We start from the raw sequence: 64402 nt of genomic DNA, 5'->3' as shown, positions 1-64402 counted from the left end.
CAATTAGCTTAGCTTAGCATAAAGACTGGAAACGGGGAAACAGCTAGCTTGGTTCTGTCCATAGAAAAATGCCAGCACCTCTGAAACTCACAAATTAACACGATACATCTCTTTTGTTTCATCTGTACAAAAACAAAAGTGTAAAAACAAGTTGTGGTTTTAAGTGCTGGATTGTTTCTTGGCTGGGTGCAGTAACTTCCTAGACACCCCCACCCCTAAATATCACATAACAAGTGATATTTAGGGGTGATGGTTGGTAGGTGGATTTTTTAACCTTTGGACAGAGCCAGACCAGCTGTTCCCCTGTTGTTTCTAGTATTTATGCTAGGCTAAGCTAACCAGCTGCTGGCTGTAGCTTCATATTTACTGAACAGGCACCAGAGTGTTATCGATCTGAATGAGCATGTTTTTAAAAAGATGTCAAACTATTCCGTTAAGTACATTTTGTAGGTATTCACAGATTTAATGAGCACATTTCAAAGAATCTCTTTACAAAAGTTGAAACAGTTTTGTTGATCACATTCATAGCTTGTACTGTCAAAAAGTGTCCTTTACATCCACTGCAGGTAAAGATAAGCAGTGGCACCATAGCTGCCATGTAGTCCTGATATTGTCAGACTTGGTTTAAATTGCAGTCACATCCCCACCTGTTTAAATCATACACAACACATTTTAAATGTTTGTCCATTGTTGCTGCCAAAGCTTGATGCCACTTTTCAGATTTAAGGCAGCAGCTGCAAAGCTTTACAACACACAGAATCTCTTTAATTCAGATTTTTTTTAAATTATCATTCTAGAAATTAACAGAATAAGACAATATACAGAGTGATTGTCTTAAAATGATTTGAACAGCTGTGTCTTTTTAAAGGAATAGTTCGACATTTTGAGATTATTTGTGCTCTTGCTGAAATTTAAATTAGGAAATAGGTACCACTCATGTCTGTATGCTAATTATGAAGCTAGAGCCAACAGCTGCTTAGCTTAGCTTAACATAGACTGGAAACGGGAGGAAACAGCTAGCCTGGCTTAAAGGTAACAAAATCCATCTACCAACAACTCTAAAGTTCACTAAATTTTGTTTGTTTAATCTGTACAAAAACAGGCAAGTTGTGGGTTTATGGGGCATTGTGTGCTGAAGTATTGTACAGTGACACAAGACTTTAACAAGTTATTGTCCCTGGTCAAGAAACAGTCCAACACAAGTCCCCATTAAACCATTTTGTTTTTTGTATGAATTAAACAAACGAAAGATGTTATTTAGTGAGCTATGGAGGTGCTTGGATAGAGTCAGGCTAATGGTTTCCCTCTGTTTCCAGTCTTAGCTAAGCTAAGCTAACTGCCACCATGTTGGAAGAATGGCAACAGGAGACTGTTTCCTCATGTGAAAACGTGAATTTAAGTGGCCACCACACAGACGTTTGGCAGCATCTTTATCAAAGGGATGTTAGCAAATTTTCTGATTCATGTTGACTCTTCCAACATGATGGTGTGTCTTTCACAATCATCGGTCACTGTATCAAATGTTTCATGATGGACTTCTGTTCTAAAAATGCAGCAAGTTCTCTCTTGGCTTTAATGTATTTTTTGTGTAAGAACTTGCAACTGGTTGAAATCATTTCAGTGCAACACACCTTGGTGCAGATCATTGATTGGGCACCATGATGCTGTGAAAGAATGAATTAGATTGGTGAGATGTTTTAAACAAACATGCACTCAGAAAGTGCTTTTGTGGTGAAATCAAACGTGCTAGAGCGAGCGGCTGAACAAATCATACAGTACACATTTCATCTGTTACATTTTGTGCATTTAATTGCAGAGCTGTTGGTTTATGTACTACGCCTATAAAAACTGAAGATTTCACAGTGTAGAAGTGGTCTTGTAAGTCAAGTGCTTGTTTTTAGGAAGTGGGGCTGTTGTCACACCTCCTGGTACATTTTGACATAAATAGTTTATTCCTGTCACAGGCCTAGGTGTGTTTCAGATGTCTTTTATAATATTTGTCTATTTTGTCTGTATTTAAAAAAAATAAAATATTTCTCATCACCACCACTGCTTTTGTATCTTAAATGTGTGTTTGAAAAATGTAATTGAGTGATTTTGCTTCTTAACTTTTCTGTAACCAGGAATGTTTTGCACATTGCTGTTATTAAGCCTTATGGACTTAAACCATGTCGCAGATGTTTTTGTGCAAAAATGCAAAAAACCTCCACTGTTGAAATTGTCTTATCAAAAGTATTTATATCTACTGTGACACAAAATTATAATAATTAATTCTACATTTTACACCACGAAAGGACAAGATGACTGAGTCAGTTTGAATACGTCTTGGAAATGCACTCAGATGTCTCAATTACAGCAAGCAGAGAGACTAATTAATTAACACTAATTAAGTAGCTGATTGGCCGCCATCTTTGTTTTGATTTGGAAAAGAGAAGCGTAACTTGTGAAATGAGCTAAACATCTTTTAGTCATTCAGTGGACAGAATAGTTTTTCATCCAGATGGTTAGAAGAGTCATTGGGGATTCTGGAAATACAACAATAAGTGTTTTTAAACAACCTTTAGGGTTTATCAGACATTATCAGTTCATAATAACATCATGAGAGGCGCAAACTAGAGCTAATGTTAAAGTCCCCCTCCACAAACATAAAATGTGTTTTTCTTCTTGCTCCATCAGTTGGATGTTTGAGCTTTACTGTGCAGTTTGTTTTCACATTCATCTGCTGAAGGAGGAAAAAGTTTCTCTGTGCTCACAGAGTGAGTTTAAGGCGTGTACCTATGAGCATGATTTGTGTCATCACTCCTAGTTTGGAGCCATTTGTGGTCCAGTAAGCAACTTACACAAATGTGATGTGGATTTTTAAACAAGGGAGAAGGAGGAGAGGCCTAATTTCTAATTAGTTAAGTGAACTTGTTTGTGGAAAAGCTGCATAAGACACAAATTATTATTCAAACCAGAGTCATGCTATATGTCTTCAAACATGTGTGGAGGATCTTAAACCTTTTATACACTGCAGTTTATCACCAACAGTCCTTAAGCGTACCTTAACACTTGTTGAATCCACTGTCTGTTATCAGCTTTAACATGAGACCACTTGCAAAGAAAAAGTATAGTATTGACTGAGAGCTTAACTGCTAACCATGACTCAACACAGAAATAGCTGACCTTGGCATAAATCAAACTTTCAAGCGTTATCAGAAAGGAATCATACATACATTTTCTGCCAGCATTAATTGAAAAGGTCTTTACTACTGCCCTCTACTGGCTCAGACAGGATCTAACACTGATCCATTTAAAATGGACAAACAGAATACTGATTCCAAAGATAAAGTTACCTTTACATCAAAATAAGATAAATACTTAAACAACAATCTCTCCCCTTCTCTCAAACTGGTTGGACATTGGAGTGCCTTGTGATTTCACGGGTCAAAGTTCAATCAACTTGAACTGTGCAGGCAGATCAATTCACGACCAGAGATGAATGTGTCTGTTCCACATAGACATGACAGGGAAAGTCTTTGACACAGCACAACAGTTTCTACTCAGCATCCCATCAGTCTTATTGCATTGAGCTTGCATCTGGCTTCTGACAGGGTTCTGTGTCACATTTAGTTGTGTTCTAATATCAAGTGTTTTATGATCCAGACCAACATGTCAGGCTCAGTATTGTATGTACAGTATTAAAAAGACAGCTCAAAACAGCATTAGAAATGAAAATACACTGTAGATAAAATATGGTGGTTGTAGACTTATATTAATATTGCGTTCATGTTATCTGGGATTGATGGCAATGATAGCAAAGATTCCCATGTTTACGACTTGCAAGCGTTCATGTCATCAGACAACTTGTTGAGTTGGTTTAATCACTATGAACAACAGACTTTGACTAGATGTGAGGTGTCCCCCTTTGCTACATTTTCAAGTACTTCCATATTTCCTAGTTTCCCAGTCAAAATTACAACTTGCAAGTTGTTGAGCCATTTACAATTTGGAATCTTGCAATTCTGAGTAGTCCAATTTGACATGAACGCCGCATTATACAGGGTTATACAGGGAATGAATGGGTTTGCACACAATTTCACTGGTTTCTCATGCTGAGAATCAAATTGAAGCTAAAGCCATAATTCTGATCCATCTGAGTGCATATAGCAGTATCTGCAGATTAAGTACATCTTAAACCTAATCCAGTCTAGAGCCATACACCTCCACCTCGCACAGGGTCAGGTACTCACGTCTTCCAAGGATGACTATGTTAATGTAACGACCATCCATCCCGTTACACTGGAATTCAACAGCAGCACTTGCTGGGATGTTTGTGATCACAGCACACCTGGCAGAAGAAACAGAAATTACTTAGTTGACTCTGCAAAGATTTGCTAAAAAGTAGTAAATTCCTTTTTTACCACAGGTGTTACTTTCAGTTCCATACAATCTGCTGTATTGTAAAGATTGGAGATATGGTGTCATAAACAGGGCATCACAGTTTTTAATGTCAAAATAATAAATTAGTATTTAGCTCCAGTCTGGCAGGGAATGTTTGATGGAGCTAAATATTCTCCCTCCTGTGGTACCAATGTGCTAAGCTCTGACTAAATCCATTTGACTGACTTTTAATAATATTGTTATTGTAATTGGGGCTGTGAACTACCTGGGATTGTTGTTGCCATTGTTTTCAAGAGAATCTCCAATGCGGATCTCAGCTCCATTGAGTCGATGTGATTGTGCATCTCTGTTGGTTATCTTAACAGAAAACACCTTATGGGTTTTCCCCAGGAAAATGAATACAAATGAATACAATGATGACTGTGTGGCTTTTCCTTGGACTGCCAGATTCTCTCCTGCAAAAACGTGGAGTAGAGTTTTTTTTCAGTGTTATATTCACAATAAAGTCCCAACAAATTGTGGATTTTCTGAAATGTGGCTGTGGAGTTGGAAAGATGTGGGTTTTACTAGTCAGGGAGGGTCTAACCAGAGAGACCAGTGAGTTGCATTTTGAAAACTGCAGGATCCAGTGTTTTTGGAGCTTTACTCATAGTTCTCTTAGATATGTTGGATATATTTTTAATCTGTCTCTGGCAAGCCCTTCAGCTTTATGGAAGTGCAATACAAAATGCTGTTTCCCTGTGGAAAATAGCTGTTATTTACAAACTTTGGCCAAATAGCAATTTGGTGCACTCAAGTAATAGGCTGTGTTGTAACTTTTTCAGAGATCACATCATTAGGTTCAGCACCATGGACAGCGGTCTACACTGCTGATGGACTGATTTGGGCTGAACTGAAAATGTTTGTTGTCCTGTTTCCTCATTCAGTTTTGTTGTAGATATATGAAAAAAATATATCACATGAACAATAAGAACATCTTGGTCCTGAATCTGTAACAGGCTGTCTAGCCTACATGGTCCATAATAGCATATTGACTGTTCATGCCCATCCACATCCTTGGAAAATAAAGACCTTGCAATACTTAAATCTGCTGTGGGTCTTGTGGGACTTGCAGACTGGACGGTCTGACATCATCCTCTGATCTGTGAGTTATATAGTGATTAGTTGAGAATAAATATCAGTCACATTCATTTCATCTACACAACATAGTATGGCTCAAATTCCCACCAGTTGGGGCACGGTATCCATAAACCTCCACTTTGCAGTCTCAATCCGGGCTTCTGAGTTCAAGACTTTTTTATGACATGCACATGGAAAGCAGTGCATCAATGAACTTTGAAGAAAAAATGCATGATCAGTAACTTATATATCATGTTTGTGTGACTCCTGTGTGACACAAGTTTCACCCCTCGTCAGTCTCACTTCCCTCTATAAGAATGACTTCTGGCAAAGATCTGGCAAGACATCTGCTCTAGACATGTGATTGCAGTATAAAAGCATCATAGATCATAAGATTAAAGGCAATTAAATGAATTACTTTAGTTAAACAGGTGTTTAATAAACCTGATACATAGTCTAACAATTCTATTCTATTCTATTCTATCTGCTGTATTGGCCAGTTGATTAGTATTGCAATCTCTGCAGGCAGAGGGAATAGTGTCCACAGGCTAACAGGTTAACAAGCACTGAGACTACTGTCTGTTAACAGTCTATTTTGATAACAGTACAAAAGCCAAACAGGCAGGATAAGGAAAGAGCTTTTGTCAGCTTTTTTGTGTCAGACTTTAGAGTGTGAGCATATGGCTATTTCCTGGAGGCAGTTTTTACCAATGTAGACCTGGTACAAATTTAACTCAATTAACAGTTGTTAATGTCTTGCCAGCGCTAATGTATTAAATAAAAGGGGAGATTTTTGAGGAACAGCTATGGCCTGTTGGTTAACCAACCCTGCTTCATTTCCTTCTTCTTCCATCTAAATTTAGCTTTGACAAGGCAGGACATTATGAAAAAATGTTCAAATGTAAAAGTGATGACAGAAACAAACAAGAAATAAAGAAACAAGATATAAAATCTTGTAGTAAGCGCCCTTCAAAATATGTTACATTACACCTTTGAATACATAAATTCTAGTTCACTCTTAAATGTGTGGGTCTGTTGCTCAGCAATTGCAATGTTTCTGTTCAGGATGTCTGGTTGGAAAAATATCAGATAGAATGAAGAGGGCACAGCTCAATGTAGTAAAAAGACAATTGGGCATAATTTTGAATAGTCAGTTCCAACTGAATGATACCTATTGTAACATAAAAAGTAGAAAAACTCATAAAACAAGTCAGTCCCACCCCACAGTCTCTTGCACACCTAATACTGGTAAACCAGCAGTAAACATGCTAGCAGGTTTGCTCACTAGTGGAAGAGCTAGCACAGGTCTTAGAAAAAGTTATATATATCTGTTAAATTTACAGTCATAACCAAATAAATTAATTAAAGTACAACAAAATGTATCACTCAATTGTGGTAGATTACACTAACTGTAAAAAAACCAATAATGATGAAATCAAAAGGACAATACAGAAGGCTGTTTCAATGATTTTTTTTTTATTTCAGCAACAATGACATCCACAGTATTAAGCAGCAGAGAGGGCAGTGACAGTACAATGACAAGTTTAGTATTAAAAATTGCAACTCAACAACAGCATTAGACATGAAAAAGCAGACCAAATACAAAAATGTTGTAGACAGGCTGAAGTTTCCTTTGTACACAGATAAGACAGAATATGCTTCAGTTGAATCAACAGTGAGAGGAGACAGGGTTTTTATGACATGAGCTGTGTCTGAATTGCTCCTTATTTGCTTATTTTGAACCTCTTCTGACTTAATCCAAGATAGAGCCATACACCTCCACCTCACACAGGCTTAGGAACTCTTCTTTGTCTGGGATAACTATGTTAACATAGCGACCGTCCATCCCGTTGCACTTGAAATCAGAGACACCATCAGCAGGGATGTTTGTAATCACAGCGCACCTGAAAGAACAGATATTTATTAGTTGACTCCAACAAAGATTAGTTGAATACCATAAATAGACAATTCATTTTCAGCACACTCAAATGTATAGTTTGGCACAATGCACATTTCTGCTACTTTTCAATACCACATACATGGAGAGCAACATAAAGCAGTGTTTTGTAGACCTAAACTCTTGGGTTTAGATGTTTTTGACATGTTTTTCATAAACCTGCAATTATTGAATTTTTGGCCACTTTGATGCAGCACAAGAACTTAATACTTAAACACAACACTAAGTTGTCATGGTGAACTTGTCAGTGAACAGTTGTCTACTCTTCCTGTCTACACAGAGTAACATTGACATTCATTTGAAGTTGTGTCTTTATCAACCTGACAGATGTACGTCCAATATTCACTCTCCCTCAAGATGGTTCACTAACTCCTGAGGGAAATATGCTCATTAGCTGCTAAATGCTCCACTGTGTTCATCATCTAGTTGCTAACCTTTACTGTTTGGTGTTTGACAGTTAGTGTGCAGTCGGTTTATCAGTGTTTTTAACGGCATCTGGTAACGTCTAAAATAACTAATGAGAGCGGTGAAAGTGAACCACAACAGACAAGTTGAAGGCCATAAAACCAAAACAATGAACTGAAAGATGCTAAAAAGCTCCATAGAGCTGAGGGGAAATGCATTTGGGTGATAATTATCTGTGGGTTAATCACATTATACATGGTAATTTCATTAATTGTTAATATAACAAGACTTAGAGTTTGCAGCAACACTAGGGAATTCCTGAGCCTGTGCTTTGTGCATTCGTGTCATATCAGGGTTATCATAATTACTTGTAAATAGCGTCAACCTCCAAGTTGTAATTACGACTGGGATCTTTAATCAAAGTCAGTTGTTTATTGTAATAAAACTCAAATTTAATGGATAAAATGTAACTTTGTCAAGTTGTTAACATAGGAATCTCTCCAATCTTTCCCATCCATCAGCATCAGCACAGTGGTTCTTTGAGCTAAATGCTAACATCTCTATGCTGCCATTGACAGTGTTAAACTGTTGTTGTGTAACAGATGGCATATTTACATATCATTCATATTATCACCTTCACTCTCTGAGTTTAACATGCTAGCATGTCACCATTTGCTAATTGGCACTAAACACAAAGCTGAGGCTGCGGCTGTCATTAGTTTTGCAGGCACTTGGTAATAAACCAAAGTTTTTTTTCTGTTGTTTTTATTGACTCATACAGAGACTCTCTGGGTGACGTGCACTTTAAATAAACTGAAGTTGAAGTTGAAATTGAAATTTTGACCTGATGATGGTGCAATAGAGGAGAAGTTAAGAGAACACAAGAGTTAGGTGCTCATGTAGTGTAACTAATCATGTCAGTTTACAGGACCGTTGTGACTCAGAACAGATAATGTAGCCAGCTGCCATCTCCCATCCTTTATATTAACAGTCTGTGAACTACCTGGTATTGTTGTTGCCATTGTTAGAGAGAGAATCTCCAATGAGGATCTCAGCTCCATCAAGTCGTTCTGAGGAATCATCTCTGTTGGTTATCTTAACAGAAAACACTTTGTGTGTTTTCCCCAGGTCTAGTCGCCACCAGGGACTGATGTCATTGTTTGTGTGAGTGCACGACGCCTCTTCCCACTTGCTGGCATGATTTCCATCTATGGCATTATATGCTATGCCAAATGAATGCAGTGATGACTGTGATGCTTTTCCTCGGATTGCCAGGTTCTCACCTGCAAAAAGAGCATACATGTATGACTTCTAATTTCCTATGAAATACAGATGCACATAATTTCTTGCAATGTTCAATTTCAGTACCCTTATGACTCAACAAAATGTGTTTCATTTGCACCTGCGGTCATAATTTCAGATACAAGATAAATGTAGCTTGTAAGCACGGTCACATAATAACAAATACTACGAAGTTAAAAGAATAGTTTGACAATTTCGGATATAAGCTAATTCAGTTTCTTGTCAAGAGTTAGATGAGTAGATGGATACCACTGTCATGGTTGTATGTTCAATATGAAGCTACAGCCAGCAGCTAGTTAGCTTAGCTTATGATGAAAACTTGAAAAACATGGAAACAGGGAGCCTCTAAAACTCACTAAAAACATGTTACATCTTGTTTGTTTAATCTGTACAAAAACCAATGTGTAAAAAGGACTGTTAACGATTTTTGGGGGGGACCGTGGATATATTATAAGAGCTGGCGCCGCTGCTCGGTCTTGCAGCCAATTTTTCCCAGTGGCCACTTGCGGTTTTGCAGTGAAAAATCCCCCTGCGGCCCAAAAAGCATTTTCCCCATAGACCACCATTGTAACAGAGACATCTGTAAAACTGTTGACAAGACACTTCAAACTGCAAACGTCAATTATGACTCTTTCTACTATTATGAACTTTTGATCCATGGAGGTTTTATATTTGTAAAACTTTCCTCAAGCCGACAAAAGCGATTTAAAAATCTGTGACGTCATCACAATGTAAAGTCTATGGGCTAGCAGGAACTCGCAGGCGGGGCCATTGGGGGAAACAGTACTGCGCATATTCAGTGGGTTGCACAATGCAGAAACAAACCCAGAAGCTAGAAACTTTTTTTGGCGTATGCGCCAGCCGAGCAATTCCTGTAGGACTGAATGGGGCATGTGGGGCCATTTTGTGGTTGGGTGCAGTAACTTCCTGGAGTCTCCACTTGTTGCCTGGGAAACTTGAGGTAAAGACAAGACAGATTTGTTACCTCCAGACAGAGCCAAGCTAACAGTTTTCCTCTGTTTCCAGTCTTTATGCTAAGCTAAGCTAACCGTCTCCTGGCTGTAGCCTCATATTGAACAGCCAAATATGAATGTGGTATTGATCTTCTCATCTAACTCTCAATAAGAAAGCGAATAAACATATCACCCTAAATGAAATACCCTAATACAATAATATAACCCCCAAGTAAGATGAGAATTACTGAATACTGTGTTCACATCTATGTAATAGCTCAAAATCTCACCAGTTGGGGCACGGTAACCATAGACTTCCACTTCGCAGAGTGTAAGAATCTTTTTTGACCCAGGTAGAATCAAAGTCACATAACGTCCCTCTACACGATCAGTGAAAGTCAGAGTGAATGAGTCGCCTGCAGCCATTTCAGAAATTGTGCCAACCCTAACAGAGAGAGAGCGAGATGGAGAAAGACAGCAGGACATGAATTATATGTTATATATTATATTGACACTAGAAGGCTGTTTTCACATTCATCTGTTGAAAGTGGAAAGTTCATCTGAGCCCATTAAGAATCAGATTTTAAGAGATGGGCCTACGAGCATGATTTGTGACATCACAACTAGTTTGGAAGCCAATCCTGGTCCAATATTCAACTTACACAAGTGTGATGTGGGAACCTGAAGCCTCCAGTGCACAAACACTGAGAATGGGCTTTACAGTGAAATACAAGACATGATGTGTCCAGCAGTTAAACTTTTGAAATGAACAAAATTAGCATAATCATAGATTCTAGACACTTTTGATAAGTGTCCCTTAACAGAAAGTCATGCGACATTTTCATGAAAAGTTTCAGTTGTCTCCATGGTAACCAGATGCTATAATCTAGCCGGCTTGTTTAGTTAGGGACCAAGCCCAAAAGGCAGAAGACTACTCTAAAACAGTAGTCCTCCCCTAAGGGCGAGGACCGTATTGTTTTTTGTGTGTATCTAAAACTATGTGGAAGCAGTAAATGTTCAAAAAGTTGTGGGTTCACTCACACTCTTCATTCAAATATATGAGTATTTTTCTGTGTCCAGCTGCAGTTACTTGTTGTCTCTACACACCTGACAGTACACATGTCAATCAAACTTTCAAAATAAAAGCACACCACACTTGTAAGAAATATCCCTCATTTTTAAAAAGCAAAATGATCTGATCCCAACGGGAGTGCGAGGTCCCGACCAACGCTGCTTGCAGCTTTAATTGCATTATATTATTACAACCGGGATTAATTAAACAATACATTACAAATTATCTAAAGGTACAGACCAAAATATCAATAAGGAAGTTTAGTGAAAACTACAATCTCCATGGCTACGTTAGGAACACTACCCAATCACATTGCGCAACAAAATATGATGATGTCCGCGATATAACAAGCAACATAAACTGTTAGGTAAAATGAGTAAAGATGAAATATAAGTGTAAAGGTAAAAGAATATTTACTCACATCGGGTTTGCTGTACCATTTTCATCTAAAGAGTTTCCTATGTGGATCTGCAGCCCGTTGATCCTGTGTTCACAGCAGTCTCCTCTGTTGGTGATGGTGATGGAGGTGACGATGTAGGAGTCCAGCAGGTCCACTCTCCACCAGGGGTCAGTCTGTTCATCAGTGTGGGTGCACGAACCGGCCGCGAAAGTGGAGTCACGGTTTCCATCGATGGCGCTGTAGGCAGATCCAAACATGTGCTCATAGCGGTCTGACTGTGTCGCTTTTCCACGCAAGGCCACATTTTCTATGAATGAGACACGTGTAAAACACGTAAAATATATAATGGAAAGTTGCAACTTGTTAAGAGCATCAACTGATCATTTGCACAACTGTAACTCATCTAATAATTACTCTATCTATCTATACCAAACTTCTAAACCACAAATCTTTTTTTAAATTCATAAATACCTTCTCAGTCATTAATAAATGGGTGATTAATCCTTAATGAAACTTTCAGAGAGCAGAGAGAGTATATTCTTCAGGTTTTAGACCATTTGTTTATGGAGAAAAAACATTTACAATCACACCATTATGGTCCCATGCTACCTAAAACAGGAGAACAAGACATTTATGAATAGTGATTTTTGAAGTTTTGAATATATACGGATCAACTGTAACCAGGAGCATGCTCTACAGTAGGTGCAAAAATGTTTATCAGCTGCACAAAAATAGAAAAAGTTGAAATATTTGTATTTTTGCATATTCTGGTGTTTAGGGTTTTTTTTTACTGCTTTTACTGGTTTTATTGCTTTACACAACTGCCGTAATGGGTCAAATTTGATCTGAACATTATGTAATGCTTAAAAAATCTCTGTCCTGTAACCCCTCGCTTCACACTTCTCATATTTTGTGCAGTTAATCCGTGATAAAAGATTAAGGCTAAAGTCCATTCAGTTCACCTTAATTTGTAAAGATTTCTGGCTTATCATACTGTTAACTTTTCTTGATGAAAGAACAAACCAACATCTAACTCCTTGTTTTTCTAAAATGTATATTTTCCAGTATATATGACACATAATTGTCAAATGTCACCAATGTTTTTCTTTTCAGAAATTTGTGCAGCTGCTTCTGGTGTTTGTGTCTGTGAGGTTTTATAATATGATTTCATAGATATCATACTTACGATAAGTGTAAGCCGAGCATATCCCCAGGATGAGGAGCAGAAGGAAAATGCTGAGTTTCATCATTCTGATTGAGACAGATGACGGTCATTATACACTAAGAAATTCACACTTATTATCCTTATTAATACTGTTAGTTGTGTGTGATGATGTGGGTCAAATGGGACATCGTAAGATTTAACTAAGGAGGAGCAATTATAACAGTAATAATGAATGTGACACTGGAGATTCAGAAGGATTTGAAATGAGACTATGCTGGAAAAAATACCACCATTCCCATTGCACCAAGAGAGGCCAATTTCACATTTAGGTATTTTATTCAAATTATCATTATTTGCTGCTGAGATATGTGTATACATGCAGTGTAAAATGTTTTGTAAAGTATTATTCTCAGACAGTGAAAAGTGAGTCAAGAGAGCCTGGATACTTAGAACTTGGTCTACTAAGATGATCTGATGCAGAAAGAAATGAAAGGTGTTACCTGGAGACCCGGACACAGCGAGCGCTTTCTTCCTGGAGTCTGATGATTCAACTAAAAAGGCATCAAATCCTGTAAAACAACACACTGCTGTGCTCTTTATATGCATCTTTTTCCTCATTTCTACATCAGTTGAACCATATCCAACCAATCATCAGAAATCAGTTCATATTCATGTCAACAGTGTCCAATCATGTTGCACTGGTTTACTCCCATGTGCATTTATTTCACTTCCCTATTTGTGAATTAAATATGAGAGGTTATCCAAGTGCATGGCAACAAGTATGCGAAAGATCACACAATACAAACCAATTTTCTTACCAATAAAGAGTATAAAACTTTGATCAAATCAAAATAATACAATAACTCTCACTCACTTAGTGGTGTCACTGGGTGCCGACCTCAACCGCTGCAGAATAGGGTTTGATTAAAATGAATAATTTAAATTGCTGTATGCAAATAAAAAACAGATTATTAAAATGTAATGATGTGATATGCACACAAAGACATTCACATATAATAGAAACACTTACACATACACTCAGCTATACATCAATTTAAAGTGAACAAACACTTGATAATAGCTTCTACAAAACTCTTCTAAAAACTCAAGACATGTTAGACATAATGGGGGTTGGAAAGGCCACTACAAAACCAAAAAGAAGCAAGCCTGCTGGGTTTTAAAGAAAGTGGAAAGGATTGGTTGAGCATGGGTGAATAATTTGAAGTCTTTAACTGGTAAACAGAGTATAATACAGAGTTATAATCAACCACTTCAGTGCATATCAGCAAGACAACTGTATTCCTACATTAAAGTGGTTTTGCAGTGCTCCCTCAACAATGTGAGAAAAATAGTGGCTGCATGCCTTTCTCTATGTGCAGGTATGCAGTGCTAGGTGCAAATTGTGGGCATCCTTGACACTTAAATTACAGTGCACCTCTGAGATGTCCCCAAAATATCAGACAGGTGCAGGCAAAGAATAAAAATCGTATAAAAACAAAAGTAATCAAACATTCAGAAAATGCTTAGTGGAAAATTTTTACTTTGCACAATGTTGACATTCTCTTGAACTTCTTTGTTTTTTGCTAGTACCACTTTAATCTTTGGGTGTGTCAACATCCCAGTGTTCTGCTACTTCCCTTTTTTATGATCTGAAAACACACAAACACATCAAATTCTCTACAATTTACTTGCATCTGTACCTATGAATATTATGGTATTACAGTTGGTGTTATACCTTATTCAGATCATGGGCCATATGATTATTAATATTGATTTAAATGGAAAGGCTGTGAATGGTTGGACAAAAAGTCTCTGCCAGTTATATTTGGCAAAACTCTGGTGTTCGGCTGTCACTTGTGCTATACAAGATACAGCGGTTCCAAGTTTGACCTCTGAGATTACTTCTTCTTCTGAGTAGCTCTGCTTCAACGAGCTAGATTGCACATCTCTGTGTAGCTCGAAAAGTCTAGAAAGGACAGAGATGAAACTCCCTCCACAATATTTTGTTACATCTATTCTCAAAGCTGCAATCCTGATATTTACACTACACTGAATTACATTATCATGTGCAAAAGTGTGTGTGAAAGTGTCACTCATAGTGACAAACATAATTATCACTGACAGAGCCTATTAGCCTGTTTTGCTTCTTGTTTTGGTTTTACACATTTATATGGTTTACTCCCTGATAGGCTCCGATAAACCCACAATACACTTCAGAGAGAAAAGACAGGAGCACACTGATTGATATGCAGCCTTTAATAATGCAAGCAGACTAATGTTTCAACAGTACCAGGTCTACATCAGAATCAAAGAGGACAAAGGCATAAGGCAAACACACATATATAGTCAACTTAGGATAGATGTACATTTGTTATTGGGTAGAAGGTTGAACAGGAATTCAAACATATTGGTAATAGATTAAAAGGTGGGAATTGCCAGAACCAATGTCCAGGTGCCAAACCCATACATTAAAAACAGAAAAACAAGAATTATGTGAAATCAAGCGTAAAAGGTTCATGTTTCACGGACACCAAACTAGAGCTAAAAGGAGATTGGTATTGGATTCACATTCAGCCTGCAGGTAGATACATGACTCCAAATGAATGCTAATGTTGTTTTATATTGACAGGATGTGTGAATTGGCAACTGTTTGCTAACATATTAGCCACAACAATTTTATTCAGCTAGATGATGTTGTCAGGTCTGTGTTTGTCAGTTTATTTTGGAATTATTCTGCCCCCTAGTAGTCAAACATTTATTGATGCAGCTTTAATGTGATCTAATCATATGTTGTCTCTAATGATGTCAATGTCATAAGTTAAGCTTAAGCTATGATTTTAACCAGAATCTGTAAAAGAGCATCAGCTATAGATACCAGCTATGTAAATTGTCATTGTTATACATTTTAAACCTTGTCAGATCTAATCCAGTCCAGAGCCATACACCTCCACCTCACACAGGACCAGGTAGTCCTTTCTATTAGGAATGATTACGTTAACATAGCGACCGTCCATCCCGTTACAGTCCAACGTTAGGACAGAACCTCCAGGGGTTTCTGGGATCACAGCACACCTAGGAGAAAAATAAATTATTTTGTGTACTTATTGAGTGATCAGTTTAATAAATGGATAAGCCTATTCATTTTTGGTTTTAAAGGTTAATATAAATATAAGTTACTGCTAACAAACCCAATGACAAATATCCATTAATGACCAACTTTTAGTCATAGTAGTATTTTAATTAATGGACTCTAGGGTACCTGGGATTGCTGTTGCCATTGTTCACAATAGAATCTCCGATGCGGATCTCAGCTCCATTGAGTGTATATGAGTAATAATCTTCTGTGACTATCTTAACAGAAAACACTTTATAGGTTTTCCGCAGGTCCAGTCGCCACCAGGGACTGGGTATGTATGTTGTGAAAGTGCAGGAGCCGTCTGCATAGTTGCTGTCAGGATTCCCATCTATAGCATTATATGCATCGCCAAGATATGAATACAATGTTGACTGTGAGGCTTTTCCTTGAAGTGCCAGGTTCTCTCCTGTACAAAAGGACACAGTTGCAAACATCAGCACTGATACCTAGTTTTCCTTGCTATCTCTAAAACAAAGTGGCCCCAATTTGTGGAACCTAAAAGTCAAAACTATTTGCACATTGTTGTCCTTTCCAGTAGTGGTAAACAGCAGTGAAATATGGAGAGTTTCTATATAGTTGTGCAGATGCTTGTTGCAAAACTTGAAGGATGCACCAGCAGTTGGCAATAGAAAATGTGCCAGATTTTATGTTGTGTATCAGTGTTTATTTTTTAAAGTGTTTATTTTTCCTATTATTATTCAACACATTTGCAAACCATCAAACATCTCAGCAACTTTTGAGAAATATTTTCTTCATATGATTTATCAGTTCTTATGTCCTATGAATAATTTAAAAGATGTTCATCATTTTTTCTAAATAAACCAGCTGACTGGATACTGCTGAGTCTCACTGCGTTCCCATTTACACCTGGTATGAACATGTGTTCTGAATCTGGATACATTATCTGAATAAAAACTTTCAATTCATGGGTTTTGCATTTATAGCTGGTATTAAAATGCATTCTGGTTTTTTGTCAGTTGTGCACACATTATGATCATATAATGTTTTTTCAGAGATCACATCATTAGGTTCAGCACCATGGACAGCGGTCTACACTGCTGATGGACTGATTTGGGCTAAACTGAAAATGTTTGTTGTCCTGTTTCCTCATTCAGTTTTTTTGTAAATATATGAAAAAATATATCACATGAACTGTAAGAACATCTTGGTCCTGAATCTGTAACAGGCTGTCTAGCCTACATGGTCCATCATACCATACTGACTGTTTGTGCCTGTCCACATCCTTGGAAAATAAAAACCTTGCAATACTTAAATCTGCTGTGGGTTTTGTGGGACTTTCAGGCTGGACAGTCTGACATCAAACTCTGATCTGTGAGTATATAGCGACTGATTAGTTGAGAATAAATACCACACATTCACTTCATCTATACAACACAGTATGGCTCAAGTTCTCACCAGTTGGGGCACGGTACCCATAAACCTCCACTTCACAGAGTGTTAGAGTCCTTTGTGAACCAGGTAGAAGCACAGTCACATAACGTCCCTCCACACGATTACTGAAAGTCAGAGTGAATGAATCCACAGCAGAGATTGTAGAAATTACACCAACCCTAAAAGAGAAAGAGATACAGCAGCTCATTAATTATGTTCTGTATCTACTTGGTGGTGTCTGACAGTAGCGTCATTCTTAAAGAATCAGGTCGTTGTGACTGGGCTGACTGGACCGAGGTTGAAGGTTTAATCCTTAAAACTGACATTGAAATCCTACAAAAGAAAATGATGATCAAAGTTCAGTTTCTTTGGAAGATATAAAGGTACAGAGTTGCACTCACACTGGGTTTGTGGCACCATTGCCCTCTAAAGAGTTGCCGATGTGAATCTCTGCTCCATCAATCTTGTCTGCACAGCAGTCTCCTCTGTTGGTGATGATGACAGAGGTGACGATGTAGGACTCCAGCAGGTCCACCCTCCACCAGGGGTCGGACTGTTCCATAGTGTGGCTGCATGAACCAGCTGAGAAACTAGATTCACGGTTTCCATCAATGGCATTGTAGGCAGCCCCAAAAACATTCTCCGTTTCCTGGGAGCAGTGTGACTGAGTTGCTTTGCCACGCAAGGCCACATTTTCTATGAAAGAAATACACACATGTTTTCCCCAAAGCTTAATGTTGGTTATTACTGTAGAGGCATTTATATCACACCTGAAAACCTCTGTATGCCCAACCTGTGATCTGCATTAGTGTGATTTAAAGAATTTTTAAGGCCTGTCAGTGGTGTGTCTCTAGGGATGTCAGTTGGTCAGTTGGTCTGTCCACCACTTTGACCGTGACTGATTTGTATAAGATTTGTATAAGGTTAAAAAATGCACAAATTATTATTACCATGTTGGTTTAGTGCTCCTGAAATTGTCTAAATGTCCCTAGATTTTTGATAGTGGGAGCAAAATTTACCCACCAAAAGTTTCTTCAGTTGTGACAGAACAGGTTTATATTGACAGTACAGCGATCTTATCATACCTCCACCTTTTCTAAATTGTATATAATATATTAGCCATTATTAAAATACATATAGATATTAAATTACAGCACCAGATGTGTATTTTGAGAAATTTGATGATTTGATGTTTTAAGATTAACACATAAATACAGATATTCCCCCATCATACTTACGATAGGTATAAACTGAGTGCATCCCCAAGAGGAGCAGCAAATGAAATAACACACTGTGATCCATAATTCTAGTTGAGACAAACAAGAGAAAGATTCATTGATATAATTAAAACTGCAAGTGACATTTCAAGCACATTTTGACTATTTGAACTTAAAGAAGAACAAGAAAAAGATGAAAGAAGAGAGATGTGAGAACTTTTCTTTTCTTTTCTTGTAAAATGTAAAAATATTTTTCATGACTCATCAGTTACATACATTTATCCATCATACAAAAACACCTAACTGTTAGTAGGGTGTTTGTGTTTGGATTTGAGCTGAAAAAAACTGTTTACATTTGGCTGTACAGTAAACATATACACCAGTTGCTCCACTGTAGTATTTCTGACAAAGTAGCTGACCGAAGAGTGTTTGCTGTAGTGTTAAACCGCACTTGCTGCTACAGTGATAACCACAGGTGTTGCCAAATCAAACAGGACTGAAATCTTAAGTTATTTATTTTTTTGTGACTATACAATATACCATGTGTCATGATGAATAATCAGTTATCTGTACATTCAAATAGCCTACTATTTGCAACTGTTGTATTCTATTGTGTTCAAACACGTCTTAAAGTTACACTACTCTGCAAATGGCAAGAATAAAACTAGCAGGGATTTGTTGGCAATCACTTTTCATGCATCTTCACTGTCTGTCTATGTGGTACTAAATTCTCCTTAATCTATGTTGTCTTTAATGTACCCCATCTATCAACATTAGAAATAATTCGACATCTTATTTAATTCCATTAAATTTGACACCTATTTAAACTGTATATTATCAATATGTTAGATTATTGGTGTGTTAATTGCTACTGGAGATATGAAAGATTTTACACACAGACAAAAAAAGTTCTACAGGCTTTTGCAGGGTAACATCACTGAAAGGATATAAAGACTTTTTTTAAAGAATACAGAATGGTGCAGAGGTTTTTTAAATCCCTGTCTCTGATTGGCTATACTTGCTGTACTGTATGTCATCCATCATGTGTTATTTATGAGCACCAAATGCAATACAAAGTCAATGCAAAGATGCAAATTTGTGTCCCAGCGAGTTGAAAATGTTTAAACTTGAGCAAAAAATTTGCACATATCGCAGCATTTCATGAATGTACCTGATGAACATACAGGATGGACAGGGCAAAGGAGAGAGACTGGAGGGAAATAAAAAAGAACCAGAGTTCCTGGTGAGTTGAGTTCAGTCAGAGGCTGAACTGAACAAAAACACACAGACACACTCCCACAGACACGGCCGGTACCTTCTGTTTCTAGCTACAGTGAAGGGACACAGTGGCTCTTGTTTCTTGTTTCTGATTGGCTAATTTTGCTGTACTGTATGTCATCCATCATGTGTTATTTATGAGCACCAAATGCAATACAAATCTTTTATGTGGCGCGTTTACATACAAAGTCAATGCAAAGATGCAAATTTGTGTCCGAGCGAGTTGAAAATGTTTCAACTTGGGCAAACAGGATTGCAGCTGGAGTTCCTGGTGAGTTGAGGTCAGTCAGAGGCTGAACTGAACGCGAACACACAGACACACTCCCATAGACATGGCCGGTGCCTTCTGTTTCTAGCTACAGTGAGGGGATACAGTGGCTCTGTTATGCTTTGGGAGGCATTTTGCTGGCATGGTTTGGGTCCACTTGTCCCCTTAGAGGGAAGGGTCACTGCAAATCAGTGAATGAGTGATCACCTTTATCCTATGATGAAAGATTTCTAATCTGATGGGAGTGGTCTCTTCCAGGATGACAATGCCCCAATTCACAAGGCGCGAATGCTTTGATGAGTATGAAAATTATGTGAAACATATGCTATGGCCTTTACAGTCACCAGATTTCAACGCAATTGAACACCTATGGGAGATTTTGGACTGACATGTTACACAGTGCTCCCCACCATCATCATCAAAACACCAAATGGGGGAATATCTTTTTGAAGAATGGTGTTCATCCCTCCAGGAGAGTTCTAGAGACTGTAGAATCAATGCAAAGGCTGAGGAAAAGACGCAAATGAGGGAAATATGGACGCAATTTAGAGACTTGGCATAGCCTACATCCTATCCTGGCTTCAAGACAGGAGCATGTGGATTATCACCATCTGATGATGGACCTTAGGGCTGATCCTGTCAGGTTCAAATTGTACTGTGATTTGCACTGTGCGTCTGTTGTTGAAAATTCATAGTATAATGCAATTGTTTTTGATTATGTGTTGAAGATTTATGATGTAATGCATATATACTCTCTAAGCATACATATATTCTTTAAGTGCATATATACTCACGTACTCTTAATGTACTAGATATATGTTCTTTATTTGATTTCTCTATTCATATATTTTGAAGCCCATATAGCCTCTCTTGTTTTTGAAACTGTTTAACTGACAAGACACAGAAGTGGAGTTGGTGAGGAGCAGGGTGCCCCCGCCACTAGACAAAATCAATAGTCTACCAAGCATAAACAGACAAAGTAAATAAACCTGTGAACTACTCTTTAATATTTAACCAGTGATATTTTAGGGGAGTTACTAGGATAAATAAGAAAAGACCAATGAGAGGATCTGAGGTGTGTTCACATCATATCATTCTAAAGTATAAATCAGATTGTATTGCCTGACAATGTTAGTTGCTCTGCGCAGAATAACTCGTCTTTGCATGTTGTCAATTCAATAAAGACCTTACACTTTTCTGAAAACTTGCCTCTCAGTTTGTGTTTTGTCTCCAAGGTTAACTCTACCACAGGTCGCATGGAAAAAAGTGCTAGACAATTCAACTCTAGCAGAGGACAAGCGTGTGCGTGAGATCAGCATGACTGGTATTCTGATGATTTATGTTACCTTGTCGAAAAATGCTACCATAGTGCAAAATGATTTTAGTATTTTCTTTAAAATTGGCTGAATGACTGTACTAAAATAAAAGAGTAATAGTTATGTTTACCCATGTTAACCATGCCTGCATCTCCCTACCTTCCCAATTGCTCCCCAGTGAACAACCACTTTTTGTTTGGTGTGAACACAGCATTACAGGTTACTCCTACACTTTGCTGTTGTGGAGTGAGACATGTATTATTCACTTTTAGCGAACACATTTTGTACTTCAAAGTTTGCTCTTTAGGACGTTTTTCCATTTAATTCTACTAAGTCTGATAATCATTGGCCCAGGTCAGTAAAACAGGATACAACAAGATGGATTGATGAAATAAATAAAATGAGAGAAATGAGAAATCAAATGCTTACCCTGATTCCTGGTTAGCTGATACAGGCTTTAGAAGCTGGGAACTTCTTAATTGTTGGACAGAGATCAGTTTTCCCACTAGCCCTGTAACCACATCTGTTGATCAAAAAGTAAGCTCTTTGTATAAAATCTCCCCAATACAGTAGATCATTAATAAAGATCACATCCATCTCAGACACTATCCAATGATATCACATCATTAGGTCAACTCCCATGCGCATGTATCATACTAAACAGGCAAAATAAGGAGAGAGCTTTTGTCAGTGTCAGACTTTAGACTGCGAGCTATGGCTATTTCCATGTATATTTAGCTTTGACAAAGCAGGACATTATGAAAAAATGTTCAAATGTAAAAGTGATGAAAGAAACAAACAAGAAATTAAGAAACAAGAAATAAAATCTTGCAGTAAGCGCCCTTCAAAATATGTTAAATTACACCTTTGAATAAATAAATCTAGTTCACTCTTAAATGTGTGGGGCTGTTGCTCAGCAATTACAATGTTTCTGTTCAGGATGTCTGGCTGGAAAAATATCAGGTAGAATGAAGAGGGCACAGCTCAATGTAGTAAAAAGACAATTGGGCATAATTTTGAATAGTCAGTGCCAACTGAATGGTACCCATTGTAACATAAAAAGTAGAAAAACTCATAAAACAAGTCAGTCCCACCCCACCGTCTCTTGCACACCTAATATTGGTAAACCAGCAGTAAACATACCAGCAGGTTAGCTCACCAGTGGAAGAGCTAGCACAGGCCTTTAAAAAAAGTTATATATATCTGTTAAATTTACAGTCATAACCAAATTAATTAATTAAAGTAGCCTACAACAAAATGTATCACTCAATTGTGGTAGATTACACTTTAACTGTAAAAAATCTAGTCATCAGTCAGACCAATAATGATGAAATCAAAAGGACAACACAGAAGGCTGTTTCAATGATTTTTTTTTTATTTCAGCAACAATGACATCCACACACGGTAAAAAAAAAGGTTATTTCAAAGAAATTGACTGTATTATTTTGCTTTTCTTTTTTTTTTCTACATTAAGTGTAAATGCCATAAAAACACAGTAAATTATTTTTATTAAAAATATTCACCATAAAATAAAGGCTGTAATTGAAAATTAAACAAAAAAATTAAAATAATGGAATATTATTTTTTATTTATATTTATTTTTTAATCAGGATTATTCAATTACTTAATGGTCTTGAATGTTAAATCACATTGAATCCTATGTAATCCTGTGGCAACAGTTAGTGTCACAGTAAAAAATCCTTTCGTTATTCTACAGAGAATTTAAAAATACAGATATTTACAGTAGACATTATCTGCATTTTTACAGTCCAACTGTTGTAAAATAAAAATAAAAATTCATTATAAAATATGGCTAGAATGTTAAACAAATGTATAAATCTGCACAAAAAAAGACAAACATTGAAGAAATACCTTAAAATTACCTAATTTAAATAAAGGCTTGTTTTATACAGTATTGTTTTGTAAATTCATAGAATTATCCAATTTATCCTTAAGAATGTCACATCAAAGCACAGATTTCTTGATGTAAAACACAAAAAAGTTATGTGAAATTATACTCAAATTACCCTCCTTTAATACCCATTAATGGCATCTTGAGAGTTTCAGGCTTTAATTGTACGTGATTATCTCATCTATTTACAGTAAATACCTGGTAAATATTGGTTTTATACTGTACAAAAAATAGTGAAAATGCGAAAATGGCTTACAAAATTTGATTTTAATAATCATTACTTTATATAAACATTATTTGAAAGTAATTACAAGCAACTATCCAATATATCTACAGACTTTTCCAATTAATGTATGAGATTTACTGTATATAAACAGTATTTGACAGTAATTACAATTAACTATCCAATATATCTGTCCGACACTGTTCTTCAGAGAGAATTTTTTTATATATTTTGTGTATACTGCCATCATTCTTCAGAACCTGCCACTTGTAGGCTATTTATGTAAATCTATCGGTCACTTATTTTGCTGTCACTATCACATGTATAATATATTGAGTAGATCACTCAATATATCACATATATATCTATATATGTGTGTGTGTGTGTGTGTGTGTGTGTGTGTGTGTCTGTATATATACATATACATATACATATACATATATATATATATATATATATATATATACAGACACAATACTCATCTGGCTGTTGTAATCACAGAATGTGTTATATTTCTTCCTATTAATTTTTTTATTACTATTTCTCTTACTGATATTCTTCTCATTAATATTTGTCTCTTAGTTGTTCGTATTTATGTACATGCTCTTGCAGGCTATTTTTTTATGGAGATTCTGAACATGATGAGGTTACATATGTTCACCTCCATGCTATTTTTATCGTTTGTTTGTAAATAAGGTGATCACTATCTGGTTGTTGCAATCACACAATAAGACATATCTCCTTGGATGGCTTAAATTGTCTTAAATTTTCTTCTTATTATTTTTGTTATTAGTACTTATTTTTTGATCATGCCTGTTTTGATGATTTATAGCAGTTGGTTGTAATCACCTAACCTGATGCGCCAGATGGTTTATTACACAGAACCATCTCCGAAGTCTTCCATGGAAAGTGTTTGGAAAAGGGCAGGGCAAAAAATACTTGGCAGGTGATTGGATGAACCATCTGTCTATCACTGTCTATCACCATCTTACTTTGCGAGGCATCTGGATTCGCAACGTCAATTGGTCTGAACCACCGATGGTTTGGATACAAGCGCATAACTTGAAGCCTGACACGATGGATTCTCTCGTGATGTCATGATCTTGCGAATTCAGCTACCTTGCAAGATAAGTAATCACCAGCAGGTTCCTGGCTTTGTAATAGGGGTCACACCCACAATTGTTTCAGTAATGCTGAGGAAAGCCTAGAGCTGAAACATGTCTGTATTTTGCTGCTGTGCATCATTAAAAAAAGTGGTATACACTTATTTGTGAGGGCTGATGACTTAATTTGTTATTTTTGTGAGATGCTGCCCTGACAGTGTTTTTTGTTATCACACATATTGACATGCGCAACACATGCTTATTTTAAAAAAGATAAGTAATTTCAAAACTGAAGGTAGCTATAATAAAGGCTGTAAATCCACATTAAAAATGTTGGAAGATGTCTCCCAATACATTATGTTAGACCACAACTTGAAATTGCATATGTAGCATCCATGAGATTTTTCCTTGTGAAGGTGCAATCATTTGTAGATCTAATTTTTCTTCTCTAAATATTAAGACCCAAACAGTCAGTCTATGTTCAACAAAATTCAAAGCCCATTGCAGTCCTACCGCTCCCTCAAATCATTAGGTCACTCCAACATTTCTACGGGTCAAAGGGAACATAGAGCAAAAAGCAGAGACAATATAAGGTGAATAAAGAGGGACCTCAATATGAGTAAAGCTTTACAATGGTTTACAAAGGTTTTTTGTTTCTTTTTAGCAATAGGTGAGAGATGTATGAAAGACTGGGAGTTGATGCTAGGACTTAACAGTTCAAGCAAGGCTCGAACACCCATATTAATATGGGTAATATGGGCGTGAAGTGATGTAAGACATGGATGTAAGACATTTAAATAGTTGAAAAAAAACATATAAATTTAAACATAGAAAATGTCTCTATAGTCCCTGTGCTTCAGACAGATCAGGAAAGTGCGCACAGATTCAAAAGAATGTTGTACAATCATTGGATGAATCACGCTGTGGGGAGATGATCTCGACCAATAATATTGTTTGAGTTCTGGGGGCGGGTCCTCCCGGCATGATTCATCCAATGACTGCACAGCATTCAATTGTTTGAATCTATGCGCACTTTGTTGTTCTGTCTTAAGCGTAGAGACTACAGAGACAATTTCTCTAGATAAAGTCACGCAAGTCATTTACCAAGCCTGTTGATTTGAGGATGATGATTCACATTCAGCTTTCATTAAAGGTAAGGTAACTTTATCATTTTGTTATTCTTCATGTGAAGTTTCATATAAAGAGAGATATGAACTGAACTAACACCAAGGGCAGCAGAAAAGGAAAGTAAGATAACAATAGTAAGTTAATTACAATTTGACATAACTAAAGCGTTGACGTTGCATAATTGTCAGAATTTTAAAATGTATGTGGAGTCAACAGTGCTAATGTTAGCATTTGCTTTTTGTATGCACTAAGCAAGTCTGTGAGATAACGTCAGAGTCTGTGTCAGATAACGTAATGTTATGCCAGTCCTAATGAAGCTATTAGGGTTAGCCTTGAATCAGAATCTCACATCAGTCATAGTAAAGTTAAATAAGTTATATTTGTCAGTTGACCAATTACATGTTTAAGCTCCTATTCTGTCCTGTAAACATTAAATAAAAGACTGTGGCAAGTTGTGACCTGAGAAAGACTTTGCGTGTAAGCTAGTATGCTAGTGTTAATAAGTTTAGCCGGTTAGCTTGCTAAGTTACTAATATTATTCATTAAAAAAACATTAGACCACCCAGCTGCTCCTATTTACTGCTAATAAATATGTTACTAGTAACCTGCTGCCTACCAACTAAGTTAGTGTTAGTGTCTGTATTCCTCAACACAACTAGCAATAATAACAATCAAATAGCAATATAGCAGCACAGTAACAGCAATATAGCATTTAAAAAGAAACACAATGCAGTAAGATTTACAGTGTGGTAGTGAAATGTATAGTGTAGTGTGTGTAAACTGCTGTGTGAGTGTGTGTGTAATGTGCAGACAGGCAATTAGTGTTCATTTTTCATAAGCCTGGTTGTCTGGTGGAAAAAACTGTCTCTGAGCCTGCTGGTCCAGGCTTTGAGGCTGCGGTACCGTTTACCAGATGGCAGAAGCTGAAACAACCCATAGTTGGGGTTAGAAATACAGTTGTAATACACTTGGAAAATAATAGAACACCTCAAAATATGTATGTTTTAATGTAATGTTAGTATATCAATGTGTCACAAATTTATTGATAAAATAAATATTTTAATCATGATAATTACTAGCCTATTTAAACTTTGCATCCCCCAGCCTCTTCCTGAGTTGTTTTGCATCGCTGGCATGGTTTTCCCAGGCACAGCTTTACATACAGCCTGCATGGTTATTGGAAAGTTCCGGACCTCAACATCCCCATGGTCATACCCAGCCTCACCACCCTGTAGGAGGGCGTTCTATGCCAGGGGAAAGCCAAATGGAGTTTAAGGAACTGCTTCTGGTTGCTACACTGCATGACCGAGGCCTACTATCTGTTTACCAGGTGTGTGCACTAGCTCATTCATTATATAGATCAGTGGCTAAACCGCACTGTCACGCTGGAACTATTGCATGACACAAGGCTAGGTAGAGAGAGCGCAATGAAAACTGGAGGAAACTTGGATCATGTCAACACTAACGCACCTCAGAAGCGCTGTGTGTAAACATTTTGGATTTTACTCTATCAATGGCAAAATTATCAATAAAGATAAGGCTGTGTGCCGACTCTGTATGAAGCTACTACTTTACAATAACGTTACCACAACAACGAATGTAATCACCTGTTAGCTTCTCACCCAAGTGAGGCTAAAGAATCAGAGCACCAGCAGCTACACAAACTCACCTAACATCCTTTTTTTTGCCTATAAATTACATAATGCTAATGTTCTGTATAATTTGAATGAATTCCATAGCACTGTGAATTCATTCAAACTTTATTTTGGGAAAAAGTGACAGCACTAGCACATATGCTGCACGGGAGATGGACCTGCTATTCTGCTGCTCTCTTCTTTTTAAGCTTCAAGTCTATTTTCTCCCAACCCTGCGTGTCAGTGAAGCATGGATATACATACTTTGACTTTGCTATGTAAATAAACTACATATTCACAATAAAGAAATCCATACATAATTATGTTAAACTAATTTTGGCCATCTGCACCAAGATTTCAGTTTCTATCGATAGGCTAGATGATCAGTAATTTTGAGAATTTTCACTGTATTGATGATAGGGATTGAACATGTTATTTTATATATAATGTGTATATTTGTTGTTTGTTGTTTTTTTATTTTAAACTGTATATTCTGCATAATTCAATCACTGTATTGCAAGTCAAAAACTGAAAATCACTCTCTTGCCTAAAGCTTGTGCAAAATACTGCACCAGAGTTTTAACTGGTTCCAAATGTAGAGACTACTACATCACTCCAAATTAAGCATCCCAACACAGTGAACCACGTGAAGTACTAAAGTTGACGACAACTACAGTCGTTGCATTACTTTAAGTGCAATAAAAGCTTCGTGAGTAAAAAGCCAATAAGAGTAATTTAATCCACGCAAAAGATGGGCAGACAATGGGAGGGCTTTTAAAACACAATGTTACGATGGTAGAGGCTCAGTGGTTGATGACTGTCAGCCATTGGCGATGGACAATGGCATTGCCCATCAGCCCAAACCCTCTGGTTTTTGTACATTCAGAACCCCATACATTAATGTGAAATGTCTGTAGATATATTGGAGTTGCTTGCAATTACTGTAAAATAATGTTCATATGAAGTAAAACCCATACATTTATTGGAAAAGCCTGTAAATATAATGGAGAGCTGCTTGTAATTACTGTCAAATAATGTTTATATAAAGTTAACCTCATACATTAATGGGGAAATGTATGTAGATATATTGGATAGTTGCTTTTAAATACTATCAAATAATGTTTTTATAAACTAAATCTAATACATTAATGGGAAAAGCCTATAAATATATTAAAGAGTTGATTTTAATTACTGTCAAAAAGTGTTTATATAATGTATACCCCATATATTTATGGGAAAAGCCTGTAAATATACCGGAGAGTTGCTTGTAATTACTGTCAAATAATGTTTATATAAAATAATGATTATTAAAATTATGTTTTTGTAAACTATTATCACATGATCTCATTTTTTTGTACAGTATAAAACCAACATTTGCCAGGGATTTACTGTAAATAGACTGGTTAATCACATGAAATAAAAGCCTAAAGCTCTCAAGATACCATTAATGGGTGTTAAAGGAGAGTAATTTGAATGTAATTTTACATAATTTTTCTGTGTTTTACATCCAGAAATCTGTACTTTGAGGGGAAGTTCTTGTGGATGGATTGAATAATCCTATGAATTTACCAGAGATTACTGTATGAAAACAGGAGTCTTCATTTAAATTAGGTCATTTTAAGGTATTTCTGCAGTCTTTTTCATTTTTTATGCAGATTTATATTTGTTTAACATTCTAGCGATGTTTTAAAATTAGATTTTATTTTCATTTTACAATGGTTGGACTGTAAAAATGCAGACAATGTCCAAAGTAATTATCCATATTTTTAAAGTAAATCTCTGTAGAATAACTAAAAGTTTTTTACTGTTATTTGACAGTAAGTGTTTGGCAACTTTTGCTGCCAGATTTTTCACCATTTTTTTACAAAATTTTTTTTTACAGTGCAGTATTACACAGTAGAGAAGGCAGTGACAGTACCATGACAAGTTTAGTATTAAAAATTGCAACTCAACAACAGCATTAGACATGAAAAAGCAGACCAAATACAAAAATGTTGTAGACAGGCTGAAGTTTCCTTTGTACACAGATAAGACAGAATATGCTTCAGTTGAATCAACAGTGAGAGGAGACAGGGTTTTTATGACATGAGCTGTGTCTGAATTGCTCCTTATTTGCCTATTTTGAACCTCTTCTGACTTAATCCACGATTGAGCCATACACCTCCACCTCACACAGGCTTAGGAACTCTTCTCTGTCTAGGATAACTATGTTAACATAGCAACCGTCCATCCTGTTACACTTGAAATCAGCGACACCACCAGCAGGAACGCACCTGGAAGAACAGATATTTATTAGTTGACTCCAACAAAGATTAGTTGAATACCATAAATAGACAATTCATTTTCAGCACACTCAAATGTCTAGTTTGGCACAATGCACTACTACTTGTCTACTACTTTTCAACACCACATACATGAAGAGCAACATAAAACAGTGTTTTGTAGACCTAAACTCTTGGGTTTAGATGTCTTGTACATGTTTTTCATAAACCTGCAATCATTGAATTTTTGGCCACTTTGGGGCAGCACAAGAACTTAATACTTAAACACAACACTAAATTGTCATGGTGAACTTGTCAGTGAACAGTTGTCTACTCTTCCTGTCTACACAGAGTAACTGACGTTCATTTGAAGTTGTGTTTTTGTCAACCTGACAGATGTACGTCCAGTATTCACTCTCCTTCAAGATATGTTTTGGTTCACTAACTCCTGAGGGAAATATGCTCATTAGCTGCTAAATGCTCCACTGTGTTCATCATCTAGTTGCTAACCTTTACTGTTTGGTGCTGGACAGTTAGTGTGCAGTTGGTTTATCAGAGTGTTTTTTTCGGCATCTGGTAACGTCAATAATGAGAGCGGGGAAAGTGAACCACAACAGACAAGTTGAGGGCCGTAAAACCAATACAATGAACTGAAAGATGCTAAAAAGCTCCATAAAGCTGAGGGGAAATGCAGTTGGGTGATAATTGTCTGTGGGTTAATCACATTATACATGGTAATTTCATTAATTATTAATATAACAAGACTAAGAGTCTGCAGCAACACTAGGGGCTTCCTGAGGCTAAAACTCAAATTTAATGGATAAAATGTAATTTTGTCAAGTTGTTAACATAGGAATCTCCCCAATCTTTCCCATCCATCAGCATTAGCACAGTGTTTTTTGAGCTAAATGCTAACATCTCTATGCTGCCATTGACAATGTTAAACTGTTGATGTATAGCAGATGCCATATTTACATATCATACATATTATCATCTTCACTCTCTTAGTTTAGCATGTTAGCATGTCACCATTTGCTAATTGGCACTAAACACAAAGCTGAGGCTGCAGTAATGTCATTAGTTTGGCAGGCACTTGGTCATAAACCAAAGTTTTTTTTCTGTTGCTTTTATTGACTCATACAGAGACTCTCTGGGTGACGTGCACTTTAAATAAACTGAAGTTGAAGTTGAAATTGAAATTTTGACCTGATGATGGCGCAATAGAGAAGAAGTTAAGAGAACACTAGAGTTAGGTGTGCATGTAATGTAACCAATCATGTCAGTTTACAGGACCATTGTGACTCAGAACGGCTAATGTAGTCAGCTGCCATCTCCCATCCTTTATATTAACAGTCTGTGAACTACCTGGTATTGTTGTTGTCCCTGCAGCCCAAAAAGCATTTTCCCCATAGACCACCATTGTAAAAGAGACATCTGTAAAACTGTTGACAGGACACCTCAAACCGGAAACAATGTCAATTATGACTCTTTCTGTTATGAACTTTTGATCCATGGAGGTTTTATATTTGTAAAACTTTCCTCAAGGCGACAAAAGCGATTTAAAAATCTGTGACATCATCACAATGTAAAGTCTATGGGCTAGCGGGAACTCGCAGGTGGGCCATTTGGGGAAACACTACTGTGCATATTCAGTGGGTTGCACAACACGGAAGCAAACCCGGAAGCTAGAAACTTTTTTTGGCACATTTTTTGGCGCCAGCCGAGCAATTCCTGTTGGACTGATCTGCAGCCCGTTGATCCTGTGTTCACAGCAGTCTCCTCTGTTGGTGATGGTGATTGAGGTGACGATGTAGGAGTCCAGCAGTGTGGGTGCATGAACCGGCCGCGAAAGTGGAGTCACGGTTTCCATTGATGACGCTGTAAAATGTTTTGTAAAGTATTATTCTCAGGCAGTGAAAAGTGAGTCAAGAGAGCCTGGATACTTAGAACTTGGTCTACTAAGATGATCTGATGCAGAAAGAAATGAAAGGTGTTACCTGGAGACCTGGACACAGCGAGCGCTTTCTTCCTGGAGTCTGATGATTCAACTAAAAAGAAGTCAAATCCTGTAAAACAACACACTGCTGTGCTCTTTATATGCATCTTTTTCTTCACCTCTACAACAGTTGAACCATATCCAACCAATCATCAGAAATCAGTTCATATTCATGTCAACAGTGTCCAATCATGTTGCACTGCTTTTACTCCCATGTGCATGTATTTCACTTCCCTATTTGTGAATTAAATATGAGAGGTTTTCCAAGTGCATGGCAACAAGTATGCGAAAGATCACACAATACAAACCAATTTTCTTACCAATAAAGAGTATAAAACTTTGATCAAATCAAAATAATACAATAACTCTCACTCACTTAGTGGTGTCACTGGGTGCCGACCTCAACCGCTGCAGACTAGAGTTTGATTAAAATTAATCATTTAAATTGCTGTATGCAAATAAAAAACAGATTATTAAAATGTAATGATGTGAAATGCACACAAAGACATTCACATATAATAGAAACACTTACACATACACTCAGCTATACATCAATTTAAAGTGAACAAACACTTGATAATAGCTTCTACAAAACTCTTCTAAAAACTCAAGACATGTTAGACATAATGGGGGTTGGAAAGGCCACTACAAAACCAAAAAGAAGCAAGCCTGCTGGGTTTTAAAGAAAGTGGAAAGGATTGGTTGAGCATGGGTTAATAATTTGAAGTCTTTAACTGGTAAACAGAGTATAATACAGAGTTATAATCAACCACTTCAGTGCATATCAGCAAGACAACTGTATTCCTACATTAAAGGGGTTTTGCAGTGCTCCTTCAACAATGTGAGAAAAATAGAAGAAAATAGTGGCTGCATGCCTTTCTCTATGTGCAGGTGTGCAGTGCTAGGTGCAAACTGTGGGCATCTTTGACACTTAAATTACAGTGCACCCCTAATATGTCCCCAAAATATCAGACAGGTGCAGGCAAAGAATAAAAATCATATAAAAACAACAGTATTCAAACATTCAGAAAATGCTTAGTGTAAAATTTTTACTTTGCACAATGTTGACATTCTCTTGAACTTCTTTGTTTTTTGCTAGTACCACTTGAATCTTTGGGTGTGTCAACATCCCAGTGTTCTGCTACTTCCCTTTTTATGATCTGAAAACACACAAACACATCAAATTCTCTACAATTTACTTGCATCTGTAATTATGAATATTATGGTATTACAGTTGGTGTTATACCTTATTCAGATCATGGGCCATATGATTATTAATATTGATTTAAATGGAAAGGCTGTGAATGGTTGGACAAAAAGTCTCTACCAGTTATATTTGGCAAAACTCTGGTGTTCGGCTGTCACTTGTGCTATACAAGATACAGCCGCTCCAAGTTTGACCTCTGAGATTACTTCTTCTTCTGAGTAGCTCTGCTTCAACAAGCTGGATTGCACATCTCTGTGTAGCTCGAAAAGTCTAGAAAGGACAGAGATGAAACTCCCTCCACAATATTTTGTTACATCTATTCTCAAAGCTGCAATCCTGATATTTACACTACACTGAATTACATTATCATGTGCAATGTGAAAGTGTCACTCATAGTGACAAACATAATTATCACTGACAGAGCCTATTAGCCTGTTTTGCTTCTTGTTTTGGTTTTACACATTTATATGGTTTAGTCTCCGATAGGCTCCGATAAACCCACAATACACTTCAGAGAGAAAAGACAGGAGCACACTGATTGATATGCAGCCTTTAATAATGCAAGCAGACTAATGTTTCAACAGTACCAGGTCTACATCAGAATCAAAGAGGACAAAGGCATGAGGCAAACACACATATGTAGTCAACTTAGGATAGATGAACATTTGTTATTGGGTAGAAGGTTGAACAGGAATTCAAACATTGGTAATAGGTTAAAAGGTGGGAATTGCCAGAGCCAATGTCCAGATGCCAAACCCATACATTAAAAACAGAAAAACAAGAATTATGTGAAATCAAGCGTAAAAGGTTCATGTTTCAGAGACACCAAACTAGAGCTAAAAGGAGATTGAATATTGGATTCAGCTAGATGATGATGTCAGGTCTGTGTTTGTCAGCTTGTTTTGGAATTATTCTGCCCCCTAGTGGTCAAACATTTATTGATGCAGCTTTAATATGATCTAATCATATGTTGTCTCTAATGATGTCAATGTCATAAATTAAGCTTAAGCTATGATTTTAACCAGAATCTGTAAAAGAGCATCAGCTAAATACCAGCTATGTAAATTGTCATTGTTATACATTTTAAACCTTGTCAGATCTAATCCAGTCTAGAGCCATACACCTCCACCTCACACAGGACCAGGTAGTCCGTTCTATTAGGAATGATTACGTTAACATAGCGACCGTCCATCCCGTTACAGTCCAACGTTAGGACAAAACCTCCAGGGGTTTCTGGGATCACAGCACACCTAGGAGAAAAATAAATTATTTTGTGTACTTATTGAGTGATCAGTTTAATAAATGGATAAGCCTATTCATTTTTGGTTGTAAAGGTTAATATAAATATAAGTTACTGCTAACAAACCCAATGACAAATATCCATTAATGACCAACTTTTAGTCATAGTAGTATTTTAATTAATGGACTCTAGGGTACCTGGGATTGCTGTTGCCATTGTTCACAATAGAATCTCCGATGCGGATCTCAGCTCCATTGAGTGTATATGAGTAATAATCTTCTGTGACTATCTTAACAGAAAACACTTTATAGGTTTTCCGCAGGTCCAGTCGCCACCAGGGACTGGGTATGTATGTTGTGAAAGTGCAGGAGCCGTCTGCATAGTTGCTGTCAGGATTCCCATCTATAGCATTATATGCATCGCCAAGATATGAATACAATGTTGACTGTGAGGCTTTTCCTTGAAGTGCCAGGTTCTCTCCTGTACAAAAGGACACAGTTGCAAACATCAGCACTGATACCTAGTTTTCCTTGCTATCTCTAAAACAAAGTGGCCCCAATTTGTGGAACCTAAAAGTCAAAACTATTTGCACATTGTTGTCCTTTCCAGTAGTGGTAAACAGCAGTGAAATATGGAGAGTTTCTATATAGTTGTGCAGATGCTTGTTGCAAAACTTGAAGGACCAGCAGTTGGCAATAGAAAATGTGCCAGATTTTATGTTGTGTATCAGAATCCAAAGTGTTTATTTTTCCTATTATTATTCAACACATTTGCAAACCATCAAACATCCCAGCAACTTTTGAGAAATATTTCTTTATATGATTTATCAGTTCTTATGTCCTATGAATAATTTAAAAGATGTTCATCACTTTTTCTAAATAAACCAGCTCACTGGATACTGCTGAGTCTCACTGCGTTCCCATTTACACCTGGTATGAACATGTGTTCTGAATCTGGATACATTATCTGAATAAAAACTTTCAATTCATGGGTTTCGCATTTATAGCTGGTATTAAAATGCATTCTGGTTTTTTGTCAGTTGTGCACACATTAAAATCATATAATGTTTTTTCAGAGATCACATCATTAGGTTCAGCACCATGGACAGCGGTCTACACTGCTGATGGACTGATTTGGGCTAAACTGAAAATGTTTGTTGTCCTGTTTCCTCATTCAGTTTTTTTGTAAATATATGAAAAAATATATCACATGAACTGTAAGAACATCTTGGTCCTGAATCTGTAACAGGCTGTCTAGCCTACATGGTCCATAATACCATACTGACTGTTTGTGCCTGTCCACATCCTTGGAAAATAAAAACCTTGCAATACTTAAATCTGCTGTGGGTTTTGTGGGACTTTCAGGCTGGACAGTCTGATATCAACCTCTGATCTGTGAGTATATAGCGACTGATTAGTTGAGAATAAATACCACACATTCACTTCATCTATACAACATAGTATGGCTCAAGTTCTCACCAGTTGGGGCACGGTACCCATAAACCTCCACTTCGCAGAGTGTTAGAGTCCTTTGTGAACCAGGTAGAAGCACAGTCACATAACGTCCCTCCACACGATTACTGAAAGTCAGATTGAATGAATCCCCAGCAGAAATTGTAGAAATTACACCAACCCTAAAAGAGAGAGAGATACAGCAGCTCATTAATTATGTTCTGTATCTACTTGGTGGTGTCTGACAGTAGCGTCATTCTTAAAGAATCAGGTCGTTGTGACTGGGCTGACTGGACCGAGGTTGAAGGTTTAATCCTTAAAACTGACATTGAAATCCTGCAAAAGAAAATGATGATCAAAGTTCAGTTTCTCTGGAAGATATAAAGGTACAGAGTTGCACTCACACTGGATTTGTGGCACCATTGCCCTCTAAAGAGTTGCCGATGTGAATCTCTGCTCCATCAATCTTGTCTGCACAGCAGTCTCCTCTGTTGGTGATGATGACAGAGGTGACGATGTAGGACTCCAGCAGGTCCACCCTCCACCAGGGGTCGGACTGTTCCATAGTGTGGCTGCATGAACCAGCTGAGAAACTAGATTCACGGTTTCCATCAATGGCATTGTAGGCAGCCCCAAAAACATTCTCCGTTCCCTGGGAGCAGTGTGACTGAGTTGCTTTGCCACGCAAGGCCAAATTTTCTATGAAAGAAATACACACATGTTTTCCCCAAAGCTTAATGTTGGTTATTACTGTAGAGGCATTTATATCACACCTGAAAACCTCTGTATGCCCAACCTGTGATCTGCATTAATGTGATTTAAAGAATTTTTAAGGCCTGTCAGTGGTGTGTCTCTAGGGATGTCAGTTGGTCAGTTGGTAGGTCCACCACTTTGACCGTGACTGATTTGTATAAGATTTGTATAAGGTTAAAAAATGCACAAATTATTATTACCATTTTTGTTTAGTGCTCCTGAAATTGTCTAAATGTCCCTAGATTTTTGATAGTGGGAGCAAAATTTACCCACCAAAAGTTTCTTCAGTTGTGACAGAACAGGTTTATATTGACAGTACAGCAATCTTATCATACCTCCACCTTTTCTAAATTGTATATAATATATTAGCCATTATTAAAATACATATAGATATTAAATTACAGCACCAGATGTGTATTTTGAGAAATTTGATGATTTGATGTTTTAAGATTAACACATAAATACAGATATTCCCCCATCATACTTACGATAGGTATAGACCGAGTGCATCCCCAAGAGGAGCAGCAAATGAAATAACACACTGTGATCCATAATTCTAGTTGAGACAAACAAGAGAACGATTCATTGATATAATTAAAACTGCAAGTGACATTTCAAGCACATTTTGACTATTTTAACTTCAAGAGGAACAAGAAAAAGATGAAAGAAGAGAGATGTGAGAACTTTGCTTTTCATTTTTCATGACTCATCAGTTGCATACGTTTATCCATCATACAAAAACACCTAACTGTTAGTAGGGTGTTTGTGTTTGGATTTGAGCTGAAAAAACTGTTTACATTTGACTGTACAGTAAATATATACACCAGTTGCTCCACTGTAGTATTTCTGACAAAGTAGCTGACCGAAGAGTGTTTGCTGTCGTGTTAAACCGCACTTGCTGCTACAGTGATAACCACAGGTGTTGCCAAATCAAACAGGACTGAAATCTTAAGGTATTTATTTTTTTGTGATATTGCTACTTCTACTAAAGTAAAGGATGTCAATACTTTTTCACAGATGACTATACAATATACCATTGGTCATGATGAATAATCAGTTATCTGTATATTCAAATAGCCCACTATTTGCAACTGTTGTATTCTATTGTGTTCAAACACGTCTTAAAGTTACACTACTCTGCAAATGGCAAGAATAAAACTAGCAGGGATTTGTTGGCAATCACTTTTCATGCATCTTCACTGTCTGTCTATGTGGTACTAAATTCTCCTTAATCTATGTTGTCTTTAATGTACCCCATCTATCAACATTAGAAATAATTCGACATCTCATTTAATTCCATTTAATTTGACACCTATTTAAACTGTATATTATCAATATGTTATATTATTGGTGTGTTAATTGCTACTGGAGATATGAAAGATTTTACACACAGACAAAAAAAGTTCTACAGGCTTTTGCAGGGTAACATCACTGAAAGGATATAAAGACTTTTTTTAAAGAATACAGAATGGTGCAGAGGTTTGTCAAATCCTTGTCTCTGATTGGCTATACTTGCTCTACTGTATGTCATCCATCATGTGTTATTTATGAGCACCAAATGCAATACAAATCTTTTATGTGGCGCGTTTACATACAAAGTCAATGCAAAGATGCAAATTTGTGTCCGAGCGAGTTGAAAATGTTTCAACTTGGGCAAACAGGATAGCAGCTGGTGTTCCTGGTGAGTTGAGGTCAGTTAGAGGCTGAACTGAATGCAAACACACAGACACACTCCCACAGACATGGCCGGTGCCTTCTGTTTCTAGCTACAGTGAGGGGATACGGTGGCTCTGTTATGCTTTGGGGGGCATTTTGCTGGCATGGTTTGGGTCCACTTGTCCCCTTAGAGGGAAGGGTCACTGCAAATCAGTGAGTGAGTGATCACCTTTATCCTATGATGAAAGATTTCTAATCTGATGGGAGTGGTCTCTTCCAGGATGACAATGCCCTAATTCACAGGGCGCGAATGCTTTGATGAGTATGAAAATTATGTGAAACATATGCTACGGCCTTTACAGTCACCAGATCTCAATGCAATTGAACACCTATGGGAGATTTTGGACTGACATGTTACACAGTGCTCCCCACCATCATCATAAAAACACCAAATGGGGGAATATCTTTTTGAAGAATGGTGTTCATCCCTCCAGAAGAGTTCTAGAGACTGTAGAATCAATGCAAAGGCTGAGGAAAAGACGCAAGTGAGGGAAACATGGACGCAATTTAGAGACTTGGCGTAGCCTACATCCTATCCTGGCTTCAAGACAGGAGCATGTGGATTATCACCATCTGATGATGGACCTTAGGGCTGATCCTGTCAGGTTCAAATTGTACTGTGATTTGCACTGTGCGTCTGTTGTTGAAAATTCATAGTATAATGCAATTGTTTTTGATTATGTGTTGAAGATTTATGATGTAATGCATATATACTCTCTAAGCATACATATATTCTTTAAGTGCATATATACTCACGTACTCTTAATGTACTAGATATATGTTCTTCATTTGATTTCTCTATTCATATATTTTGAAGCCCATATAGCCTCTCTTGTTTTTGAAACTGTTTAACTGACAAGACACAGAAGTGGCGTTGGTGAGGGGCAGGGTGTCCCCGCCACTAGACAAAATCAATAGTCTACCAAGCATAAACAGACAAAGTAAATAAACCTGTGAACTACTCTTTAATATTTTAACCAGTGATATTTTAGGGGAGTTACTAGGATAAATAAGAAAAGACCAATGAGAGATGCAGGAAGGATCTGAGGTGTGTTCACATCATATCATTCTAAAGTATAAATCAGACTGTATTGCCTGACAATGTTAGTTGCTCTGCGCAGAATAACTCGTCTTTGCATGTTGTCAATTCAATAAAGACGTTATACTTTTCTGAAAACTTGCCTCTCAGTTTGTGTTTTGTCTCCAAGGTTAACTCTACCACAAGTCGCATGGAAAAAAGTGCTAGACAATTCAACTCTAGCAGAGGACAAGCGTGTGCGTGAGATCAGCATGACTGGTATTCTGATGATTTATGTTACCTTGTCGAAAAATGCTACCATAGTGCAAAATGATTTTAGTATTTTCTTTAAAATTGGCTTAATGACTGTACTAAAATAAAAGAGTAATAGTAATGTTTACCCATGTTAACCATGCCTGCATCTCCCTACCTGCCCAATTGCTCCCCAGTGAACAACCACTTTTTGTTTGGTGTGAACACAGCATTACAGGTTACTCCTCCACTTTGCTGTTGTGGAGTGAGACATGTATTATTCACTTTTAGCGAACACATTTTGTACTTCAAAGTTTGCTCTTTAGGACGTTTTTCCATTTAATTCTACTAAGTCTGATAATCATTGGCCCAGGTCAGTAAAACAGGATACAACAAGATGGATTGATGAAATAAATAAAATGAGAGAAATGAGAAATCAAATGCTTACCCTGATTCCTGGGTAGCTGATACAGGCTTTAGAAGCTGGGAACTTCTTAATTGTTGGACAGAGATCAGTTTTCCCACTTGCCCTGTAAACCACATCTGTTGATCAAAAACTAAGCTCTTTGTATAAAATCTCCCCAATACAGTAGATCATTAATAAAGATCACATCCATCTCAGACACTATCCAATGATATCACATCATGAGGTCAACTCCCATGCACATGTATCATACTAAACAGGCAAGATACGGAGAGAGCTTTTGTCAGTGTCAGACTTTAGACTGCGAGCTATGGCTATTTCCTGGAGGCTATTTCCATCTATATTTAGCTTTGACAAAGCAGGACATTATGAAAAAATGTTCAAATGTAAAAGTGATGAAAGAAACAAACAAGAAATTAAGAAACAAGAAATAAAATCTTGTAGTAAGCGCCCTTCAAAATATGTTAAATTACACCTTTGAATAAATAAATCTAGTTCACTCTTAAATGTGTGGGGCTGTTGCTCAGCAATTACAATGTTTCTGTTCAGGATGTCTGGCTGGAAAAATATCAGGTAGAATGAAGAGGGCACAGCTCAATGTAGTAAAAAGACAATTGGGCATAATTTTGAATAGTCAGTGCCAACTGAATGGTACCCATTGTAACATAAAAAGTAGAAAAACTCATAAAACAAGTTCCTCCCACCCCACCGTCTCTTGCACACCTAATATTGGTAAACCAGCAGTAAACATGCCAGCAGGTTAGCTCACCAGTGGAAGAGCTAGCACAGGCCTTTAAAAAAAAGTTATATATATCTGTTAAATTTACAGTCATAACCAAATTAATTAATTAAAGTAGCCTACAACAAAATGTATCACTCAATTGTGGTAGATTACACTTTAACTGTAAAAAATCTAGTCATCAGTCAGACCAATAATGATGAAATCAAAAGGACAACACAGAAGGCTGTTTCAATGATTTTTTTTTTATTTCAGCAACAATGACATCCACACACTGTAAAAAAAAGTTATTTCAAAGAAATACACAGTAAATTATTTTTATTAAAAATATTCACCATAAAATAAAGGCTGTAATTAAAAATTAAACCAAAAAATTAAAATAATGGAATATTATAGTTTTTTTTAATCAGGATTATTCAATTACTTAAGGGTCTTGAATGTTAAATTACATTGAATCCTATGTAAAAAATACAAAAAATACACATCCCATTACTGAATATAAATTTAAGGCAACTGTCTGTTTTTTTACTGCAAAACTTTAAATTTAATGTAAAAAAATGTAAAATAAATAAATAAATGGTAAAAAAACGGTAGAAAGTCTGGCAGCAAAAGTTGCCAAACAGTTAGTGTCAAATAACAGTAAAAAATCCTACAAAAAATCCTAATTCTACAGAGAATACAGATATTTACTGTAGACATTATCTGCATTTTTACAGTCCAACTGTTGTAAAATAAAAATAAAAATTCATTATAAAATATTGCTAGAACGTTAAACAAATGTATAAATCTGCACAAAAAAAAAGAAAAACATTGAAGAAATACCTTAAAATTACCTAATTTAAATAAAGGCTTGTTTTATACAGTATTCTTTTGTAAATTCATAGAATTATCCAATTTATCCTTAAGAATGTCACATCAAAGCACAGATTTCTTGATGTAAAACACAAAAAAGTTATGTAAAATTATACTCAAATTACCCTCCTTTAATTCCCATTAATGGCATCTTGAGAGTTTTAGGCTTTAATTGTATGTGATTATCTCACCTATTTACAGTAAATTCCTGGTAAATATTGGTTTTATACTGTACAAAAAATAGGATCATGTGAAAATGGCTTACAAAATTTGATTTTAATAATCATTACTTTATATTTTATTTAACATTATTTGAAAGTAATTACAAGCAACTATCCAATATATCTATATATATAGATATATAGAGTGTGTGTGTGTGTGTGTGTGTGTGTGTGTGTGTGTGTGTGTGTGTATATATATGTGTATATATATATATATATATATATATATATATATATATATATATAGCAGCATAGAGATGTTAGCATTTACCTCAAAAAACCACTGTGCTAATGCTGATGGATGGGAAAGATTGGGGAGATTCCTATGTTAACAACTTGACAAAATTACATTTTATCCATTCAATTTGAGTTTTAGGCTCAGGAAGCCCCTAGTGTTGCTGCAGACTCTTAGTCTTGTTATATTAACAATTAATGAAATTACCATTTATAATGTGATTAACCCACAGACAATTGTCACCCAACTGCATTTCCCCTCAGCTCTATGGAGTTTTTTAGCATCTTTCAGTTCATTGTATTGGTTTTGTGGCCCTCAACTTGTCCCTGCAGCCCAAAAAGCATTTTCCCCATAGACCACCATTGTAAAAGAGACATCTGTAAAACTGTTGACAGGACACCTCGAACTGCAAACAATGTCAATTATGACTCTTTCTGTTATGAACTTTTGATCCATGCAGGTTTTATATTTGTAAAACTTTCCTCAAGCCAACAAAAGCGATTTAAAAATCTGTGACATCATCACAATGTAAAGTCTATGGGCTGGCGGGAACTCGCAGGCGGGGCCATTTGGGGAAACACTACTGTGCATATTCAGTGGGTTGCACAACACGGAAGCAAACCCGGAAGCTAGAGACTTTTTTTGGCATATGCGCCAGCCGAGCAATTCCTGTAGGACTGATCTGCAGCCCATTGATCCTGTGTTCACAGCAGTCTCCTCTGTTGGTGATGGTGATGGAGGTGACGATGTAGGAGTCCAGCAGGTCCACTCTCCACCAGGGGTCAGTCTGTTCATCAGTATGTGTGCATGAACCGGCCGTGAAAGTGGAGTCACGGTTTCCATCGATGACGCTGTAAAATGTTTTGTAAAGTATTATTCTCAGGCAGTGAAAAGTGAGTCAAGAGAGCCTGGATACTTAGAACTTGGTCTACTAAGATGATGAAAGAAATGAAAGGTGTTACCTGGAGACCCGGACACAGAGAGCGCTTTCTTCCTGGAGTCTGATGATTCAACTAAAAAGAAGTCAAATCCTGTAAAACAACACACTGCTGTGCTATTTATATGCATCTTTTTCTTCACCTCTACATCAGTTGAACCATATCCAACCAATCATCAGAAATCAGTTCATATTCATGTCAACAGTGTCCAATCATGTTGCACTGGTTTACTCCCATGTGCATGTATTTCACTTCCCTATTTGTGAATTAAATATAAGAGGTTATCCAAGTGCATGGCAACAAGTATGCGAAAGATCACACAATACAAACCAATTTTCTTACCAATAAAGAGTATATAACTTTGATCAAATCAAAATAATACAAAAACTTAGTGGTGTCACTGGGTGCCGACCTCAACCGCTGCAGACTAGGGTTTGATTAAAATGAATAGTTTAAATTGCTGTATGCAAATAAAAAACAGATTATTAAAATGTAATGATGTGATATACACACAAAGACATTCACATATAATAGAAACACTTACACATACACATACACTCAGCTATACATCAATTTAAAGTGAACAAACACTTGATAATAGCTTCTACAATACTCTCACTACAAAACCAAAAAGAAGCAAGCCTGCTGGGTTTTAAAGAAAGTGGAAGGGATTGATTGAGCATGGGTGAATAATTTGAAGTCTTTAACTGGTAAACAGAGTATAATACAGAGTTATAATCAACCACTTCAGTGCATATCAGCAAGACAACTGTATTCCTACATTAATGGGGTTTTGCAGTGCTCCCTCACCAATGTGAGAAAAATAGAAGAAAACAGTGGCTGTATGCCTTTCTCTATGTGCAGGTGTGCAGTGCTAAGTGCAAACTGTGGGTATCCTTGACACTTAAATTACAGTGCACCCCTGAGATGTCCCCAAAATATCAGACAGGTGCAGGCAAAGAATAAAAATCGTATAAAAACAACAATAACCAAACATTCAGAAAATGCTTAGTGGCAAATTTTTACTTTGCACAATGTTGACATTCTCTTGAACTTCTTTGTTTTTTGCTAGTACCACTTGAATCTTTGGGTATGTCAACATCCCAGTGTTCTGCTACTTCCCTTTTTTATGATCTGAAAACACACAAACACATCAAATTCTCTACAATTTACTTGCATCTGTAACTATGAATATTATGGTATTACAGTTGGGGTTATACCTTATTCAGATCATGGGCCATATGATTATTAATATTGATATAAATGGAAAGGCTGTGAATGATTGGACAAAAAGTCTCTGCCAGTTATATTTGGCAAAACTCTGGTGTTCTGCTGTCACTTGTGCTATACAAGATACAGCGGCTCCAAGTTTGACCTCTGAGATTACTTCTTTTTCTGAGTAGCTCTGCTTCAACGAGCTAGATTGCACATCTCTGTGTAGCTAGAAAAGTCTAGAAAGGACAGAGATGAAACTCCCTCCACAATATTTTGTTACATCTATTCTCAAAGCTCCAATACTGATATTTACACTACACTGAATTACATTATTACGTGTAATGTGAAAACTGTCACTCGTAGTGACAAACATAATTATCACCAACAGAGCCTATTAGCCTCTTTTGCTTATTGGTTTGGTTTTACACATTTGTATGGTTTAGTCTCACTACTCAAAAGGCTCTGATAAACCCATAGTACACTTAAGAGAGAAAAGACACGACCACACTCATTGATATGCAGCCTTTAATAATGCAAGCAGACTAATGTTTCAACACTACTGTGTCTACATCAGAATGAAAGAGGACAAAGGCATAAGGCAAAAACACATATGTAGTCAACTTAGGATAAGTGTACATTTGTTACTGGGTAGAAGGTTGAACAGGAATTCAAACATATTGGATAACAGATTAAAAGGTGAGAATTGCCAGAGCCAATGTCCAGATGCCAAACAAGAATTGTGTGAAATCAAGAGCAAAAGATTCATGTTTTGCAGCAGACATAATATCATGAATTAGAAGAAGTATGACAAATTCAGCTCTTCATCTAGTATCTAGAAGCTATAGAACAGATATTTTTTCTCAGGAGTCATGGACACCAAACTAGAGCTAAAAAGAGACTGGATATTGGATTCACATTCATTCTGCAGGTAGATACATGACTCCAAATGAATGCAACTGTTTGCTAACATATTAGCCACAACAATTTTATTCAGCTAGATGATGTTGTCAGGGCTGTGTTTGTCAGTTTATTTTGGAATTATTCTGCCCCCTAGTGGTCAAACATTTATTAATGCAGCTTTAATGTGATCTGACTGTATGTTGTCTCTAATGATGTCAATGTCATAAGTAAAGCTTAAGCTATGATTGCAACCAGAATCTATAAAAGCGCATCAGCTAAATACTAGCTATGTAAATTGTCATTTTGAACCTCGTCAGATCTAATCCAGTCTAGAGCCATACACCTCCACCTCACACAGGGTAAGGTACTCTTTTCTTCCAGGAATGACTATGTTAATGTAGCGACCATCCATCCCGTTACACTGGAATGTTTGGGTAAAACCTTCAGAGATGTGTGAGATCACAGCACACCTAGGGGAAAAAGAAATTACTTTTACATGGATACTCATATTTGGTTTTAAAGGTTAATATAAATATAAGTTAATGCTAAATAACCTAATGACGAATATCCATAAATGACCAACTTTCAGTCATAGTAGTATTTCAATAATGGGCTTTAAACTACCTGGGATTGTTGTTGCCGTTGTTTGCAAGAGAATCTCCAATGCGGATCTCAGCTCCATTGAGTCGTTGTGCATGTGCATCTCTGTTGGTTATCTTAACAGAAAACACTTTATGGGTTTTCTGCAGGTCCAGTCGCCACCAGGGACTGAATTCATGGCTAGTGCAAGAGCAAGAGGCCTTGTCCCAGTTGCTGGCACGATTCCCATCTATAGCATAATATGCATTTCCAAGATATGAATACAATGATGACTGTGTGGCTTTTCCTTGGACCGCCAGGTTCTCTCCTGTAGGAAAGAGCACATTTGCAAACATCAGCACTGATACGTAGTTTTCCTTGCTATCTGTAGAACAAAGTGGCTCCAATTTGTGAATGTCTTGAACCTAAAAGTCACAACTATTTGCACATTGTTGTCCTTTCCAGTAGTGGGAAACTGAAGTGGAATATGGAGAGTTTATGTATAGTTGTGCAAATGCTTGTTGCAAAATTTGAAGGATGCACCAGCAGTTGAAGATGTGCCAGATTTCATGTTGTGTATCAGAATCCAAAGTATTTGCAAAGATTTTTCGGCAACTACCCAGAATCCCAGTGACATTTAAGAAACTAAAGACTAATTTAAAAGATGTTCATTGTTTTTCTAAATAAACCAGCTGACCAGGTACTGCTGAGTGTCACCATGGTCCCATTTACACCTGGTATTAACTGGTGTTCTGAATCTGGATGCATTATCTGAATAATGACATTCAATTCATGGCTTTTTGCATTTACACCTGGTATAAAATGTGTTCTCATTTTCTCTGTTGTGCCCGCATTGCTATCAGATTTCAATATGCAAATTCGCTAGGCCTGTCTGGCAGACTTGTCAACAAACATCTGCATCCCAGGTAACTGTGGCCACGAACAGACGCCATTCTTTTCTAAATAACTGTTCATAATGTACAGATTACATTTACACCTGGCTGAGATCCAATCACAATGCGAGCCTGACAACCTCCAAATGTTATCTTACCAATCCAATTGCAAATCTTTTTTATGCACTCACACATTGGAAATTATTTGTGCAAATCTTTTTCATTTGTTCACAAAATGTCATGCACAGCTACAGATCTCTTTACAGCTTCAAAATTTAAATGTATTTTGTTCAGATATTTTTTACACGTTGTAACATTTGAATTCATTTGATCAAGATGTTTTTACACATTCACACATTTGAATGTAGTCATACAAAATGTTTTCACACATATGGACTTATGACCCTAATTTGAGCCCATAGTTTTCCTTATCCAGATACAGATGGCATTTTAATACCAGGTGTAAATGTTTTAATTGCATGCTCAAGTTAAGACACATTTATACCCCATTTACACCTGGCATTAACATGTGATCTGTATCTGAATATGTTATCTGGATAAGAAATGTCAATGCACTCAGAATGCATTGTGATCATAATGTGATCAGATTGGCCAGATAACATTTGGAGGTGGTCGGGCTCGCATTGTGATCAGATCTCAGCCAGGTGTAAATGTAATCCCTATCTGTACAGGGTGACCACAAGAAAAAAATCATCCCATTAAGTTGAAAGGTCACCTCGCTCTTCCTGCCAGCTAAAGCGAGCTCTGTAAAAGCTACAAGTAGCTGTAACTAGAAGTCCCTCGCAAAAAAGTGAATGACGTCCATTTGTGGCAGCAGTTTCCTTGACCTGGGATGCAATATGTTTGCTGACAAGTCTGCCAGCTCTGCCTAGAAACTTTGCAACCAGATGTAAATGCACAGACTGATTGATTGGATTTCATTATCCAGAAAATGTATCAAGATTCAGAACACATGTTAATACCAGGTGTAAATGGGGCCTCAGTTCAAATTGATACCACCTTGCAAAGCAGAGATCTATTTGCAGCAGGAAGTAAATGCATTTCGCTCGTTTTCTTCATTTAAATGAATGCTGTTCAAATTCTGCTGTGACCACAGCTGTAAAGAAAATGAAGCGCCACCATCACCTAGCAAATTAAATTTGTGTGGCTTCAGCCACATATTCAATTCTCACCAGTTGGGGCACGGTACCCGTAGACTTCCACTTCACAGAGTGTGAGGACCCTTCCTGAACCAGGTAAAACCACAGTCACATAACGTCCCTCCACGTGTTTTGTAACTGTTACTGTATAAGACCTGCCTGCTGGGATACTAGGAATTACAGCAACCCTAAAAGAGAGAGAGGAAACAGAATTATAAAATGCATGAATGCATTTCATAACTAAAGTACTTTAATGTTATGTATTAAAAAAAACTTCAGTCGTTAAATTACTTTACGGATTACATTAATAATTACACTTATTTGCTTTTTACTCATAAAGCTTCTATTGCACTTACAGTGCAATGAGTGTAGTTGTCATCAACTTGAGTACTTCACCTGGTTCATTGTCCTCTGCTCCGCTGTGTGTGCAGCACACACACACTGGAGCCCTCCCTGAAACATGAGTGGAGTGGACAGGATCCAGCGCGACCATGAATGACAGCAAAACACAGCAGAGACTGTTTATTTATGCTATTTACCTAATTTATGCGCACTTGTTTCATTTCAGCTCAGTGTGAGAGTCTCTACTGTGTTTTTCTGTCATTTATGGCTACTTTGTCTCCTCTCCTCTGCTCTGAGGAGCACTGAGGGGCAGGGCTCAGCCACCGGGTGCGTGCTGCACACACAGTGCAGCACAGGACAGACAGTTACTATACATGCAATAAAAGCTTTGTGAATAAAAAGACAATAAGAGTAAGCTTTTTAAAAGTAAGCCGCTTCACACACAAGCGAATGAAGACAGAGTCTGTTGCATCAGCTCCACTGATTTGAATGCATGGTGGGAAAGTTGCCACCGACACCCAGTTTGTAATAATCATAATACTGCAAATGCAAGGACTTTTATCAGTGGGCCATAGGCTCAATCACCATTTTGTTACCGTATTTGACAATAGATGACTTAACAGACATTTATTAAATGAAAATCTTCAAGATTAGACCTTCAATTGTGATAAAGAACTCGGGAGCCCCTCCTACATATATAGAAAGTAGACAGAGGTGGTTTACAATGTCTGCTTAACACTTTGCAGGGAGAAGTCCTGTATCTAATGAGTAATTACTGTGTGTTCACTAACACTGGGTTTGCAGCACCATTGCCCTGTAAAGAGTTGCCGATGTGAATCTCTGCTCCATTGATCCTGTCTGGACAGCAGTCTCCTCTGTTGGTGACGACGACAGAGGTGACCACGTAGGACTCCATCAGGTCCACCCTCCACCAGGGGTTGGTCTGTGGTATAGTGTGGCTGCATGAACCGGCAGGGAAATGAGATTCACGGTTTCCATCAATGGCATTGTAAGCAGCCCCAAAAAATCCCTCGTGGCGGTATGACTGAGTTGCTTTGCCACGTAAGGCCACATTTTCTGTGAAAGAATACACACATTTTTTTCCCAAAGCTTAATGTTTATTATTACTGTGGAGGAATTTATATCACACCTGAAAACCTCTGTATCTCCATCCTGTGATCTGCGTTAGTGTGATTTGAATGCTTTGTTTTCAGCCACTTTAGTGGCGTGGCCATAGGGACATTTGGTCCACCACTTTGGTCCAGACTGATGTTGTAATTCTGCTGTTCACCTCATGAATTTCAAAAAATGAAATCTTGTGGGCAAATGGTGACAAATTGTGAACACAACAATGACTTATCATCATCTTTAAGTTGATATGGACTATGAACTCGGTAGCAAACAGTTGCTTATTTCCACATCCAGCAGGTACAGAGCTACATTATCATTCATTTGGAGTCTTGTTTCTGTCCACCTGGTGTAAGGCCAATATTCATTCTTTTAGCTCTGTTATATCTGGCTCTTTAGCTGCTAAGTGCTCCACTATGTTCACCACCTAGTTGCTAACTGTGTCTGTTTGCCGTGTAGTGCTGAGCAGGTAGTGGACAGTGGATTTTTAGAGCTTATTCTGTGAAAACAGCTGCCTGCTGTGGCTGAAAATGATGCTATGTGAGCACTGAGAGTGAACCAAAACAGTGAGGTTTCAGCTGGACAGCTGAATAATGTGCTGAAAGTTACTATAAACCTCTGTTAAGTCGAGGGGAGCTGCAGAGTCTCAATGAGCAACCTCTTTCATATTGTCACATTTTTATTCTAAAAATATTGATTATAGCAGCTTTAAGCTTAAATAAATGTATCAGCCAATAAGCTATCTAATAGTTACTTTTTTCCATAGCATATGCATTAATTTAGAGAAAAAATCACAAATCACAAATTTTTGTAAACAACTCTGCAGATGTGCAAGGCCATATTTTTTGCAAACTAGACATTAAATGCATAAAAAAGTAATAGAATCTACTGCGACAAATAATTTGAGGGTCCTATGACCAACAAGGGTTTGTTACTTTTCACTGCATTACACAAATAACTAAATATAACTTCTGTTTGATTTGTATTATACGTAAAACTTACCATCTCCAAGTGACATAAACATAACAACTTTTCCATAAAAAACCCTGTTCATGGTGTTATTAACAAAATTTTGAAACAATTCTGTTCTACTGTGACCACAGCTGTAAAGAAAATGACATGTCAGCATCACCTAGCAAATTACACCAACTCTAAAAGAGAGAAAGGAAACAGCGCATGAATGCATTTTATAACTGAAGTACTTCAAAGGTATATAGCAACATAAATAATAAATATTATCCAACATTTGTCCACCTTGCCAACAAACTGCTATAAATCATCAAATTAAAAAAACTTCAGTCATTCAATGAGTTTTACAAGAGATTCACTTCTTTGATATAAATTAAAAATAGTTCACGTGTCTTAGAATTTCTGCTGCTTGCATTACTAAGCTACATAAACATAACCCCTTCTTTCCAGAAAAAAGGGCATGACCCTACATTATCTCTTCTCAAAGGTTTTATTTAATTTGAAGTTGAAGCACACATCAAACACATCCAAGTCACATGAATCTTCATTATCACTCCACCATCTTTTTATTGTTTACATATTACTAATTATCAATTTAAGGGCACCGGGATTTCTTGACAATTATTGTTAATGTTTTATAAGACAGATATCACAGACATAGCCAGATCATACTTACGATAGGTGGAAGCTGAACACGTCCCCACGAAGAGCAGCAACAGCAGAACTGGACCGTGTTTCATTGTTCTGGTTGAGACAGATTACAGAGTCAATAATAGAGTTACACTGAAGAAATTTACATTGTCATCATTATGGAGTTTATCCCTGACCAACAATCTAATGCTTTGTTCCAGAACTTGGATATTCAAAGTGCATAAAAAAGAAATTACTCTTCTAAAATGAATGACAGATATTAAGTAATTATATTAACCGACAATCCACGCAAAAATGAAATAACCCTCCAAATTGCATATTTGAGAGCATGGCTATTCAGCTACAACCACATACCTTGACATGCAAAATGAACTCTGAGGTAGATGAGAAGCCGCTCTCTGCGTTGTGCTGATGAATATGATTTGATGTGGACCATACAGGGATATTTATGTGCATGTCTTATCATGGTATATGCTGTTTATTGCTGATATACAATAGTCTTTTATTTAGATAACACTAATTTCAGCTATCAAATGGAGCAGGGATGGGCAATTGTAGATGGTGTTGTAAAATAGAAGATGACAGCTGTAGTTCCATTGATTTTGTTTGAAGTTTTGTATGTCAATATTAAAGATTGAATACTGCATTGAATTTTAAAGTTACTGGAAAGCTGTTGTAGTGCGTTCATAAAAACATGCAGCCATAAAAACAGGGCTCAGGACAACATATGACACAATGTAGCAGACCATGGAGAAAGTGTGAGGTGTGTTAAGTAAATTAAAGCTTGGCCAAAGCCCTTGACTCATGACTGCAAACAGTAGCATAAGCAGGAGACACAGGTGGCTGTGGGAACCAGGTGACTGGGAAAGGTGTGAATGGAGAGTTGCATGGAAATGCAGGGGCCTGGAGAGTGTGTGAGTGTGTGGCTGAAGGCAGGGACAGACAGGATGGGAAAAATAAAAACCACTGACACAGGTATTTTGGGCCCATTTATAGAATGAGGCCACCTTACTCTGTGCTGACTGTAATATTCTATGAAAGAGGAAAAATGGTGTCTAGCTTGTGAACAAATTCAATTACATGTATTTTGGGTTTCAGTTGAAATCAATTAAAGCACTTTGCTAAATTGCCATCACATCCACCACAAAAATACAGCTGCAAACTGTAAACACACAAAGAAGAAACAAATTATGTCCCTCTTGCATCTGAATCGAGCCAGAAACATAATTTCGTTGTAGTTTTTCACCCCTTCGTCAATGACCTTGGCCCTCTAACCTGCACGAATGGAGCACCATCTACCCAGCAAGGCCTGCATCCTTCAGCCTTGGAGCCAAACTCATCTCAGCCTGACTCATCCATGGATTCGCCAGCTAAGAAGCAGCACACCACAAAGCATCTCTCTCTCTCCATGGACTCGGTAACAACCAACCTTTTGTCTCTGTAGTTCTCTCTGTCGGCCATATTGTCTGCATGCCATGTGCTCGGTCACCAAGTGACTTCAGCCATCTTGCCATTGTCTTCACCACACATACATACACACAAACACATACACATACACACTCACACACATACACTTGTATATAGGTACATTTAGCTAGATTAATATTGTGTGTTTTGCTCTTTTTTCCTTTTTCTTAAAAAAATGCTTTTGGATATACATGCCGTCTGTTTAATGTTGCACAAGAACGAGTTTTGCCAACCTCTGCTCTGCAAGGAACTCCAAAATCCTTCAACCGTAACTAGCTATCGATATGGTGATTTTGTTTATAGTTATTAAGTTAATTATTAATCAAAGTTCCAAATTGATAGATTAGTACACTTTGAAACTGAATCTTTTTCCCTAACTCAAGAGTGATGCCCTGTTATTATTAATTCTTATTAATAATCTTTATTGATTTTAATAATTAATAATTATCTTTGATAATAATTAATTATTAGTAGCCAAGACCCAAAATGGTGCCCCGTGTGAGGCAGAGTATTATTGGCAATTATTCCTAACTGTGCAATATTAATTTCAGCACAATTTTGGCCAGTACCAAAATTTTGGAATTTAAAACTTTTAGACTATCCAAAAGCCTTATATTCAACACAACTAGTCTGCCACAAGAGCAGATATCTAGCTGTACTTACAAACAAGTGCAGTGTGGTGAGATTTTATTTTTCAAATCAATTTTAGCTAAAGAAATTGGTAACCCAAATCCTGAGTTATTGATAACTAACATTGTAGGTGTTTACAGTGTTTATAGTGTGAGATTGCTCCTAGCTGCTAGCTGCTAGCCACTCAGGTTGAACCTACTCTGTAGGGAGTGTAAGAATTTCAGTTCAGCATTCGAATACCACATATTCAATGCAATCTAGTGAAGCTGTTGTAGTGCGTTCATAAAAACATGCAGCCATAAAAACAGGGCACAGGACAACATATGACACAATATAGCAACCACATGGAGAAAGTGTGAGGTGTATTAAGTAAATTAAAGCTTGGCCAGCATAAGCTGTGTCTCCAGCATAAGCAGGAGACACAGGTTCGCAGGTGGGTGTTGGAACCAGGTGACTGGGAAAGGTGTAAATGGAGAGTTGAATGGAAATGCAGAGGCCTGGAGAGTGTGTGAGAGTGTGGCTGAAGGCAGGGACAGAGGCAGGATGGACAAAATAAAAACCACTGACACCGCTGTTGTGACAGTAGCAGCCCATGAAGTTTCCTTCCCCTTATTAGGTATTCGGTCCCATTTAGAGAATTAGACCACCTTGTTTTATGCTGACTGTAATATTCTATGAAACAGGAAAAATTGTGTCTAGCTGGTGGACAAATTCACTTATGTGTATTTTTGGTTTCACTTGAAATCACTAAAACACTTTGCTAAATTGCCATCACATCCACCATGAAAATACAGCTGCAAAATGTAAACTTTTCATCCATGATTGTTTCCCAAACCAAGCTGAAATAGAGAATGCAGACTCAAAGGTTTTTTGACTGTCCACTGATGTCCTCTGGCGGCTTTCTGGCTTGTGTGCAGCTCTCTGTAAGCTTGAAATGAGCTGCATAAGTAACTCCAGTGCACATTTTGTTTTATGATGTTTTCATACCAGTATGATATAACCGGACTCAATGAGGCACAACCTTTTGTAAGTGACAGTAAGCCTTTATAAAGAAATATAATGCTGCTTAATACTAACTTTGTCTTTGATAACTGGCTGTTCTGCCAGGAAACGTATTAGCCACCTGCGTTCTATAAACACACCATCAGTGGCCTTAGATGGGCTATGTGGTTGTTGTAGGATTTCCCCCTTTAGAGCGATAAGGGAATCTACAGCCTTTTTCTCAGTTTTATCTAGTCATAGGGCGCCAATTTTGAAAATAATTGCACATTTCTACTACATACTGTAGATGACCTAGTTTTATAAATCATCATATTTACAGCAGTGAAATTCCTCTTTAAGTACTCCTCATTAACCATCTTGCTCTTAAATATTTACATATCCTGTATTTATGCTGTTTTTCTTTTTTAATATTTTAATACATTATGTAAAGCACCTTGAATTCCCCTTGTGTATAAAATGTGATATGAAAATAAACTTGCCTAGTCTCACTACACAGGATCCAGGATCTGGGATCAGGATTGGTGGCTGAATGCAAAGGAACACAGCAACATTGGCAATCTGTCAGAGGACAATAATAAGAGGGCAGGTATATTTACACAATGGAGTAATAATGAAATGATCAGGAAAAAAAGAGCATGTGTGCTGGCAGATGACAATCAGGTGATGACTGTTGCAAGTACAGGGTGATTGGAGAGGTGACTGGGAAAGATGGGAAAGTCTGGGGTCATCTGGAGGTCAGGTAATTAATGGCAGCGAAGGGAGAGTTCAATGGAAGTGCAGGAGACTGGGGAAGTGAGAGTGTGGCTGAAGGCAGGATGGGAAAAATAAATACCACAGAGACAGCTGTTGTGATAACAGCAGTCTATGGAGAAAGTGTGTATTAGATCCATTGAAAGTTTATCTAAAGCCCTCAACTCATGCAGACTGCAAACAGCAGTAACATATGTGCTATTCTTGAAGGTTCAATCCAGTATTGTTTGCTGGTTTAGACCCCAGTGTGTCAGAGAATAAAGTACTGCTTAAAGGCCTAGTAGCAGTTTCAGCCATAATTCAGCGTAATCTGGGAATAAAAATAAATTGCCTGAGGCTTGGAAACATGCAAAAACACTGCCTACAACTGCAGCAACATTCGAATAACATGAATTTGGTTTAGGCTACACAAAGTAATGTGATTCTGCACACCTGACATTTGGCATGAATTTGAGTAGTAGTTGCAACCTGACTGGACTTTTCATAGGGCACCAATTTCAAAAATAATTGTACATTTCTACTACATAGGTGACTTAGTTTTATGAATTCATCACATTACATAACAGCAGTGAAATTCCTCTTTAAAGTCCCCCTCCAATCAAGAATGTGTTTTTCATCTGATGAGGGAAACTTTCTTCCACAGTTACAGTCATTTAGAAAAGGTTGTTACTTTATGTTGTTATTTTATTACTCTTGGAACAGAAAGAGGAAATATAGCGTGATAAAGATATAATAACTTTTATAGTAGTTTTATAGTAACTTTGAAAGATATTGAATTGTTTTGACTAATTTGGATGGCTGAAGCCTCATAATAGCTTCAAATAAAGATTTTGTTCCCCATCACCTACTTTGTAAACACATTTGGAGGGGATCTCTTAATGGTCAGTATGAACAGGAGGGATGATAACAGCAAGAAAAACAGATACAAATGTTCATTTGGGTACCTGACTGTTGTCTTAAGACAGACTTGAAAAAATTGTGAGCTTAAAAGTTTAATATAAAGTGCTTTATGATCCAGACCAACATGTCAGGCTCTTAAAGATTTCATTTTATTTCAGCAAAGATGATATATGATGCAGTAGCAGGCAATGGCAGTACAATTACAAGGTCAGTAATAACAAACTTTATTTATACAACACTTAAAAACATTTGAAAGATGGCACTGATTCTGCCAGCCTCGAATCTTCAGGCAGGAAGTTCCAGAGCTGAGGGGCCCTGATTGCAAAAGCCCGGTGCCCTTCAGTCTTGAGTTGTGAATTAGAAACAGCCAGAAGTGACGATCTGAAGCTGCACTCCAATAACTCAGCGATATAGTGTGGCAAGAGAATAGGATGTTAAACACTAACCAGTGTAATCAAAAGAATCCAACTACACCACCCTGGGGTTTTTACCCAGGGACAAATGTTACCCCAGACCAGTACCAATAACCCAAAAAGGCAATCACTAAGACAGCGAGAGACGTGGTTCCAGCCATCAATAATTCTTTATTTTAACAGTTGCAAAAATTTGTAAAAAAAAGAATTATAAAGCATACCATACACACAGGTATTAAAAGAGGGGCAGGGGAATTATTCAGCGTTGAGGCTTACTAGTGGAGGGGAGGTACGAGAGGTATCCAGAAGAGAGTCACCCCAAATCACACGTGCACACATATCCAGGCACACAAAAATGGTGAAGGGTCAAACCCAGGGATGCTCAGTTGAACACAGCACAGGAAAGGAGGAACCACCACCTACACACACCAACTCCACCACCATGGGTGCTCAGCTTCTGAAAAATAAAAAAGGAATACAAAATCAGTAAAATATTCAACCAAACAAACAAACAAACAAAAACACCATACATTTGCCCTTATGTTGAAATGCTTAACACTGGTTATCAACAGCTGTAGAAAAGGGCGTCCTGCCAGTGGTGTAATGAAGCAAGAAAAAAAAGGAAAAAGAAAAGAATGAACAAACAAACTAAACTAAAGTAAAGAAACACATCTCCAAAACGATATCAGTTGGTCAGATGGTTTAACACCTAACCAGCAACTTAGGAACAGAATAAACACAATAAACTAAACCAAACAATATTAATTGCAGGACATAAAAAAGCCCTGTACTTGCACTACGAAAAAAAATTTAAAAAACCAAACAAATAAACAAAATCAACTAGGAAAACAATATTATATATATGAAATCATTACATAAGCCATAAACTAGGGACAAATGCATGAACTAAACTAAGAAAACAACTACCTGCCTTGATAGGGTGCCCACAGACAATGATTGGCTAGTGAACCAAACTTACTCTAAAATGAAGGAACAACCCTGAATTCTGTTCCCACAGGCCTCATTAAAATGAGTAAATGATGCAGTGCTCCTGTCTGTCTAAAAGCACAGGGCTGACAATCAAATTGAAACTTAATCTATAGTTCTGATTAGTTGGAGTACATATAACAGTATCTGCATTGAAGTACATTTTAAACTTTTACTCTTGAGCCATACACCACCACCTCACACAGGGTACTCCTATCTTCCAGGGCTGACTGTGTTAACGTAGCGACTATCTGTCCTGTTACACTTGAACTCAACAACAGCACTTGCTGGGATGTTTGTGATCACAGCACACCTGGCAGAAGAGGCAGAAACTACTAAAATCATATAATTATAATTACATACCTTGACATGCAAAATAAACTCAGAGAAAGATTAGCAGCCACTGTCTGTGCTGTGCTGATGAATATGATTTGATGTGGACCACACAGGTATATTTATGTATAGGAACAGGTTCAGGTTGCTAAACGAAAAGGCTTGAAACAACATTGATGATCTGGCCAGAGACAAAGGTAAGTGGGCAGGTATATATATACACAACTAACTGACCATCGGAATGAGGGGCAGGTGTGCTGGCAGATGACAATCAGGTGTGAAACTGCAGTTCCCTGTCCAGAACAAAGTTGCCCACAGGGACAAAAAAGTGCATCATATCTTGTCAAAATACTCCACACCTCACCTTCTACCTACAACTCTGTAGTCTGTACAGCCAGCTCCAATGTTGATATTTATAATAGACTGAATGACATTATTATGCGTAATGTGAAAAGTGTCACTCGTAGTGACAAACACATAGTTATCACCAACAGAGCCTTTTAGCCTGTTTTGCTTCTTGTTTTGGTTTTACACATTTGTATGGTTTAGTCTCACTACTCAAAAGGCTCTGATAAACCCACAGCACACTTCAGAGAGAAAAGACAGGACCACACTGATTGATATGCAGCCTTTAATAATGCAAGCAGACTAATGTTTCAACAGTACAGTGTCTACATCAGAATCAAAGAGGACAAAGGCATAAGGAAAACACATATGTAGTCACTTTAGGATAGATGTATGTTTCTTATTGGGTAGAAGGTTGAACAGGAATTCATTGACAAAAATTGACAAATTCAGCTCTTCATATAGTATCTAGTAGCTATAGAACAGATATTTTTCTAAGGAGTCATGGACACCAAACTAGAGCTAAACAGAGACTGAATATTGGATTCACATTCATCCTGCAGGCAGATACATGACTCCAAATGCTAATGTTGTTCTTTGTTGACAGGATGTGTAAATGTGCAACTGTTTGCTAACATATTAGCCGCAACAATTTTATTCAGCTAGATGATGTTGTCAGGTCTGTGTTTGTCAGGTTGTTTTGGAATTATTCTGCCCCCTAGTGGTCAAACATTTATTAATTCAACTTTAATGTGATCTAACCATATGTTGTCTCTAATGATGTCAATGTCATAAGTGAAACTTAAACTATGATTTTAACCAGAATAAAAAAAAAAAAAAAGCATCAGCTAAATACGGGCTATGTAAATTGTCTAATCCTGTCGAGAGCCATACACCTCCACCTCACACAGGGACAGGAGCTCCTTTCTTCGAGGAATGACTATGTTAACATAGCGACCGTCCATCCCGTCACACTGGAACGATTGGGTAGAACCTGCAGGGATGCGTGAGATCACAGCACACCTAGGAGAAAAAGAAATTACTTTCTTAACTTATTCTTTCTGACAAATATAAGTTACTGCTAACAAACTTAATGACGAATATCCATTAATGACAAACTTTAAACTACCTGGGATTGTTGTTGCCATTGCTTGCAAGAGAATCTCCAATGCGGATCTCAGCTCCATTGAGTCGTAATGGGTGTGTATCTCTGTTGGTTATCGTAACAGTAAACACTTTATAGGTATTGTGCAGGTCCAGACGCCACCAAGGACGGTATTCATCGATAGTGCTAGAGCAAGAGGCCCTGTTCCAGTTGCTGGCACGATTCCCATCAATAGCATGATATGCATTGCCAAGATGTGTAAACAGTGATGACTGTGTGGCTGTTCCTTGGAGTGCCAGGTTCTCTCCTGTAGGAAAGGACACATTTGCAAACATCAGCACTGATACATAGTTTTTCTTGTTATCTGCAGAACAAAGTGGCTCCAATTTGCGGATGTCTTGAATCTAAAAGTCATAACTATTTTCACATTGTTGTCCTTTCCAGTAGTGGGAAACTGCAGTGAAATATTGAGAGTTTATGTATAGTTGTGCAGATTCTTGCAAAAATTGAAGGATGCACCAGCAGTTGGCAGTAGAAAATGTGCCAGATTTTATGTTGTGTATCAGAATCTAAAGTGTTTATTTTTCCTATTTGATATTCAACACATTTGCAAAAGATTTTTCGGCAACTACCCAGAATCCCAGTAACATTTAAGAAACTAAAGACTAATTTAAAAGATGTTCATTGTTTTTCTAAATAAACCAGCTGACCAGGTACTGCTGAGTGTCACCATGGTCCCATTTACACCTGGTATTAACTGGTGTTCTGAATCTGGATGCATTATCTGAATAATGACATTCAATTTGTGGGTTTTTGCATTTACACCTGGTATAAAACGTGTTCTCATTCTCTCAGTTGTGCCCACATTGTGATCGGATTTCAATATGCAAATTAGCTAGGCCTGTCTGGCAAACTTGTCAACAAACATCTGCATCCCAGGTAACTGTGGCCACGAACAGACGCCATTCTTTTCTAAATAACTGTTCATAATGTACAGATTACATTTACACCTGGCTGAGATCCAATCACAATGCGAGCCTGACAACCTCCAAATGTTATCTTACCAATCCAATTGCATTCCAATCACAATGCATTCGGCTTTAGCATTTTTCGATGGAATCAAAATAGCTTCTTAAGTATTGTAGCTGTGTGTCATATACATATCTGAATGTGTGAAACCATATTGTATGAATAAAATCAAATGTGTGAATGTGTAAAAACGTTTTGATCAAATGAATTCAAGATCTGGAGCTATGCATGATATTTTTTGAACAAATGAAATTTTGCACAAATAATTTCCAATGTATGAGTGTATAAATAAGATTTGCACAAAGGTTTGCAGTTACAAATCAAAGTTTTGTATTTGGAGTTCAATGGAGTTTGGTGTTAACATTATTCACTTCTCTGCTGAAGAGTCCTTTGTAGCTTCATTTTGACTGTAACCCTTGGAGTAAAAGCCTCTCACGGCATGCTTTTTGGTGAAGTGCTTTCTAGCAATTGCTCTCCCTCTGCCTGGGGGCGTCCCATCTGAACAGCCAGTGCTGAAGCTGAAGCTGGAGGCGGTGGCCAGCACTGCTTTCTGACTCTACCCGACAACTGACGCTTCAGCTGGGTTTGAAATCATTCCCTCAGTGCTACTGTTGACAAAAATGGCCACGTTCACCAGTAACAGCGGATTACCCGTGAATCCCAATTGTCTCTGATGAAAGTTTATAAAACTATCTTGTAAGTAAGTGTGGTAACTTGCGACTTTTCAGCAGAGAAGTGGGTAACGTTGACACCGAACTCCACTAAAAGAAAATGACAATTTAACATAATGATTTGTGATGGATCACATGTTAACTCGTCATTTAAGTTACATTTTTACTGTAATAAGTCCACATTTACGTACAAAATAGGTGCCGAATTAAACAGTGGCTCCTAGCGTTACTTTATTTTTAAAATATCATCCATGTTGCTTGTTTTACACCAACAAACAAGCCCTTTTAAATTGTGTATCTTTATAAGGGAGTTTGGTATACATATTTATAAGTTCAGAGGCTCAGAGGCTGTTCAGTTGGGGGAGTGCTTTCAGCGCCCTCAGTGGACATGCCAACAGTGTTTCAGAGCATCCCCACTGGCTATTCAAGAGGAAGCGTCAAATGTAGGACAAAAGTATTTGTACTCGTAGGTTTGATTTGTACTCGGAGATTTCACTCCTAGCTGTAAACTTGGGATTCACACATACAATTGAGTTCTGTCTGAACTTTTTTCACCCACAAGCTGCAAACCTGATGTGTAACTGTAAATGTTTTTTGTAACAGCAAACCTTTGTACAAATCTTTTTTATGCACTCACACATTGGAAATTATTTGTGCAAATCTTTTTCATTTGCTCACAAAATGTCGTGCACAGCTACAGATCTCCTTACAGCTTCAAAATTTAAATCTATTTGTTCAGATATATTTTACGTATTCAAACATTTGAATTCATTTGATCAAGACGTTTTTACACATTCACACATTTGAATGTAGTCATACAAAATGTTTTCACACATTCAGATACAGTGATAGACAGCAACAATACTTATGACCCTAATTTGAGCCCATAGTTTTCCTTATCCAGATACAGATGGCATTTTAATACCAGGTGTAAATGTTTTAACTGCATGTTCGAGTTAAGACACATTTATACCCCGTTTACACCTGGCATTAACATGTGATCTGTATCTGGATGTTATCTGGGTAAAGAAAAACGCATGTTAATGCAGGTGTCCATGCACTCAGAATACATTGTAACTGTAATGTGATTGATTTGGCCAGATAATATTCGGAGGTGGCTGGGCTTGCATTGTGATCAGATCTCAGCCAGGTGTAAATGGAGCCTCACTTCAAATAGATACCACCTTGCAAAGCAGAGATCTATTTGCAGCAGGAAGTAAATGCATTTCGCTCATTTTCTTCATTTAAATGAATGCTGTTCAAATTCTGCTGTGACTACAGCTGTAAAGAAAACGAGGCGCCACCATCACCTAGCAAATTAAATTTGTGTGGCTTCAGCCACACATTCAATTCTCACCAGTTGGGGCACGGTACCCGTAGACTTCCACTTCACAGAGTGTGAGCATCCTTTTTGGACCAGGTAAAACCACAGTCACATAACGTCCCTCCACGTTTTCTGTAACATTTACTGTATAAGACACTCCTGCTGGGATACTAGGAATTACACCAACCCTAAAAGAGAGAGAGGAAACAGAGTTATAAAATGCATGAATACATTTTATTACTTAAGTACTTTAATGTTATGTATTAACAAAACTTCAGTCGTTCAATTACTTTTATAAGATTATTAATCTTTTTTTTTATAAATTAAATATAGTTCACTTGTCTTAGGATTTCTGCTGCCTGCATTACTAAGCATCATGTTATCCCTCAAAAACAACAAACAGCTGATGGCAGAAAATGGTTTCACAGGTACGGTGGGAGATTTATTATTCTGACTGATTTTTACATTTGGTTTGACCACACACACATAGACAATCTGCATGGGGGTGAATCAGTGAGAATCGATAATTCTACACAGCCGTGGTATAAATTTAAAGGTAACAGGCTTGTGAATGGACTTTTACGTTAAAGGTTTGATTGCATTAATAGCAAACTTATGAATATTGAACATGTTTGAGCTATAAATGAATATAATGCTCAGTCAAGTGAAAAAAACCTCTTAAATACACTAAATCTCAGTGTTTCCTGGAGGGCGGGACTTTCCTGCTAACAAGTATGATGTAATTTGAAACGAAAATAGAGAACACATTTATTATTTTTATTTATCTATTTTTGCCTTACAATTAAAGTAAGAAATGACTTCTTTTAATTTTAAAACGGTGTCTGGGTGTGTTTATTATTTCAGAGGTTAAAGGACATATACATACATTGGACTGCAGTGCTTGGATGCTGTGTTAAAGGGCTAGTACACTCAATTATTTGCTATATTGTAGTCTCACAATATTTAGTTATATCCGGGAGGTATAATAATAAATAACATTATGTTAATCAGAGTTACCATATCAAAGTTAATTGGGATAAAGTACTCAGGGTGCCATCTACATATATAGAGGGTAGACGGGTTACATCAGGATCTGTGGTGTTTACAATGTCTGCTTAACACTTTCCAGGGAGAAGTCCTGTATCTAATGACTAATTACTGTGTGTTCACTTACACTTGGTTTGCAGTAATATTGTCCTTGACGTTGCCGATGTGAATCTCTGCCCCATTGATCCTGTCTACACAGCAGTCTACTCTGTTGGTGACGACGACAGAGGTGATCACATAAGACTCCATCAGGTCCACCCTCCACCAGGCGTTGGTCTGTTGATCAGTGTGGCTGCACGAACCGGACGTGAAATCACCGTCACGGTTTCCATCAATGGCGTTGTCAGCAGCCCCATAAGCATAGTAAGGAGCTCCCTGGACGCGGCGTGACTGAGTTGCTTTGCCACGTAAGGCCAAATTTTCTGTGAAAGAAACACACATTTTTTTCTTTCTTTGCTTAATGTTGGTTATCCCTGTGGAGGAATTTACATCACACCCGAGAAACTCTGTGTGTCCATCATGTGGTCTGCGTTAGTGTGATTGGAATGCCTTGTCTTCAGCCACGTCAGCAGCGTGGCCATAGGGACATTTGGTCCACCATTTTGGTCCAGACTGACGTTGTAATTTTGCTGTTTACCTTGCAATCGTTGTGACGAAAAATAAAATCTTGCAGGCAGCAGTGACAAGTTGTGAACACAACAATGACTTATCATCATCTTTAAGTTGAAATGGAAAACTTGTTTACAAACAGTTGCTTTTTTCCACATCCAGCAGGTACAGAGCTACATTATCATTCATTTGGAGTCTTGTTTCTGTCCACCTGGTGTAAGGCCAATATTCACTCTTTTAGCTCTGTTATATCTGGCTCTTTAGCTGCTAAATGCTCTACGATGTTCACCAGCTAGTTGCTAACTGTGTCTTTTTGTCGTTTGGTGCTGAGCAGGTAGTCTACAGTGAGGTTTTAGAGCTTTTTCTCTGAAAACAGCTGCCTGCTGCTGTGAGCGCTGACAGTGAACCAAAAGAGTAAAGTTGCAGCTGGACAGCTGAAAAATGAGCTAAAATTTGCTATACAGCTCCATTAAACTGAGGGGAGCTGCAGAGTCACAACAAGCGACCTCTGTCATATTGTCACATTGTTAAAAATATTGCTTATAGCAACTTTAAGCTTAAATAAATGTATCAGTCAATAAGCTGCTTAATAGTTACTTTCTTTCCATAGCATATGCATTAACTTAGAAAAAATCACTGTTGGCCATGAGGTTTGTCACCTTTCACTGCTTTACACAAATAACTAAATAAAACATATTCTGTTTGATTTGTATTCAACATAAAACTAAACATCCCTAAGTGACATGAACATAACCACTTCTCTCTGAAAAAAAACTTGTGAGGTGTGGTGACCCTACATTATCACTTGTAGACTGTTTAGTTTGTAATTGAAGCTTTAGACCAGAGATCACACTGTTATTAACAAAATTTGGAATCAAATCTAAACACATCCAACATCACATTAATCTTTCAATATCACTCCACCATCTCTTTATTATTTACTAATTATCCATTTTAGGGCAGCAGAATTTTATATCACAGACATAGCCAGATCATACTTACGATGGGCGGAAGCCGAGCACGTCCCCAGGAGGAGCAACAACAGCAGAACTGAACCGTGCTCCATTGTTCTGGTTGAGACAGATTACAGAGTCAATAATAGAATTACACTGAAGAAATTTACATTGTCATCTTCATGAAGTTTATCCCTGACCAACAATCTCATGCTTTGTTCCAGAACCTGGATATTCAAAGTGCATAAAAATGAAATGATGACTAATGGTTATTAAGTAATTATATGTAACCAACAATACACATAAAAATGAAATAACCCTCCAAACTGCCACA

The 64402-nt window shown here is 37.3% G+C and overlaps 5 protein-coding genes across 5 annotated transcripts; all 5 read right to left on the bottom strand.

Moving 5' to 3' along the window:
• Positions 1–4179: 4179 nt before the first annotated feature.
• On the bottom strand, positions 4180–13368 carry LOC121905159. Its single transcript, XM_042423186.1, has 9 exons — positions 13257–13368; positions 12778–12842; positions 11613–11898; positions 10410–10564; positions 8868–9147; positions 7280–7406; positions 5611–5635; positions 4649–4838; positions 4180–4330 (listed from the first exon to the last, which is right to left on the bottom strand). Exons 2-9 carry the CDS (start codon positions 12839–12841, stop codon positions 4180–4182), a joined length of 1278 nt encoding a protein of 425 aa, XP_042279120.1. The 5' UTR covers position 12842; positions 13257–13368.
• A 2309-nt stretch (positions 13369–15677) lies between these two features.
• On the bottom strand, positions 15678–18586 carry LOC121905167 (fucolectin-1-like). The gene is made up of 5 exons (XM_042423195.1): positions 18523–18586; positions 17686–17980; positions 17309–17463; positions 16016–16298; positions 15678–15828 (listed from the first exon to the last, which is right to left on the bottom strand). The coding sequence occupies exons 1-5, from the start codon at positions 18584–18586 to the stop codon at positions 15678–15680; spliced, it is 948 nt and encodes a 315-aa protein (XP_042279129.1).
• Positions 18587–33926: 15340 nt separating this feature from the next.
• On the bottom strand, positions 33927–36823 carry LOC121905168 (fucolectin-1-like). The gene is made up of 5 exons (XM_042423196.1): positions 36760–36823; positions 35923–36217; positions 35546–35700; positions 34265–34547; positions 33927–34077 (listed from the first exon to the last, which is right to left on the bottom strand). Exons 1-5 carry the CDS (start codon positions 36821–36823, stop codon positions 33927–33929), a joined length of 948 nt encoding a protein of 315 aa, XP_042279130.1.
• A 7965-nt stretch (positions 36824–44788) lies between these two features.
• LOC121905392 lies at positions 44789–61615 on the bottom strand. Its single transcript, XM_042423607.1, has 9 exons — positions 61493–61615; positions 58460–58742; positions 58204–58353; positions 50858–50911; positions 50529–50596; positions 48547–48832; positions 47447–47601; positions 45406–45688; positions 44789–45251 (listed from the first exon to the last, which is right to left on the bottom strand). The coding sequence occupies exons 1-9, from the start codon at positions 61539–61541 to the stop codon at positions 45101–45103; spliced, it is 1479 nt and encodes a 492-aa protein (XP_042279541.1). The 5' UTR covers positions 61542–61615; the 3' UTR covers positions 44789–45100.
• Positions 61616–61636: 21 nt separating this feature from the next.
• On the bottom strand, positions 61637–64181 carry LOC121905391 (fucolectin-like). The gene is given in 4 exon segments (XM_042423606.1): positions 61637–61647; positions 62634–62662; positions 62664–62928; positions 64118–64181. Coding segments are annotated over 4 exon segments (369 nt in total).
• Between the last annotated feature and the right edge of the window lie 221 nt (positions 64182–64402).

This window comes from Thunnus maccoyii, chromosome 10 (genome assembly GCF_910596095.1).
Source record: "Thunnus maccoyii chromosome 10, fThuMac1.1, whole genome shotgun sequence".
Taxonomy (NCBI): domain Eukaryota; kingdom Metazoa; phylum Chordata; class Actinopteri; order Scombriformes; family Scombridae; genus Thunnus; species Thunnus maccoyii.
This window is presented reverse-complemented; position numbering and strand designations above follow the sequence as displayed.

Excerpts from the sequence above, each read along its gene's own strand:
- LOC121905168 (XM_042423196.1), bottom strand. The coding sequence starts at position 36,823 with ATGGATCACAGTGTGTTATTTCATTTGCTGCTCCTCTTGGGGATGCAC. Across the intron at positions 36,218-36,759 it reads GCACTCGGTCTATACCTATC|AAAATTTGGCCTTGCGTGGC; the intron begins GTAAGTATGATG and ends TTTCTTTCATAG. Across the intron at positions 34,078-34,264 it reads AATGGCAACAGCAATCCCAG|GTGTGCTGTGATCCCAGAAA; the intron begins GTACCCTAGAGT and ends TTTTTCTCCTAG.
- LOC121905392 (XM_042423607.1), bottom strand. The coding sequence starts at position 61,541 with ATGCTCACACTCTGTGAAGTGGAAGTCTACGGGTACCGTGCCCCAACT. Across the intron at positions 58,743-61,492 it reads CGGGTACCGTGCCCCAACTG|GAGAGAACCTGGCACTCCAA; the intron begins GTGAGAATTGAA and ends CCTTTCCTACAG. Across the intron at positions 45,252-45,405 it reads AACGGCAACAACAATCCCAG|GTGTGCTGTGATCTCACACA; the intron begins GTAGTTTAAAGC and ends TTTTTCCCCTAG.
- LOC121905159 (XM_042423186.1), bottom strand. The coding sequence starts at position 12,841 with ATGATGAAACTCAGCATTTTCCTTCTGCTCCTCATCCTGGGGATATGC. Across the intron at positions 5,636-7,279 it reads TAAGCCTGTGTGAGGTGGAG|GTTTATGGATACCGTGCCCC; the intron begins GTGTATGGCTCT and ends TGCAAAGTGGAG. Across the intron at positions 4,839-5,610 it reads TGGATACCGTGCCCCAACTG|GAGAGAATCTGGCAGTCCAA; the intron begins GTGGGAATTTGA and ends ACGTTTTTGCAG.
- LOC121905167 (XM_042423195.1), bottom strand. The coding sequence starts at position 18,586 with ATGGATCACAGTGTGTTATTTCATTTGCTGCTCCTCTTGGGGATGCAC. Across the intron at positions 17,464-17,685 it reads AATGGTGCCACAAACCCAGT|GGTTGGTGTAATTTCTACAA; the intron begins GTGAGTGCAACT and ends TTTCTCTTTTAG. Across the intron at positions 16,299-17,308 it reads TGGGTACCGTGCCCCAACTG|GAGAGAACCTGGCACTTCAA; the intron begins GTGAGAACTTGA and ends CCTTTTGTACAG.